Source organism: Schistocerca nitens, chromosome 9 (assembly GCF_023898315.1).
Source record: "Schistocerca nitens isolate TAMUIC-IGC-003100 chromosome 9, iqSchNite1.1, whole genome shotgun sequence".
In the NCBI taxonomy this organism is placed as follows: domain Eukaryota; kingdom Metazoa; phylum Arthropoda; class Insecta; order Orthoptera; family Acrididae; genus Schistocerca; species Schistocerca nitens.
This window is the reverse complement of record NC_064622.1, coordinates 165,576,309-165,648,397: the sequence shown is the minus strand read 5'-3', so window position 1 is coordinate 165,648,397 and position 72,089 is coordinate 165,576,309. Positions and strand designations below refer to the sequence as shown.

At 41.5% G+C, this 72,089-nt stretch overlaps 1 protein-coding gene across 1 annotated transcript; it reads left to right on the top strand.

The window, feature by feature from the left end:
* The first annotated feature begins 33,872 nt into the window (after positions 1 to 33,872).
* On the top strand, positions 33,873 to 53,850 carry LOC126204453 (39S ribosomal protein L30, mitochondrial). The gene is made up of 3 exons (XM_049938839.1): positions 33,873 to 34,027; positions 44,391 to 44,517; positions 53,485 to 53,850. The coding sequence occupies exons 1-3, from the start codon at positions 33,924 to 33,926 to the stop codon at positions 53,770 to 53,772; spliced, it is 519 nt and encodes a 172-aa protein (XP_049794796.1). The 5' UTR covers positions 33,873 to 33,923; the 3' UTR covers positions 53,773 to 53,850.
* Positions 53,851 to 72,089: the final 18,239 nt, after the last annotated feature.

The window sequence follows — 72,089 nt, the reverse complement described above, 5'->3', positions numbered from 1 at the left end:
TGACTTTTTGTTCGTAAAGTTTTCATTCAATTTGATGGTAATACTGTCTTCCTCTGCTCTTGGTTGACCTGTTTCTCTTTTAATAATATTCCAAATTGTTTTAATTTTATTATCAGAGTTGCTGATTTCAGACATGATACATATACTCCTGGATTTTTTAATAACTTTTCTTAATATAACACAGTAGTTTTTATAATTTTTGATAGTTTCTGGGTCACTACTCTTTCTTGCTGTCAGATACATTTCCCTTTTCCGGTTACAAGATATTTTTATACCCTTAGTAAGCCATGGTGTGTTACAAGGTTTCTTACGAGTATATTTAACTATTTTCTTGGGGAAGCAGTTTTCAAATGCATTTACAAAAATGTCATGAAATAAATTATATTTTAAATTGGCATCAGGTTCACGGTACACCTCATCCCAGTCTAACTGCTGTAGGCTTTCCCTGAAATTTGCAATTTGTTAAATCGTTGACTAAACGTACTACTTTGGAGGACTGTTTAGTATTGCTGAATGGAGCTATGTCATATATTGTAACTAGCTGTGCACCATGATCAGAAAGACCATTCTTAACAGGCTGAGCATTTATCTGGTTAAACTTATCTTGGTCTATAAAGAAGTTATCTATCAGTGAGCTGCTATCCTTTACCACCCGAGTAGGAAAATCAATAACGGGTGTCAAATTGAAAGAACCGAGTAATACTTCAAGGTCATTTTTCCTATTACCCTCTTTCAGAGAATCTACATTGAAGTCCCCACAAATAATAATTTGCTTCCCCCTGTCTGACAGATAGCACAACAAGGAGTCCAAATTTTTCAGAAATAGATGAAAATTTCCTGATGGGGACCTATATACAGTTACAATTATAAATGTGCCTTTATTTAATTTAAGCTCACAGGCACATGCTTCTATATGTTTCTCTACACAAAACTTTTTTGTTTCTATACTTTTTGCACAATGATAACTTTTGACATATATGGCAACTCCTCCTTTCTCCGTATTTTCTCTCATTACATGTGCAGAGAGCTTATATCCACTTACATTTACCTTATCCATATCAGTAACAATGTGATGCTCAGACAGGCATAGTATATCTATTTCATTCTCAGCTTCTAAATCTTCTAAACAAACCAGAAGCTCATCTACTTTATTCTTTAAACTCTCAATATTTTGATGAAATATACTTACATTATTTTTAATTATACTTTTATGAGAACCTTTCCTTATTCTAACATTTGCAGTACTCTCCTGTCTGAGTTTCTCATTGTCATTAGGTCTAGTTCTTATACCAGTGGTCACACGGTGTTCAGAGAGGCAGATTATGTCAACTGGGTTGGGTGACTTTAATTCATCAATGCAATTACCTAGGACTGAGATACAACTTGGTGGAGATAAAATTTCTGGTGAATGGTGAAAATTTATAATTGATAGCTGTGATTGGTGATCCAATGTGCTAGAATTGTGCTGTTTAATTTCTTTCCTAAACTGAAGATTTGTTTCAATCCTGACCTCTCGTAGAACTTGACATCTTTCTGTCTTACCTATCCTAAAAAAGGTGCTGCTCCAACACCTGTAACCACTGGTATTTTACCATTCATGGCAGTGCCTCCCCCCCTTAAATTTCCTGCTATTACCCCAGCCAGTTTCCCCTTCCCTTTCCTGTTGAGATGTAGGCCGTGCCTGGTATAGTCCCACCTACTGAGATAATCAACAGGAACCACACCAATATGAACCCCCGCACCCGACCCAAGCAACCGTTCCAACTCCAAATTAACTCTCCCAACAGAAGAGTTCAAATGAGGCCGGTCGTGGCGTCTCAGGACAGATACAAATTCAACATTGGTGTGTCTCAATGCCAACGCAATCTTTACCAGGTCACACTCTATACTGTACCCAGGATCTCTGTCGATGCTGTTCCCTGGCCCTCCCACAATAACCACGGTGTCTTCCCTGGTAAATCCTTTACAGAGTGAACCTAAATCCTCTGTCACCTGATCCTGACTAGCACTTGGTTTGAAAAAATTTGTGACCTGGTATTCTGGTCCTAATTCCTCCTGCAGAAGTTGGCCTACACCTCTGGCATGAGAACTGCATAACAACAAAACTTTCTTCCTTTTCGATGACTTTCCTGCATTCTTTTTCAATTTCCTATTGAAAGTTTGTTGTGTCCTGTCTACACCTACCTCTGCTTGAGGCTCATCAGTTTCTAACTGAAGCAACAGGTCAAACTTATTTTTGACATTCACCACAAAACTGTCAGATTTAGTTCTAGGCCTGTTCCTTCCGCTACCTGTTGCCACTTCCCACCTCTCTTTGCCCTTCTCCCTCTTTAACCTGTCCAGATCTTCCCTAGCCTGATCTAGCTCGGCCTGAAGGGCAGCAATTTTCCCCTCCTGTTCCACTATCTTCCTATCTCTGCTGCAAATCCTACATAACCACTGATGAGCCTGATCCACTTTCCCAACACCCATGCCACTGCAATCCCCCCAGTGAAAAAAACTACTACATCCATCACACCAAACCCCGGAACTAACAATTCTACAGCAAGTCAGGCACTTCTCACTCATGGCAAAAATAATACTTTAGCTAGAATAAATCAATTAAATTACCGAAAATCAAAAAAGACGTTACAAGAATTAAGCCTATTCACAAATGTATATAAGCAAGTTTCCGATTTAAAATTCCGCTGTTTTTCTGAGATCTGTATTAAAACAATGAAGGTATACGCTATTTATTATATATTTCACTCGATTGAATGAAAAAAAGGACAATTAAACGAGGTACTTTAACTCTGATTCTCCAAAAACGTTACGAGAATTAGGCCTATAAACAAATGTATATAGGTAAGTTTCTGATATAAAGTTACGCTGTTTTTCTGAAATCTGTATTAAAACAATGAAGTTACACGCTATTTACGGTAGTTTACTTATTTGTTACCGAGAAACTAGTTAAATTACCGTGAAACAATAAACAAACACGTTTACAAAATTTAAGCCTAAGCGCGACTTCGCGAAGTTACGATCTTTTCGTGTTTTCTGAAAAAATACGCAAAGAAAAGTCAAACCTTTAATGGCAAGACTAAACGATACACTAATGCACGTATTTAATTTGTTGTCGGCGTTAAACTAAATTATATTCCTGTCTAAATCACTTAACTTTCTGGAAATGGTTTCTGGCGTCACTTACTCGGTGGCCATCTTGGAAATGCCTGGATCGTTTGTTTCCTCGCTTGTCATGTGCTCGTAGTTGCACTGAAGAGATATTGCGTTGATTCTTGAAAGGTAGTCTGTGTGGTGTCACCGCCAGACACCACACTTGCTAGGTGGTAGCCTTTAAATCGGCCGCGGTCCATTAGTATACGTCGGACCCGCGTGTCACCACTGTCAGTGATTGCAGACCGAGCGCCACCACACGGCAGGTCTAGAGAGACGTCCTTGCACTCGCCCCAGTTGTACAGCGGACGTCGCTAGGAATGGTTCACTGACAAATTACGCTCTCATTTGCCAAGACGATAGTTAGCATAGCCTTCAGCTACGTCATTTGCTACGACCTAGCAAGGCGCCGTATTCAATTGATATTTATATTGAAGCATGTGCAGTCAAGAGCGATGTACTCCAAATATGGATTAAAGTTAAGTATTCCAAGAACTACGTTCTTTTCTTATTAGACTCAACTCCTTTAATTGTTCCAAACCTCACGCCAGTCTGCGTGTAATTAAACGCATGCATTTCGGCCTCCTCTAGCAACATGATGTTGGCTCTTCTGCCAACACTACATTGGCAACGAGGATTTAGCGTTCGTATTGCCCTAATTTACTTGTGTCATGCCTTCGCCACAATCTCCAGATGTACTGTCCGAATTTTATCGCTTGCAGAATCAGCAGACGCAGGCGTTATTGGATGCCCTTGGACAGTTCGTCCAGGGTCAACGTGCAATGCAAAACGATGCGGCCGCCGTCGCTCCACCGCTACCGCAGCCACAACATGCAGTTGCACCACCTTTTCGTCTTTTTGATGTGGCACTGGAAAGCTGGACGGAGTGGTCACGCCAATTTGGATTCCATCTCGCCGCCTACAGAATTCAAGCTAACGAGCGGCAGCCTTTTTTGTTAGCATCCATAGGGGTGCACACGTACCATGTGATAGTGAAATTGTTTCCCCGACGCGACGTAGCAACTCTATCCTACGACGAAATTTTGTCTGGATTAGATGCATATTTCAAAGAATCAGTCAATGTAGTTGCCAAACGGTATATGTTCTTTCGCACAAAACGTACGGCCGGTCAGACTAATCTGGAGTGGGTTGCAACTTTGCAAGGCCTTACTAGGGATTGTGCTTTTAAGTGTGAATGTGGACTGCCTTATTCAGATACTATGGTGCGTGATGCAATTGCACAGAACGTTTCTGATGTTCGTATAAGGAAACAGATTTTGAAACTAGTCAATCCCTCCCTTCAACAAGTGATGGACATATTGGATGGGTAAGACACACTTGACTTTGCTCAGGAATCATTTGAAACTTCGCTAGCTGTGTGTCACATTAACCGGCCTGCCGGGCGAGCTGCTCATCCGCACATCCGCACAGCGGCCGTCATGCTCTCCGCTACGTTTGCCTCACCAGCAAGCAAATGCAGTGCTAAAGTCATGCCCGCGGTGTGCTACTAGACATTCGCGTGAGAATTGCCCGTCACGCCAAGCTATTTGCTTTTTCTGTAATAAAAAAGGGCATGTTCAAAGTGTTTGCCAGAAAAAGCTTAGATCGGACACTAACAACCATTCCAGGCCCTTTGCTTCGCGCCGGAATCGAACCAAGAATACACGGGCTCGTGAACCTTCGCCCATGGACATTCATGTAGTTCATTCCACTCCGCCCAGTGCCACTCTCTCTAATGGTGACTGTGTTCGTCCCACAAAAAGTGTTCGTCGACATCGACGGAAATCGCGTCAAGTCGCAAGTGATTCTGTACCAGTGTCAGTTCAAGTTGCACGAGACAGACGCTCTTGTCGTCAGCAGGACAATAAACTTTTTGTAGACGTGGACATTCATGGCCACGTGATACCATTCCAGCTCGATACCAGAGCTGCAGTTTCATTGATCAATCACGACACGTACCAACAGCTGGGCAAACCTCCGTTGCGTGCAGCACGTGTTAAGTTACATAGTTATTCATGACAGAATATCCCTGTGTTAGGACAGTGCAGCCTTCTTGCAACATACAGGGGACAAACAAAACTTGTGTCATTTTACGTCCTTCGTTCTTCTTCTGCTGTGAACTTGTTTGGTTTAGATTTATTTCAGTTGTTTAACTTGTCTATAGTAAATCAGGTCCTATCAGTGAACCAGACTGTACCTTCAGACAGTGTTTCTCGTCTATGGGAAGAATTTGCAGACATTTTTGCACCGGGCCTTGGTTGTGCTAAGAACTATGAAGCACATTTGGAACTGAAAGTAAACGCGCAACCGAAATTTTTCAGAGCGCGCAATGTTCCCCATGCATTGCGTGACGAGGTCGCAAGCACATTAAACGATTTGGAATCACAAGGTGTAATTGAACGTGTGCAGGCTTCTCTCTGGGCCTCAGCCTTAGTAATTTTGCATAAACCTTCCGGAAAATTGAGACTTTGTGTGGACTTCAAGGCAACGGTGAATCCACAACTAGTGATTGCAACTTTTCCTTTACCCCGCCCGGAAGATCTTTTTGACAAACTGTGCCCGGGTACATATTTTTCGAAGTTGGACCTAGCAGATGCGTACTTGCAAATACCAGTGGACGACGAATCCCAGAGCGTCTTGGTGGTAAACACACATCTTGGTTTGTATCGATTCAAAAGATTGCCATTCGGGTGTGCATCCGCCCCTGCATTGTTCCAGCAATATCTGCAAACTGTTTGTGCGTCGGTCCCTACTGCAGCAAACTATCTGGACGATATTGTGATCTCCGGAAAGACAGAAGAAGAACACTTAGCCAATCTCAGAACATTATTTCAGGTCTTGCGACAAAATGGTCTTCACTTGCGGAAGGACAAATGTGTGTTTTTTGCTCGTGACTTACCCTATCTGGGACATGTAATCAATGCCCAGGGCATACATCCCAGTCACGAGCACCTCCGTGCCATACAAGACTTGCCATCGCCGCAGAATTTGAAGCAGCTACAGAGTGTGCTGGGAAAAATCAACTATTATCATAAATATGTTCCCCATGCCTCTTCCATTTCAGCTCCGCTTCATCACTTACGCCATAAAGGTGTTCCGTTTGTCTGGACGACGGAATGCGAACGCGCCTTACGCCAGTTGAAATCGGCGTTGCTTTCAAATACTTGCCTTACGCCATTCGATCCCCAGAAACCCCTTTTGTTGATGGTAGATGTATCGGATTTAGGGGTCGGTGCTGTGCTTGCGCACAAAGATGGATCACATGATCGCCCTATTGCCTTTGCGTCCAAATTGCTCTCGTCTGCGCAAAGAAATTATTCACAGATTGAGAAAGAAGCTTTGGCTCTCGTATTTGGTGTTACTAAGTTTCATGATTTCTTGTATGGTCGTCACTTTACCATCATCACAGACCACAAACCTTTGACATCGCTTTTTCATCTGAACAAGCCTGTACCTCCATGTACAGCGCAGAAATTCATTCGCTGGTCTATTTTCCTCTCGCAGTACCGCTACGATATCTTGTATCGGTCCACTGCTAAGCACGGAAACGCCGATGCGTTGTCCCGTTTGCCTGTTGCTGAGGATAGAGCATTCAATTCTTCCGAACTTGCTTGCATGTTCCTTGACTCGGAAACCGATGACGTGGTCGAATCGTTTCCGATTGATTTTCATCGTGTAGCTACAGCCACAGCTGCTGACCCTGTCCTTGCTACAGTTTTGCGTTTTGTTGCTACGCAATGGCCCTTGTCAAAGTCACGGATCGAGGATCCGTTGGTTCGCCGATTTTTTGCTCACAAGGAGAGACTTTTGTTCGACGTGGTGTTTTGATGCTGCGTTCTGATAATGATCATTCCAGGGTCGTGGTCCCATGTTCGTTACAGTCCTCTGTCTTACGGCTTCCCCACCAAGGACATTGGGGTATAGTGCGAACGAAACAACTTGCTCGTCAGCACTGTACTTGGTTCGGAATCGATGCTGCGATTGCGAATATGTGTTCTTCTTGCATGGCGTGTGCCGAACAACAATCCGCACCACCGCGGAAATTCTTTGCATGGTCAAATGCCACTTCCCCTTGGCAACGCTTACACATTGATTTTGCTGGTCCATTCTGGAATGCTAGATCGTTGGTTCTGGTCGATTCATTCAGTAATTTTCCTTTTGTTGTCAAGATGCCTTCCACGACGTCATCTGCCACCATCCAAGCGTTATCTGCTATCTTTTGTATTGAAGGTCTTCCACAGACTGTTGTTTCTGACAATGGCCCACAATTCATGTCCGCAGAATTTCAGTCATTCTGCAAGGCCAATGGTATTCAACATCTGACATCCGCGCCGTTTTCGCCTCAGTCAAACGGTGCCACTGAACGATTGGTCCGGACTTTCAAGTCACAGATGTTGAAGTTGAAAGAGTCTCATTCTCGGGAGGATGCGTTATTGCTCTTCTTGTCTTCGTATCGCTCTCAGCCCCGAGATGGTCGCTCGCCGGCTGAGTTGCTCCACGGTCATCCTCATCGAACCTTGATGTCTTTGCTGCATCCGCCGCATCAGGTTCCTGTGCCGCGGCAGCCATCTGCTTTTGCCCCAGGCGACGTTGTCTACTATCGCAACTATCGAGGTTCACGGCGTTGGCTCGCAGAGCGCATTCTTCGCTGCCTCGGCCGCGCTATGTATCTGGTTTTGGGTGCCTCTGGTGAGGTGCGTCGGCGTCTCAATCAGCTGCGCCTCTGTCGTCGCACGGGTTCTGCCGCTCCCCGTCTGCTTTCAGCGACGGTGCCGTACGGTCAGCGCCCTGGGGACCCATCTACTGGCTCGCCTCATCCCCAGGTGTTACCGACGCTGCCTTCCATTTTGCCCCATGGCGACGCGCCGCCGCCGCCGCCTGTTCTCCCACCGGCTACGCCCGCACTGGACGCGTCGCTGCAACCGCCGGGCGCCTCCCTGGGTCACGCGCCGCCGCTCGCTTCCCGGGACCAGCTGTCCTCCGACATGGAACTCTTGCCCGCTCCGGACCAGATGTCGTCTTCGCCCGTCGGGTGCGCCGCCCCGATGGAGGTCGACTCTTCGGCCCTTCCTATCTCTCTACGGGCGCATACACCGCATGTTGGCGTGCACCCTGGACTAGGTTTTCAGGCGTTTCCTAGCTCCCCTCGGACCGAATGGCCGGGTGCGGGTGGCACAGCCTCGCCTGTTGTTAGGCTCCCGACCTCGTCGCATACATCAACATGGGGTCCTCCCCACGGCGGGCGGAAGCCTTATAACACAACCGTACGCCGATTTGCGGGGGAGGAATGTGGTGTCACCGCCAGACACCACACTTGCTAGGTGGTAGCCTTTAAATCGGCCGCGGTCCATTAGTATACGTCGGACCCGCGTGTCGCCACTGTCAGTGATTGCAGACCGAGCGCCACCACACGGCAGGTCTAGAGAGACGTCCTAGCACTCGCCCCAGTTGTACAGCCGACGTCGCTAGGAATGGTTCACTGACAAATTACGCTCTCATTTGCCGAGACGATAGTTAGCATAGCCTTCAGCTACGTCATTTGCTACGACCTAGCAAGGCGCTGTATTCAATTGATATTTATATTGAAGCATGTACAGTCAAGAGCGATGTACTCCAAATATGGATTAAAGTTAAGTATTCCAAGAACTACGTTCTTTTCTTATTAGACTCAACTCCTTTAATTGTTCCAGACCTCACGCCAGTCTGCGTGTAATTAAACGCGTGCATTTCGGCCTCCTCTAGCAACATGGTGTTGGCTCTTCTGCCAACACTACAGTCTGCAATGATATTATCTACGCTGTAGATGTGACATATGTCGTTAGTGTACTGCACAATAAGCTCTATATCTCTGAATCAGTGCGAACTGGCGTCTTGAGATGGGTTTTTGATGGCATCTACCAGAAGTTTATGATCTGTTTACCTTGTCACCTGATGGCCTTCAACATTCTCGCAGAAGTGTTCAACTGCCACGTATACTGTGAGAAGTTCTCGATCAAAAGCTGAGCACTTAGATTGTGAAGAAGGTAGTTTCTTCAAGAAGAACGGATGCAGTTGGGGCATCCCATTTACCACCTGATGAAATACTGTCTCTGCCACAGTGTGGCACAGTTCAGTCGCGAGAATGTGTTGTGGTTCAGGATGAGGGTGCTTCAGAGTAGCAGCCTGTGCCAAACACTTTTTCGCCCGATGGAATGCTTTTGTCATATCCACAGTCCACTAGACTTTTTCCTGCATTTACCTTTGCCAGCCAAGGCGTCTGTGAGAGGAGACTGTAATGTGGCTGCAGGGGGAAGTGTCGCCAATAGAAGCTAAGTATTCCAAGCAATCGACGAAAGTAGTGAAAAATTCCTGGGAGTGGAAGGCTTTTTACCATGTCCATACATTCCATGGTTGGTTTGGTGTTGGACAAGTTGAGTGTATGGCCTGAGAACGTCACCTTCATTTGTTGGAGTTGTTACCTTGTTTTGATAATGAGAACACCACGTTGCCGCAGCACAGCTAGAACTTGTTATAGATGATGCGAATGTTCGTCATTGCTGCTGCACAAGACGAGTATGTCATTGTGATAGGTGCAGCAGTACTGAAATCTACGAAGTAGGCCGTCAGTAACACTTTGCCCATTCGTGTGACGTTCTTAAGGCCACATGGCATGAAGAGCTACCCGTTCAGCCCAAAAAAGGTACTGATCGTCGTTTTCGGGATTTCATCAATAGTATTTGTAAATACACTTGCTTACAATCAATAACACTGAATGTTATTGTTCCAACGAGCGCGTGCGTGAAGTCCTAAATGTTAGGTGTAAGGTAGCTGTCATGTACAGTTCTGCAGTTCAATACTCTATAGTCTCCATAAAGTCTGATTGACCCCTCTTTCTTAGGGACAAGGTTGATGCTGTCTGAGAGTTGAGTAATTGTCACCTGAAAAACTTTCTGCACCGCATTATTAGCGTCTGTAGGAAACAACCGCTGGGGTGTGTGGCAAACAGGAGACCTGTCAGTGGTCACAGTTCTGTGAAAAGCTCCATTTCGCATTGCACAGTTGTGGGCTTAGGTGCGGGTCTGTTTCACTGTTGAAAAACACTGCGTCACAAGGTGTACTGATTTTGTAGTTGTTGTTGTTGTTGGCTGCTGTTGGCATGCATATCATCCAGTTGACTGCTGCATGCTAAATGTGGCTGGGTAGGAGAAGTTGGTTGTAGGTGGTGCCTGTGAGCTTGTTGGGAGCATAGGGCACTCAATTGTTCATCTGCTGATGTGAGTGCTGCCACAGTCTCATTGATGCGACACTAGAGGTCTGAGTTCTCGATTAGTAGCACCTGTGCATGTGTCTTGCAGTTAACTTGTTGCTTATGCGTAGCAAGAATATCATCTAAAAAGTGAGCATGCTTGCGGAGTGCATGGGAAAAGGAGTCATTAGTGGGAAGGCGTTCAGGGGAAAAGGTCTAGTAGGCATGGTCAAAGCGAACGGCTCATCGATGTGATTCCCTGTAGTATGGTGGATCAGTTACTACATCAGGAAAGAGCTGGAAGAACTTTAGAAAGTCCATGTCGATGATCAGTTCACTGATGTCTGTAATATAGAAAGACCAGGTGCACTGCAGGTTCGTTGAACATTGATCAGTGCACATAGTAGTGTCACTGGCTGACATCTGTGAGTTGTTTGCTGAGTGAAGCACGAGTGACGAGGCTGATATGAAAGTTAATGTGCTTCTGTGTGGTAAGGTGCGGATGTCAGAGCCCATATCAATTAAAAATTAGTGTGTACACGATTTTCACAGTCATATTTGCACAGTAATGGCAGTACACATTATGCAGTGCTGTTAGCGCTGTAATCCAGATGTTGTGTGATGGGTAATATATTATGTAACGGCCACATTGCCATGACTTAATAAACTGGACTGGATTATCTGACATAGCGGATTTATTGAGTATTTCCCAATGACACAGCGCCACCAGTGTAAGAAGAGAGGACCTCAGTATGGTAGAAAAAAAAGCTGTTGATAAAATATCGACGTATCTGTACTTTAAAAAAGTATCGATTCATGTGGCTGATATCCCTTTCCTCAATATATCGATAATTCGATTCCAAAATAGCAATGTCAAGTACTGATATTTTTCTATATTTATTTATTTATTTATTTTTTTATTTATTTATTTATTGTTCCGTGGGACCAAATTAAGGAGAAATCTCCATGGTCATGGAACGAGTCAATACATGAAATTATAACACGATATTAGAAACAGATAAAATGAAATATAGAAAAGAAAAACATATTCAGGTGACAAGTCATAAGTTTAAATGAAGACAATCAACAATGTAACACTGGAATTTGCTTAATTTTTTAGCTCTTCCAGGAGCTCCTCGACAGAATAGAAGGAGTGAGCCATGAGGAAACTCTTCAGTTTAGACTTAAAAGAGTTTGGGCTACTGCTAAGATTTTTGAGTTCTTGTGGTAGCTTATTGAAAATGGATGCAGCAGAATACTGCACTCCTTTCTGCACAAGAGTCAAGGAAGTGGATTCCACATGCAGATTGGATTTCTGCCTAGTATTAACTGAGTGAAAGCTGCTAACGCTTGGGAATAGGCTAATATTGCTAACAACAAACGACATTAAAGAAAATATATACTGTGAGGGCAATGTCAGGATTCCCAGACTATTGAATAGGGGTCGACAAGAGGTTCTCGAACTTACACCACATATAGCTCGAACAGCCCGTTTTTGAGCCAAAAATACCCTTTTTGAATCAGAAGAATTACCCCAAAAAATAATACCATACGACATAAGCGTATGAAAATATGCGAAGTAGACTACTTTTCGTGTTGAAGTGTCACTTATTTCAGATACTGTTCTAATGGTAAATAAAGCAGCATTTAGTTTCTGAACAAGATCCTGAACATGGGCTTTCCACAACAGCTTACTATCTATCCGTACGCCTAGGAACTTGAACTGTTCCGTCTCGCTTATAACATGCCCATTCTGTCTGATTAAAATGTCAGTTCTTGTTGAATTGTGAGTTAGAAACTGTAAAAACTGAGTCTTACTGTGATTTAGCATCAAATTATTTTCCACAAGCCATGAACTTATTTCATGAACTAAATTATTTGTTACTGTTTCAATATTACACACAAGATCCTTCACTATCAAGCTGGTGTCATCAGCAAACAGAAATATTTTTGAATCACCTCTAATACTAGAAGGCATATCATTTATATAAATAAGAAACAGCAGTGGCCCCAGCACCGACCCTTGGGGAATGCCCCGCTTAACAGTGCCCCATTGGGACTGAACATCACTACCACTCTCAATATTGCGGAGAATTACCCTCTGCTTTCTGTTCTTAAAGTAAGAGGCGAACCAATTGTAAGCTACTCCCCTTACTCCATAATGGTCCAACTTCTGCAGTAATATTTTGTGGTCAACACAATCAAAAGCCTTCGTTAAATCAAAGAAAACACCTAGCGTTCGCAACCTTTTATTTAATCCGTCGAAAACCTCACAGAGAAAAGAGAATATAGCATTTTCAGTTGTTAAACCATTTCTAAAACCAAACTGAACATTTGACAGCAAATTATGTGAATTTAAATGCTCCAGTAACCTTGTATATACAACCTTCTCGATAACTTTAGCAAACACCGATGGCATAGAAATAGGTCTAAAATTGTCAACATTATCAATGTCTCCCTTTTTATAAAGTGGCTTCACTACCGAGTATTTTAATCGATCAGGAAACCGACCGCTCCTAAAGGAAAAGTTACAGATATGGCTAAGTACTGGGCTAACATACATAGAACAATACTTCAGTATTCTGCTAGATACCCCATCATATCCATGAGAGTTCTTGGTCTTTAGTGATTTAATTATTAACTCAATCTCCCTCTTGTCAGTATCATGGAGGAGCATTTCAGGTAACAGTCTCGGAACACTTTTTTCTAAGAGCGCTATATGATTCCCTGTTGGAATTAGGTTTCTATTTAGTTCACCTGCTATATTAAGAAAGTGATTATTAAATACTGTACATATATGCGACTTATCAGTAACACGGACATTCCCACTACGCACTGATTCTATATCCTCGACCTGTCTCTGCAGACCAGCAACTTCCTTTACGACTGACCATATGGTTTTAATTTTATCCTGAGACTTAGCTATTCTATCTGCATACCACATACTTTTTGCCTTCCTAATAACATTTTTAAGCACCTTACAATACTGTTTGTAATGGGCTGCTGCATTTAGATTTTGACTGTTTCTAACGTTTTGATATAATTGCCACTTTGTTCTACAAGATATTCTTATCCCTCTAGTCAGCCACCCAGGCTGCCTGTTTGTGCTAGTACCCTGTTTTGAACGTTCTAACGGAAAGCAACTTTCAAAGAGCATGAGAAAGGTCTTTAGAAAAGCATTATATTTATCGTTTACTGTCTCAGCGCTATAAACATCTTGCCACTCTTGTTCCTTTATAAGGTTTACAAAGGTCTCTACAGCAACCGGATCAGCTTTCCTGAACAGCTGATGACTATATTTAACACGAGTTGCAGCATAAAAATCTTTTAAAGTTAAAATTTGCGCATCATGATCTGAAAGGCCATTCCCCTTTTTTCTAACAGAATGCCCTTCTAGTAATGAGGAATGAACAAAAATGTTGTCTATGGTTGTTCTACTGTTCCCTTGCACTCTCGTTGGAAAGAATACGGTTTGCATAAGATTATATGAATTAAAGAGGTCTACCAGCATCCTCTTCCTTGCACAATCACTTATACAATTAATATTGAAGTCACCACATATAACTAACTTTTTGTATTTTCTATAAAGTGAACCAAGAACCTCCTCTAGCTTTAGCAAAAATGCTGTGAAATCGGAGTCTGGGGATCTATAAATAACAACAGTTACAAGTTTAACTCCGTTAAATTTAACCACACCTGCACAACATTCAAACACCTTTTCAGTGCAGTACTTTGAAACATCAATTGACTCAAATGCGATGCCGTTTTTCACATACATGGCTACTCCCCCACACCGCAAAGAGCTCCTCGAAAAGCAGCCAGCCAACCTGTATCCTGGTAAAGGAAGCCTCTGAATTATCTCCTTATTTAAGAAGTGTTCAGATATACCAATAATTTCAGAGTCAACATCTATAAGCAGTTCACTAACTTTATCCCTAATACCTTGTATATTTTGATGAAATATACTAATTCCCTCATTACTCGGATACCTAAGCTTTGTCAAAAGTGATTCCCTTGTTAGAGAGACTTCCCTTAAGCAGGAATACCTATCAGCTGACTTCAATCTAAAAAAGGTGCAGCTCTAACACACACTACTTCGTTGGGTTAATATTTGAATCTGTTCTTTTGAAATTGTAGTATAACGTAATTTTAGTTTCATTGTGTGAAGGAGTCTTACTTCCTTTTGAGCTTGCATCACGTCCAATCTTTCTCTTTGACTGTGTGAAACAAGTACAGGTGGCACAAAGAAGATGTCCGACGTCCCTGGGTGTGGGGGGGGGGGGGGGGGGGAGAGTAGGGTGGTGGGGTGGATGGAACAACAAGATTTCCAATGTGCAGATATAACACACTTGTTGCGTTAAAAAACAATTTTAATGCGACTAGTGTGCAATTTCTTCCCATCGGCATTCTTTAAAAACAGTTGCTGAAAATGATGAACGAAAATCTACATGACATGATTGGTCTTTGCGGTGGGTGGAGATGTGTGAAGGGAAATGCTGATGTACACAGCATTTGGCACTACAAACAGAAACTGAAATGTTGAACTTCACCACGCAATATTCAGACTACAACTACTAGGACGTTGGCATTTGGAGAGATGAAAAAACAAGGAAGTCGACATGAATTGTTCCAGACAAATTCGATATGTGACGAAAGCGAACGATGGACCATCAGAAAACTTTCATTGTGCCACTTACATGCAGTGACCATTATTAGCTACTGGTTACCGCCAAGTGTGAACGTGTATCGTTTTCCTTCAGTTCTTACTCTAAGGAGGATAGGCAAGCTGCTAACTTTTTTATGTACAGAATATCTAAAAAGAAATCAGTTCTTAAATACACAGGTCTAAAACCGGCAGCATGTTTACAAGGTGCAGCCGATATCATCTATCTTCAGTGCATACACATTTTTTCGTCGGTATGTCGATTCTTTTCCGATAGATCGACGAGCGGAAAGGTATTCCTTTAAATATCGATATATCGGATTACTGATAGTCTTAAAAGAATCAACGGTCCTACTAGAAACTCTTTCCGATCATAGATGACATGGATAGTGTAACATATACTTTATGCACAAAGGTCATTTTACATACACCTGCATCAAACGATAACTCAGAACACACTGCATCTCTTTTTTCACAGTTCGAAGATTATCCTCATCGCACTCACCCGAGACATTTGAGTCCCACTTAGATATGGATATTCCCTCAAACTGAACTGTTAAAACAAGGGTGGACGTGTTCCGGCGTAATGAAGGCGCCAGCATGAAGATGAAGAACACAAGAGCAGAGAAGGCTGTGAGACGATGTCAGCCAAAAGTTCGCTGACTAGGTCCACACCACGACAGGAGCGGCCTCTATATGAAGAGAATATAAACGCTGCTCCTGCCAGCCTCGGCCAGACGGTAGTAGATCGGCACTAGCAGACCCAGACAGCAGTAGATGGACACTAGCAGACCCGGACTAAGAGAGGCACTACAAGAACCATGGTCAGTGATCCATATGACCTTTTGCGATAACTAGCATCAACATTCTACTGTATAACGAAAGACATTGATCATTTGCATGTCGCCTATCATTTGAGACACCATTGTAAACCTAAGTTAAGTATTGTCAATCTACTTTATTGTAATAAAAACCATTAATGTGATTTGCTTGAATTGTTGAACAGCTACCCAAGAAAGCAGCATCCTTTAGGCACCCTGTAAGAGACGAGCGGGCAGGGTCCCACAGGATGAACCGAGGCGTTGTCAGAGTGTGTGTTATGTGCATAAAGGACAACAAAATTTAGTAATATAATTTGTCCTGTTAATATTTGAAAGTGAATTTTTTTTCATTTTTAAAGTGATGAACTTTGATATTCGTAAAGTAAATGAGACATAAGGCGCAATGATCAGTTTCACTAAGTAACGAAATGTGTTCCCGCTGTAAAGCTTTCATAGTTAAATCCGATAACCGCAAATTTAATAAATGAAATACAGGTAGGCTGGGGGTTTTACAATTGGCTTACCATGCTGGGACAACTGCTTTTTGATGAAGAATAGCGATTATAAACGCAATAAAGAGGAACAGGTACAGAGTGACGAGTTCATTTTCGGAAATTGTGAAAAGTGTGTCATTGCCAAGGAAATCGTGTATGGTATGGACATCTACTGCCTCTTGTTCAGCAACGAAAACACTGCACATCAGCTACCAGTCACAGAAATAACACAAGTGTCGCAAGAGTGGCAGCTCTGTGTAGTTTGAAATTGCTGCTGGAGGTGAAAATGTAACAGTTTTTCATATATATGTACCAGTGTGTTTTTTGTACTCCATAAAATGCAGATAGTTTCTCGAAGCACACAAATGGAATATACTTCAATCAAGATGTTTTAAATGATGCAGGTAAAAAGGAAGTCCCAGTTAAAATGGGTTTTATTTTGTTTTTTCAAGCCGCAAACAATGAAGATAGCAAAGCAGACAATCTGCAACAGATGAAAGTATTGCTATTTGTTGGTATTATAGAGAGGACGTGAGCTGTTGAGGAGAGTGACATGTATGAGCGAGTGAGAAAAACAAAGCAGCGCCAGTGAGGATTATTTTATTTATTTTTTAATCAGTGGCATAGCTGTAACTATTAAAAACAATAATTATGCTTTGATATGGTGATGTATTAATTTCTTATTTTTAAGAATGTTCTGTTCTTTCTTGGATGGAGAAATAAAATGTGCTGGCACCTGTTTGATTATAGACACGAAAAAGTCCCAAAATAATTATCCAAAAATGAATGTAATCCGAGCTTATCACGTATATCCTCATAAATGCTTTCAAAAATTTACCTTTGAGCTTTGTACTTGACCCACCAGTATAAAACATCACTCCTCTAGCTTTGCAACCAACAGCAGCCGGCAATTCTGCGCTTCTTACAAGCATGCGAAGTAAGCCCATTTCTTTCACGTGGCAGACTGGTGTTTCTAAAGCGTGGATACGGTCTTTAAAAGCTTAAGTTTGATTCGTTTCTCTTTCTCGGCGGTTGGTGGATACATGCCTAACTGGAAAAACAAGTCATTCAGCAGTTCCCTAACTGATAGCGCTACTTCACATCATCTAGCTTGCTAGCAGCAAGCCAGGTAGAATGAGAAATCATTAACTCGTAATTTAAATATTTACTTAAAACACAAAGAACAAGAAGTCATTCATAATTCATAGAAAATAAATGTGAATCATCATTGGATGTTGTTACAAGATGTTAGGAAATAGCGTATGTATTTTCATTGTTCCTCAGATTAAAATTTAGTAGCCTCTCTTATTTCAAACTTTGGTAGTTCCGTAGCGTGTCTGTAGGTTTTCATATAAACAACTTTAGGAGTCAGGTTGCCCTCCATGGGGTGGGTGCACGCAACGACTGTGGTTATATTGGGTTAGATAGAGCAGCAATCAGTCGTGGAATAATATGACATTTGACTATAAATGTCATATTAACGCAACTTAATTCCACGAGTGATTGCTGCTCTATCTAACCCTACACTAGAAGTGCTTACAGTGAAACCAGGAACATGAATTCTGAAGTTAAAATGTAGTAAGTTGTGGCAGTGACTAACTGATTTGTGATCTACGCTCCTGGAAATTGAAATAAGAACACCGTGAATTCATTGTCCCAGGAAGGGAAAACTTTATTGACACATTCCTGGGGTCAGATACATCACATGATCACACTGACAGAACCACAGGCACATAGACACAGGCAACAGAGCATGCACAATGTCGGCACTAGTACAGTGTATATCCACCTTTCGCAGCAATGCAGGCTGCTATTCTCCCATGGAGACGATCGTAGAGATGCTGGATGTAGTCCTGTGGAACGGCTTGCCATGCCATTTCCACCTGGTGCCTCAGTTGGACCAGCGTTCGTGCTGGACGTGCAGACCGCGTGAGACGACGCTTCATCCAGTCCCAAACATGCGCAATGGGGGACAGATCCGGAGATCTTGCTGGCCAGGGTAGTTGACTTACACCTTCTAGAGCACGTTGGGTGGCACGGGATACATGCGGACGTGCATTGTCCTGTTGGAACAGCAAGTTCCCTTGCCGGTCTAGGAATGGTAGAACGATGGGTTCGATGACGGTTTGGATGTACCGTGCACTATTCAGTGTCCCCTCGACGATCACCAGTGGTGTACGGCCAGTGTAGGAGATCGCTCCCCACACCATGATGCCGGGTGTTGGCCCTGTGTGCCTCGGTCGTATGCAGTCCTGATTGTGGCGCTCACCTGCACGGCGCCAAACACGCATACGACCATCATTGGCACCAAGGCAGAAGCGACTCTCATCGCTGAAGACGACACGTCTCCATTCGTCCCTCCATTCACGCCTGTCGCGACACCACTGGAGGCGGGCTGCACGATGTTCGGGCGTGAGCGGAAGACGGCCTAACGGTGTGCGGGACCGTAGCCCAGCTTCATGGAGACGGTTGCGAATGGTCCTTGCCGATACCCCAGGAGCAACAGTGTCCCTAATTTGCTGGGAAGTGGCGGTGCGGTCCCCTACGGCACTGCGTAGGATCCTACGGTCTTGGCGTGCATCCGTGCGTCGCTGTGGTCCGGTCCCAGGTCGACGGGCACGTGCACCTTCCGCCAACCACTGGCGACAACACCGATGTACTGTGGAGACCTCACGCCCCACGTGTTGAGCAATTCGGCGGTACGTCCACCCGGCCTCCCGCATGCCCACTATACGCCCTCGCTCAAAGTCCGTCAACTGCACATACGGTTCACGTCCACGCTGTCGCGGCATGCTACCAGTGTTAAAGACTGCGATGGAGCTCCGTATGCCACGGCAAACTGGCTGACACTGACGGCGGCGGTGCACAAATGCTGCGCAGCTAGCGCCATTCGACGGCCAACACCACGGTTCCTGGTGTGTCCGCTGTGCCGTGCGTGTGATCATTGCTTGTACAGCCCTCTCGCAGTGTCCAGAGCAAGTATGGTGGGTCTGACACACCGGTGTCAATGTGTTCTTTTTCCATTTCCAGGAGTGTATATTTTGGTGTGCCCTGACACATGTGAGGTGTCATCGTTAATTTGTCTTGTCATTGTGTTGTCGAGAGGAAAATTATAAAATGTCTAATATTGAAATCATTGTCTTGTAACACTTGCTATTGCTGACTACCTCAAACTGCCATGGACGTGTTTATTTCATCGCAAGATCCACTGAATTTTTTAATAGAAAACCTTGCATGCTTCTCTCGTCTTTCTTTGGAAGATAAACTCCTGGCGAAAGGACGAAAGTGGACGTCACGTCTGTCTATTAAATATCTTACCGAAAATTTGTAAGGCGCTTCCAAAGACAATGGTACAATTCAAAACTATTGTTACGTGGCAGCTTTCTAAGAAACAAACTTTGTTGTTCTTACTGTGTACTATTTGGAGTTTGTAATGACGGTTTTGAATGACGTAAGTGGCGTGTAGGCGAAGAGAGTCCTTAAAGGTAAAAAAGCCTGAATGTTCCATTCACATATCATAGCAGCTGTTAAATACAATCAGCTAGGTACAGTAAGAATTGATCATGCTCTTTCAGAAGGAACAAGTCTGGAGCCTTTGAGGCATAACGAGAAGGATGATGGAAACAGAAGTATTATGAAGAGACATATTTCGACTATCTGCTTTTTAGCACAGCTACAGTTAGCTCTTCCAGCTCTTGACGAATCTGAGGTGAAGTAAAAAAAGAAAATTATTTAGAGCTTTTGGATTTCGTGGCAGAATTGGAACAATGCATGAAAAGTTATTTTCTGACACACAGAATGAATTAATAGGTTTTATTACGGATGTTGTTGAAGAACAGATTTCAAGCGAACAGTGGATGTCTCAACTACAAATCAATTTTTCGTTCTGTAAGTAAAGAATCAGGAGAAATACAAGAGAGATGAATAGGGTCTTACGACCTATCCAAAAACCGGAGGGCATAAGACATAGCCAGTTTTGTTGCAAGCGTTAAGCAGTTGGAATATTGATAAAAACAAGTTAGCGTCGCAAACAAATGGCAGCTGCAGTGCAATGACAGGAAGAAATTTTGGTGCCCATTGTATTGTGTGTATTGTGAAACAAGCATATCTACATGCTCTCTTTATCCATTGATACGCACATCAGCTGAACATGGTCTACCTGTATGCTTGCAAAATGAATTATGCAAGTTGAGATGTTTGTGGCAAATCTATCTAGATTCCAAACATTTTTTAGACATTCCAGTAAAAGAAGTGAACTTCTGAGGGAAAAGGGATTTAAGCTACCAAGTTCTTGTGAAATAAGGAAGAATTTCCAATTATACACTGTACAAACCATTATTTTTAACTCTACAGACCTGAGAGAAGAATTTAATCATGTGATAAAGATGAAGAGTGGAATGATAATTCTTTCCACCAAGCAATTGGGGTAAATAGTATTCTGGATAATCAAACTTTTCTTTTTCTACTGCAGCTGTACAATTCGATTTTCCAGCATACAAGTATCTTGTTTGACATCTTGCAGAGTAAAACTGTGAACATAAGATTCTGTAGGCATAAACTTCATCAAGGCTGTTGAAAGACTAAGAGGTGAGGGAATTCTTCTGAAATGCATAGTGGAAACTAAGAGCCTTAAAAATTCAAGAGGAGTATCTGAAATTAATTTTAACGAAACAGAAGCAAGTATTCAGAAACTGAGAGGGCTAGCATTCGAAATAACTGACACAGTACATGGAAACTAGGTACCAGAACTGCTGTGAGACAGATTTTACAGAACTTAAATGAGATAAAGCTCTCAGGTTATAGTAGCCAAACAGTTTCCTACTTAAAGTGTATCCTTTAGTTTACAGCGAAAAACTGAAAAGAGAACTTACGTTTATTTACAGCAATGCAGTTAGACGTCAACAGTCTCAAGACTTCCTTAAATCAATTACAAACAATGGATTAAAAAACGTGTTTCCCGAATGTATGAAATTACTGTCGTTGGTTCTCGCAATTCCAGCAATCACCACATCTTGTGAAAGAAGCATGAGCACATTAAAAAGCGTTAAAGGATACCTTCACAACACAATGCCAAATGACAGAGTGTAAAGCATTGCGATTTTGGCTGTAGAGAAGGGAACTGTGAGATCTTCAACCAAACATCAGGGGATTCATATCTCGTGTTATCAATGTTTATGTCCAGAGAAAGGAGATATACTTAACGTCATATTCAGAAAGTAGTTACGACATGTATTCATCGAACAGGTAAACGGAAAAGCCATTGCGTAAGAGTAATCAAATTGTAGCACTTGGCGCAACATTTTTCCTATATGATTACTACAGCAAACGAGTGTACTAGCTGGATGATTTTTGATTAGACATTCACATTCTTTTGTATACAGGTGGCAACGCCAGTCTCCTGGCGGAAAAAGGCGGTAAGTGCAACGAAATTTTATCAAAGAATTTGGAAATGCCTATTTATCTGTTGTCTAGTGACATAGCCTATCACAATACAAAGCCACCACTGCAACTGAGAGAATGAAACATCAAACATATCCAGCGAAATCAAAGTCTTAACTTTCTCTGATATTACATTTCAGTAGCAAAGCCTCCTTATTTATTTTCGGTACAGGTCTTGGCTAAGTACGCAGATGTGGCATCTCTGGCGCAGAGTGCCTTATCTTTGTGACTTTTGCTTCATTTGACTGCTTTTTTCTAGTCTTCACTTTCGGCGCATAACTTGTTCTATTGCCATGTCTGTTATGAATCAGTGATTAATAAATGTATATTCGATACTTAGTGTGTGTTATCTCCAACTGATCTTACGTGATAACCACAGTGGTCACCCCAACACCGTCATCGTCTCATTGCGAGTTATTTTGTGCTTGTTTTCGTCATTTACGAACTTTGTGTGCCAGCCCACATTGTTTCGCCACAATGGATCTACTAGTGTCTTTCAGCGCGAGTGTAACGCGACCCTATTAACTATGCTGGTGACCACGAATGTCACATCGTCTGTGCTGGCTTCCATGACCGTTCTACTGTGGTTGCACCACGACCGCTCACTTTCTTAACAGTGCCGGCCGTTCCGCCTGCACCGGTTACTGGGTCAGCCCCCCTGTGGCTTCACCACGACTGCCACCTGCCTGCTGTTGCAACAGCACCAGCCATTACACCCGCACCACGTTTTTCGTTGGGCTTGCAGATTGGACACACCGTGCTGACTTATACGCCTGCTCCCTCCGCACCGTGTGCTGCATGAGGCCACCGCCCCATGCACCGTTCACCGCTACTGCACTTCCGGTGTCATAGGTGTCCTGCTCTGCTCTTTCCGATCTCTGTCTGCTGGTGCTGCCACAACATGTGTTACCCAGCAGCTTTCTCAAGTTACCTGCTTTGAAAAAAGATAAACTAAAGACTTGGTTCACCTTGGTGGATCACCTACTGGACATCCACGGCATTTCGGGCTATGACGCCCGTTTTGTATGCCTGGTGAGCCACCTCCACTCTCAAACGGACCTCATCAACGACTTGCTTCTCTCACTGCCTGCGTCACACAAATATTGGATGGCGAAAGCACTGCTTATGGAGTTCCTTTCTTGCCCTCCAGTGGAGGCTATCCACCACATTATTCACGACGAGTGCCTCGACGACCCCTTCACAGCTTTGGTGGCGCCTTAATCGACGATCAAGCATTACCTGACACAGTGCTTTGGATGTTGTGGATAGTCGATGTGCCTTCAGATCCGCAGCTTCATCTACCGCATGTTGCCGACCCTCTAGAGGTTCGTTTGCGCATGGCGGATCAGGCTTATGCTATCATTCGTCACCGTCACCGCCTGTCACAAATGACATCTCCATCACCCTCAGTTGGCAAGCCTGCACCTCCGATTCTGCAGAGACCAGTGTGCTTGGCTCAGTACCTCAACTGCCAGTCAGGAGCTGCCACCTAGTGACCTGCAGGAGTTACTGCCAGCAGGCTCCTGACAGCCGCGGACCTTGCCCAAACAGCAACCCAATCGGCTACCAGACCCGACGCAGTCAGCTGCAACCTCCTCCCACACAACACCACCTCGCCAACTGTCTAACCGCTTACAGGGACGCCACTCGCAGCTGCCATGCGCCTTGTGCCCACCCAAACGGGAACGGCGAGCATGTTTAGGTGGCATGCACCCACCACGTTCCTTCACGGCGCGCCTATCGTCAAACGCTACACCACTCGCTCTCTGCCACAGACATGTCAACAGGCATCCACTTTCTCATCAACACTGGCACCGACGTTAGCGTGATTCTGGCCAAACACGCTGCCAACACCCTATCAGCTTCTATCCTTGCCTTGATCGCCGCCAATCATTCTCCTATTGCAGTCCATGGCTCCATCAGATATTGCTGCACCTATCACTGGTTCAGACCTACCCTTGGACCTTCCACGTTGCTGACATGGATGAACCTGTGATTGGGTTGGATTTTCTACACCATTACGAGCTTTCACCAGACCTGCAGGCTGCTATGCTCCACCACACATCTGGTTTTACAGTTCCATGCTCACACAAGTTCAGCATGACTTCGCTCTCACTTTCCACATGTGTGTCCCTGGTCGAGCGCATTACTACAGGGCAAATGTGCATTCACAAATCGACGAACTTTGCACCCAAAATGATGCCTTAGGCACCCGCATCACCTCTGCCTCCACTGAATTGTCACATGCATGGCGTACCATACATCACCTATCTGCAGATCGGCAACGAAGCAGTCCATCAAACACCTCTACACTGTCTTCTCCCCAGTCTGCCCCTGTGACAAACATTCCACCGTCTGCTGTTGTTTTCTCACCACTGCAGACGAATCTACAAGATGCATCTTCATGCTACAGTCCTGTACTGCGTCTTCCATCGCTGACTTCAGCCGACGCCCCGCCTACTCCATCCTGGTTCACCAAGCTCAGTGAACCAACGTTGCCTGCGGATAGCTTCGTGACCCCTTTTGCTGACCCTCCTATGCGAGTATCAGTCATCAGTAATGGCACTTGTCATAGTATTTGCACCACCAAAGGACCATTTGTTTGTTATAAGGCCAGGTGCATTAACGCTTCCAAACTTCTGCATGCAAAGGAAATCGTTCAAGATCTGTTGGCTTTGGACAGTCTCTGCCCCTCTGATAGCAACTGATCTTCACCTGTTCTCCTTGGTCCGAAAAAGGATGGCACCTTACACCTGTGCGGGGGCTACAGGTCCGTTAATTCTGGCACCATCGGTAACTACCCCATTCCACATATCCAGGATTTCACGCAATTACTCCCAGGTTCTAACTTTTTCTCTGTTTTAGATTGTTCCAAAGCGTATTATCAGATCCCTATGCATCTACTGGATATTACAAAGACTGCCATAATCACACCCTTTGGGCTATTTGAATAATGTTACATGCCTTATGGACCGAAAAATGCTGCGCAGATGTGTCTGCAGTTCATTGATTCCATTTTGCTCCCTCTGCCATTCGCTTATGCTTACTTAGATGATATACTGATCTTTTCCTCCTCCGCTGAGGAGCATCAAGTTCACCTTGATGCAGTCTGTTCGGCCCTCACTGCCAACGGCGTGGTGATCAACCATCACAAATCTCAACTGTGTTCCACATCAGTTACCTTCCTAGACCACACTGTCTCTGCCAACGGCCTCCAACCAACGAGTTCTCATGTCGAAACCATACTTGATCTTCCTCTCCCTGAGGATTATGCTTACCTCCATCGTTTTCTGGGTGTGGCAAACTTTTACTGCCGCCAAAGTCCTCAAGCTATCTCCATCCAAAATACCCTCACCGACACTCTATCTGGCAAAAACACCACTGGGAAACGCAAGTTGGAGTGGACAAATCCATGCTTGTCACCTTTGGTAACCTTAAAACTGCCCTTGGAAAAGCCGTCATACTCACTCACCCAGACCCTGAGGCCTGTGTCTCGATCACGACTGATGCCAGTGACTCAACTGTGGGCGTTGTTTTACAACAGCACACCACCGAATCCACCCAACCCCTCTACTTCTTTTCCAAGAAACTGACTAAGAGCCAGTGCAAGTGTTCAGCTTTCAACTGTGAGCTAAACGCTGTGTACGAGGCGATTAAAATTTTCCGTAGTGAACTCGAGGGGCGACCGTTTATGATCTATAATGATCAGAAGGCACTCATGGACGCTATTCATAATCTGGTTAAGGACCATCCACCGAGGTGTTTCCGCCATATGGTCTACATCAGCCAGCACTCTTCCGACATGTGCCATATCCACGGCATCGAAAATGTTGTGGCTGACTACCTTTCCCACATCTGCATGCTAATTGCACTGCTGAATCTGGAGGAGCTCGCCCAACTATAAGCCGACGACGATGATATACAGCAAATAATATCAGACAATGAATCATCGCTCTTTGTCCAGCCCTATATACTACATGGGTCAATGATTCCTGTCCTTTGTGACACCTCTACGGGCACACTCTGCCTGCTGGTCCCTAGTACCATTCGTCATATGGTCTTTACCACCTTGCATGGCCTCACCCACCCTGGGACGCGAGCCACAATGCACCTGGTTATGGAGTGCTTCGTCTGGCCTGAATGCTTTGTTGGCGGAGGTCTTATAAAGAAAACCCCTCCTCCTGCCAGCTTAATTCATCGAGGATGCACCCTTGACTAACGCAATCGACCTTCCAGCCCGTGTAGAACGAGTGCGTGCACACATGGCCTGCCTTCGACCACCCCTGCCTTGCGCTCATTCCTCGCCGTCGATGTTTGTACACAAAGACATGGCATCGTGCAAATTTGTAGTGCTGCACGACGACTCCGTATGTGCGGCCTTGGAACCACCTTATTCAGGTCCACACCGCGTCTTATGCAGTGGACAATCAATATCGTTTCATTTAAGCGATGAAAAGCGACGTGGTCCCTCGGTGATCCGCATTCTGACGCCTCTGGTCTGCCTGTCATCACCGCCGCCTCGCCCACTGACGCTGCCGATGTGACCTCCAGTGACGCTCCACTGCCTATGCAGTGGTCCGACACATGTGACCCTGTTGGCGGGGCTTCCGAGGTACCCACTGATCGCGCTGGACGCCACCTTCAACCGCCAGGCTGGTACGAAGATTTTGTGTTCAAGTGAGAAAGTTTCCCTCTGCTGTGCTCCGCACTGCTGGAACCGAGGGGGGGGGGGGGGGGAGGGAGCTCTGTGTGGCGCCTCTGGCGTGAAACGCCTTATCTTTGGACGCAAGGCTCTTTGACTTACTTTGTCTATTTTTTCTCAGCGCGCTACGTTTGTACAGCCATGTTGTATTCGCCTTGTTCTGTGCTTCAATAAATGTTTATTCGACAGCTAAAGTATGTTATTACTGATCTACGACATGTAATATCCACAAACTTACTTGCTCAGAGTCTCAACACTGATACTCTCTGGCGCAATAGGCACTCAACTATCGATAGTACCTACTGCGACCTGCGTGAGGCAAAGATATATGTTCTCAATACATAAGGAGCGGTTGACCCCTTACACATTCTTGGATGTTTTAGCGGTGCAGAAGGCAGGAGGCTAGCTTGTTCATTCAGTGTACAGGAAACTAATGCACACTAGTCGATAATTCAAAGCTGATAGTTTTCACCATCCCGTACACAAGAAACCAGTCCAGAACACGTTAGCAGGCAGAGCAAATATTGTTTCTGACTTGAGACACATGTGCAGAGAGAATGGTTATAGCAAGGGAAATATTGCAAACGCGTTCAGATGCCACCAACGAAAGACGTACTGTGAATCAGGATGTATTGTAGGCCAATGGAGCAGCAAGTTAGGATGTGTGCTGCAAAGACGTGGACTGAGACCACTGTTCTGGCCCACTCCCAGCACTCTGTTGAAGATGGTATAACTTTTCATGTATCGAACTTGTATGGTGTTCCTTGCAAATGTGGCATCATCTATATAGGGTGAAGAGATATGCTGCACTTGTGATTGGTCATCTAGGCTGAAGACAAAAGTTTATCTATCAAAATCATGTAGGGTGCATTTTGAAAACACATGCGTGAAAATAAGAAGCTGCCAACGCTGTCACAATGTGTAGGACAGCAAACTGTACAGAGGAACGTGTATCACCTCACACAACCATATCAGCATCATAGTTCATCGAGTAGACTGCTGGGACATCAAACCCTCTTCCACCATGGAGCTATGTTTCGAATCCCTGTCAGATACCTTTTTTATTTCCTTTTTTATTTTTTAGCATCTGTTCCCTAGCTCTTGTTGTCTGTAAGTAGTATATCATTTTCTCACACAACCATTGTTTATCATATGACAGTTGGATCCATTGAACTGCATGCATGTGTCTACTAACCGCAATCATAACTGGTACTGTCAAGTGTATGTAAGGTGGCTTCCCAATGGAGTACACAAACAATGAACATTTTGGCCCTGTGAGCACCCATTAATCAAGCAGATACTGCTGCTCATACTTATGCTGCACCATACCCTGAAAGGTGTCATCCCAATAAGAATGTTTTTCGTCGCCTGGAGCAATGGGTTTGAGAAGCTGATAATGGACAGAGGTTGTCCAAAGACTAGACATACTTCACAAACAGAGGACACGGCTTGTTGAAGTGTGCATGATGAGGAACTGCATTCATGTCATTACACGTTAACTCAAAACTAGTGGCCAGATGACCACATTCGATGAGTACAGTTCTGCGAATTGTTTTTACACCAAATGTAAGTTAAAGCACATTTTATAAATAATGTAACATGGACTGACGAATCTAGCTTCACTTATGACGGTATTGTCAACCTCTTCAGCAGCCTTTATTGGTTGGGACACAACACAGATTTCACATGTGGAATTGGCTTTCAGGCACACTTTGGCACAAACCTGGGGGTGGAATCATGGGAGAAGTGCTTTTGGGCCGTTACCTATTGCTGGACAAGTTGAATGTGCCCTATATCGCACGTTTCTTTGCATATTTCCATGATGCATTAGAAAGTTTTCACTTGGCATTCAGCAATGGCTATGGTTTCAGCATGACAGTCCACCTCCAAACTTTGGAATGAGTGTGCGTAACTATTTAAATGAAGCATTCCCAGGGAAGTGGATTGCTCGTGGAAGTACAGTGTTTTGGCCTCTAAGTTTCTCGGACCTTAATTCACTTCATTTTTATTTGGGAGGTCACTTAGAGGAACAAGTTTATAGTACTCCACCTGTGGATGTACACTATCTAATAGTATTCTTGCATGCCACTTCAGCAGTCCTTGATGCAGGGGTCTAGCAAAGGATGAGCCAGTGAGTGGTGAAGTGTTTGCAAATGCAAAGTGGTCACCTTGAACATCTTCTCTAAAGTGAACATTGCTCGTGTGTGTGTGTATCCATAGGTTTGTTGAAGATAAACTTAGATGTCAAATGTACTGAACAGAATTATTGTGTTTAGCATAGCATACAATCTAATGTAGCCTACCCATTGTATTTTTTGTAGCTCATTGAATATAGACAATGTTACTGTGTCCACTATTATTTTTATTGGCTTTATTTGTGTCATGGACAAAACAAAGTAGTCGTTCATGTCTGAGAGATGTTCATGTTATCTCTTAATGTTTAAGTAAAGGCAACAATTACAGGGGGACATACACAAGATACTGCACTGTGGAGGTGTAAATTGGATACAGTTTGATACTTTAACTGAAAAAAAGTTTAACGCAAACACGAGTTGCAAATCGGCGATTCTGCATATCCACTGAGCAAATGGGACAGCTCCTGCAAAGCCCAGAGTTCTTGTTACGTGTTCTTGGCCACAATGCATGCAGTTACATCGTCGCCAGAGCGTCGGTTCTTGAGTAGAATTTCTATTAAGCCTGTTGGTAGGAGTAGGTTTTGCTACAAACACTTTTGCCTTGAAAATGGATGAGTAATCGTATGCTGACTGCCAATCATTTCTTCTTCAACCTATGTAGGTCAAATAATTCAAACAGTTGCGAAGCGTTGCACTGAATGCAAGTGACATATTAAACAAAGGGACGTTTAAAACTCAGCCATAGCTGAGCATTTCCTGGAAAATGGACACAAAATACAGTTTGATAGGATGAGAGTCTTGGCTCATGCATCAACATATTGGGATTCCGCTATAAAGGAGACAGTTGAGATTGTAATAAAAATCTATAATTTTAACAGAGACCAGGGGTACACATTTAGGAGGGTGGAGAGAGCGACGTTTGGACATTGAAAGCATGCAGAGAGACATGGCTGACACTTATAGAAAGGTGGGAGTGGCAGTTGCAAATGTGGAGCCCCACCCTCATGCCACTTGACATCACTCAGTCTTGCAGCAGGCCAGAGCAGCTATCAGCTGCCCAACTCACCTTCCACGTACACATCATTTTGGCCCTCTCTGATTGATGACACATGCTGCAGTTGTGTTTACATAAGCAGTATACTGTCCCAGCCCCAGCAGTCAGTGGTCTTTACTCCTGTTGATGATGGCAGAGATAGGAATCGAAAGATTGAGTGTTTTATTCGAAATGCTACAGCTTGAAAACTGGGAAGATTTTATTTAAGAACAGGAAAGTAAAAATTAAGCAATATGATATAAAAATTTGATAGACTTGAGGGTATGTACTGTCATACTGATGGAGATAATTAGAGAAAAGTATGGATGATTCCTACAAAACTGGGATAGGTGCCAACCCTAATTCAATGTTTTGTTAAATTTAATTAATTTTCTTTATGTGTGTAGCATGCTTTTTTTAGAATATCTGAGTCCATTTTCTGCTATTTCCTGTTACTGTCACTTTTGTCTATATCAAATGAGGTACAAAAAGTACAATGGGTAGGCTACATTAGATTGTATGTTATGCTAAACACAATAATTCCATTCAGTACATTTGACGTCTAAGTTTATCTTCAAAGAACCTATGCTACTATTCAATTCATTTTGCAGTTATTATGTTACATTTTAGTTTGCCCATGTCACAAAAACCTCCACATTATCGCAGTAATATTTATTATTAAGTACTACTGTGATACTAAGGTGCCATGAGTTTGTAGTGGACATAAAGGTTGTCTGTGGATTTTTAGATAGTCATATAAACTATGATTCTAATTTATTTTATGTACCTATATTTCTTTTTCTTTCTGTGGTAATTTTTATTTATCTGTTGTAGTTTGTTTGCCACATAATTTGTTGTTAAACATTACTCATATGTTCTATGATTGTAATTATTTATGTTTGTATGTATATTATCTTTTGTTTCTGTGATATATATTCGTATATTCGTTTGTTTATCACTAATCGTCATTATTTCCAAATCTTGTGTGTGTGTGTGTGTGTGTGTGTGTGTGTGTGTGTGTGTGTGTGTGTGTGTGTCTGTGCGATCTCTGGATCTAGTGTGATGTCGCTGGTCAAAGCTGATAGGTGGAATCATATGCTAGAATTTATCTGTAAAGGACATATTCATATCAATAAAGTTATTTGTTAAGAGTGGTCGGAGGTATTCCATGCCAGAATCTACTGGACATGAAACCCCATGTTTTCAATAACAGTTAAAAGTATTCAAAATACTGCAAACAGCGGTTACCAATGTGTTATTTACTATTGATCCTGTATGTTCCTCTTCAAGTCTGGTTCTACCAGTCTCTGCCTTTACTATATCCAACATCATCTTTATTTTGTTATCTGTTGTGATTGTCTTTTTCTCTTAATGTGTTTGCTTTGATGTCCATATTACTAACTTTAATATTTGCAATATGTAATGTAATGTGCTATAGCATCAACATCAGAACTATTTCTGACTGACAGAAACAGTTACCTTTTCATTTTGCATGATACTTTATTCCTTCAGTAATTCAAGACTTCTTTGTAGCTTAGGTCTATTCAGGGTTAGTTTTTTTTGGGAAAACAATATTCAAATACAGTAAGGACATTATTAATAAAAGTGTTGTATTTTTCACTGATGCCACGAGCACTGTACGTATCACTCAAGTGTCGTATTTTTCACTGATGTGATGATTACTGCATACATCAGATCATGTCTTTAAGAAGTATCCTAAAATACTCTATTTTTCGCTTACTGAATACCCTCCTGAATTCAGATTTAGTAGCTTTATATCCTGGTCCGTAGTAACATGTTACAAAAGGAACTGCATGTATTGGTCTGAGAGGCTATTGACCATTACTTTTGCAATATAAATTTTATTTCATTAGACCTTTCTATATAGATATTATCCATAGCTGTTTGTTAGCAATTAGCTACCCTAGTTAAAAAGTTTTTGGTAGGAATTATGTTGAGTGATAGTATTTCTGACTAATAAATCATTTCTGGAAGAGATATTTAAGAAATTTTACATTAAAATCACCAGTAACAACTATTTCTTTTTCTGTGTTTAAGTAGTCAGTAGACCTTCAAGATAATTTAAGAACAGATTAAAGTAGCCTGCAGGTGTGTCATATACATTTACTATTATGAAGGATTTATTATGAAATTCTACTTCTGTTGGTTTCATGCGCTGTTCTGCGAGAAATTTATGATAATTTCTAAGTTCTCTCATTTATGTCAATTCCTGATGACTGTGACAACTCCTCCTTTCTCCATTTCTGCTCTACAAAATGCTAACTTAAATCTTGTAAAACTCAAAGCTAAAAATATTTCATATTGGAAAAATGTTTCTTTCTTCTCCTCATATACTAGTGTCAGTTAATCATGCAGTTCATTGAACACTAGTTATTATTCAGTCACACTTGAAGTCTGTCTATTGTGGCTATCATAGAACTCTCTGATTGTAGATTAATTGAATAAGATTGGAAAGATGTTTCTTTCTATTGTTTATAGTTCAAACATCAGTTAGTCCCGTGTGAATACTAGTTATTATTCAGTTCACGTATTAAGTTTATCCATTATGGGTACCATAGAACAACTTGACTATGTATTAGTTGAGTAAGATTGGGAAGACGTTTCCTTCTAGTGCTCAAAGGTTAGTCACAAAGTTCCATGTCAACAATAGTAACTATTCCAGTCATATTTTAAGTTTAACCATTATTTACTTTGATTCATTATTATATTTATTATATTATGTCATTATTTATATATTATTTATTATTACGTATCTGTGAATTTATATAAATTGAATATAAATGCAGATCATCTGTACTCAGTTTTTATTCAATATAAACACTTTTAAAAAAGCAGAGAAGCATTGGAAGATCAAAAAGAGGGTATATAAATAAATAGTTTATCCAGTAACGATCACATGTCATGCAATGGTACTGTTCTAGTCAAACTGACATACATATTTGTAAAATTTTGTAAATATTAGGAATCTGTTAAAAAAAGTTTAACACAAAAGTGATTGTGCATACCAATAAGCATAACAGTTTGTATATGTGTGGATGGATATGTGTGTGTGTGCGAGTGTATACCCGTCCTTTTTTCCCCCTAAGGTAAGTCTTTCCGCTCCCGGGATTGGAATGACTCCTTACCCTCTCCCTTAAAACCCACATCCTTTCGTCTTTCCATCTCCTTCCCTCTTTCCTGATGAGGCAACAGTTTGTTGCGAAAGCTTGAATTTTGTGTGTATGTTTGTGTTTGTCTGTGTGTCTGTCGACCTGCCAGCACTTTCATTTGGTAAGTCACATCATCCAAGATATATATTAATTACTTCTGGATGAAAGAGGTTAACAAGTGCATTTGTGAAGTTTATCTGATGCTTAAACATTTGCAAGTAACCCGCACTCTGTGAATGTAAATCTGCATAATGTTATTATTTGTTACATGGTGCCTGATTTATAATACTGCAGCTACTATGAGCGACAGAAAGAGTGTCTAATCATGCAGATCGTTGAATACCACATTAAAGTCTGCAACGAAAGATAAAAGGAACGAGGAAATCATACTTACATCTTTGCATGAACACATCGCCATTGTCTCAATTTTGAGGAATTGGTTTCGGTGAATACTGGGCTGTGGTGGGAACCTCAACGTCCATTAAAAGTGCAGCAAAAGGAAATGAAGAAAGTCAGCCTTGGGTATATACACGGCACTGGCAGAAAGTAACAACACCAAGTTTCACCAGACTTGCAGTGATTATTTCACAACTATGCTAAACCGCCCGGCGTATAGTCTTTCTTAGGATCGTCTACTCTACATTATTTAAGTCCCATGCAAATGACCTTACTATAAATTTTGAAGAAACATGAAATGGTGCATTTAGCTACTGTAATAATTAATTACACTACACGTCGTCAGTTACTGATACTGTCCGTTCAACAGATAATGCGGTATTTGTTATCATCTTAACCAATGTCAACGATAAAACTCAAAGTTGTCTGTTACTGTAACGTAGATAGGTATTATCACTGTTGTGAAGTAGGGTATGCTTTTCCGGTGGCCCGGTAGAAAATAAAATTATATAATATCTTATCCCTGAATATAATTCCATTCATTGTTAAGAAATGCGTCCATTATGGAGCAGAAGTGAACTTCGCGTGATACCCGTGTTGTTGGAAAGTCTATGGTGCTTAGTATATACGTCCTTGGTATTTCCGAAATACAAAGATAATCTGTGAGTTGTTTATGTTTTGATCTTCGAAGAATGTTCGGAAGGTTTGTCAGTAGGTTGTGGAGCTATGGACGTTTGAGGAATTATTCAACGGATGGTGGTGGCATTAAGTACCATGGATTCACGTATTACCCAAGGTATGATTTTTAATTTTCTGATACAGTTGTGTTATTTTCGTAATAAAGGATCGCCTAGCAAGTTACAGTATTAGATCGCTATTAGTAATGATTTTGCATACTTGTGTCTTAGCACCCATTTAAGCTCTATTGTATTCATTCAAGAGTTATTACATTTCATACGAAATCGTAATTGCTCGGTCAGAGAAATTAGCATTTTAATATATATGTTTGTATGTTAACTATTCTGAGCCACTTTTTTGTAATTACATCGTATTCCATTTGCGTAATTGGATACATCGCACAATTTCATGTGGTATTACATAATCGTTTCGCACAAAATTGGTTTCTCGAGTCGACGGGGATGTGTAAACAAGTAACCTACGTCAACATCCACATCTTGCAAAGGACTGGGAAATATATTAGTATAATTCCCGTTGTACCATGTAACAGTATTTCATCCCGCTCCATTCGCGTATGAGGCATGGTAATAAGGACTGGTCATTCGCGAAAGGTTCAGTACAGTTCAGTACTGTATCTTGATATCCAAATTCCTCAGTTAATCCTTATTCTTGAAACAGATCTAGTGAAAAACACGAGCTATCGATATAGTCTTTGAGGTGTGCTGTCAGTGTGAACCAAGCCTACGGATACGAGATGTCAGCTTCGTCTCGTAACATAATCATCATGTTGGGTATGATGCAGTACACATGCAGACAGAAAGACAACAGAACCATGACATTATTTCTTTTGCGTCTGTGTTACTTTTGGACTTAGGTTGACAGACCGATCAGTAGCATAGCCTGAGAACTTGGTTAGGTTGGAAGCTGGCAGTTTGCATGGGAGTTCGTGAATTCAACGAATGCAGATTCGAAAACTTACATGTGGTAACAAATCGATCCATAGCTTATTGCAACGTATAGGTTAAGATTAATGACAGTTTGGTTTGAATTGGCAAAACAATATTGAACGTTTCAGTTATTTGTTTGCAGTAAGTAATTCAATTCTTGTTGGTGGTGGCATAGACAGCGTTGTTTGCTAGAACTATCGGTAATGGAGATGGCTGTGCATGCAAATGTATAATGATTTAGGTACTGTTTATACTAGATCTATATAGGTCTAGGGGAGATGGCAAATGTGTAGAAGACTGCAATAATGCCGTTTTGCTTTGACCAGTACCAACTGAAAGATAGACTGTAGCTTAGCTGTAGACGTAGTTCGAGATCTGCTGTAAAGATAGTTTGAGATCTAAGTTAGGTTGGAAGGTGATAACGCAGTTGAGAGCTGATGAGTGACAAAGTCACTAATATTAGTACAAAGCGCCCTCTATCATGTTCTGTGCAGTGGCTTGCAGAATATGTAAGTAGATGTAAAACATGTTATGTGCCCACTGTGTTTCTGTTTGGCTTTCCTTCATCGTTCCTAAAGTTATGTAGTAGAGTCTTCTAATTAAACAATGGAAAATCCAGGATGGAATGTAACAGTGAGATGATTCTAGATACTTGTGTTATAGGTCTTCATATAAATTTGTAAACTTTCCATCTTTTTAAATTTGTATTGCATTCCTGTTACCTGCTATGTAACCTACATATAATTATTCATCTGCACTATTCTAGGTTGCTTACGACCACATGATCCGGAGAAGGGGAATACTGCTCTTGTACTTTGGTCCCTATTTGATCAATGGAAGTCGGCTATCTTCATGCCAATTCTAAATGTGTATGCTTATTACCGACCTGAGCTTTGTAACAGTTTTGTGAACCATACTCATAAGTAGCCAGTGTAAATAGAGTGTTGATCCATGTGCAGTGTTGTGTGTAGTGACTGTGGATATTTTATTTACAAAAATGAGTGAAGAGGCTGTACGTGAGCCTTCTATTGAATCATTATCATCTTTCACATCACTTCTGCTACAGATTAAACCATTACACGTTTTTTTTAAAAGCTATAAGCTGGCTGTTCTGGGAGGAAGCTTGGCCACTTACAGCAGTTGATGTGCTATGAGCTGATCACAAGCTTTCCCTTCTGACATCCTTTGCTTGTGGCAAGTAAAAGTATGCAATTGGTACTTAATTTTTAGTCACATTTTGGTTTATTGTATTGATTCCAAAGTCTTATTTCACTGTAATAAAAGTTTTTATATTAGTTAAATAGTGTGCAAAAATTAATCATCAATATACACTGATGATTGGTTGGTTTAGAAACATACCTAATTATGAAACTTCCTGGCAGATTAAAACTGTGTGCCCGACCGAGACTCGAACTCGGGACCTTTGCCTTTCTGTGAGTGCCGGCCGTGAGTCGTGCTTCGGTAGCTCAGTTTGTAGAGCACTTGCCCGCGAAAGGCAAAGGTCCCGAGTTCGAGTCTCGGTCGGGCACACAGTTTTAATCTGCCAGGAAGTTTCATATCAGCGCACACTCCGCTGCAGAGTGAAAATCTCATTGTGGATACCTAATTATGTCTGTCAGACTCTGCCTTGATGACAGTGGGTATTAGACACTGCTAATGTTGTCCTGATTCATGACAGCTCATCAGCCACTAACAACTCTCAGAGATAAATCATAACTTGGTTTATGGCATCCATATCTAATGCGAGTGTCCCTTAGATAATAGTTAATAGCAATGAAGTTAACTGTCTGGGAAGTATCAGATGTGCACACTCTCATGCCCACCATGTGTTTCTCAAACCATTCTAATATGATGTTGGAGGGACAGGATGGTGCATATCTTACTGAGATTGCAGATCTTGTGGGATACTGTGAATAAACAAATAGATGCACATTTTTAGGGCAGTAGGTTCCTGTTTGCATAAATCATGCGTGTGCTTTCACACGGCAAAACTTATATCATATTTTGGGGTGCAACCAGTGCAGGCTGACAACAGCAGCTTTTCATATTATAAAGAAATATACAATTATCCTTAATCCCCCTCCCCAGGGGGCTCATCACTCTTTGGCAGTTTCATACTTGGTTACCACGGGGCCCCAGCCTTTTGCAACATCTTTTCCCTTCCAAGCTGCATATCTATCCTCTTGCTGTCCTTTTTTCTCTCCCTTGGGGAACATGTCTGGGCTGTTTCTGGAAATGTATTCTGCATTTTTGGTAGTCAGTATCAGAATACTCTCCACTGTTTTTTGATTCCTTTTTTCTTTTTTTGTTCACCTTCTCCTGTCGTTCCTCCACTTGAGGTTCCTCTTTTTATTCTTCCTCCCTGTGCGCTCCTGAAGGCCATCACACACATCTGACACATAACAGGTGACTGGGTAACATGTAATTCCCAGCCACGTGTCGACAGGTAGGGTTCGAATATACCTGCTGGTACAAGCCAGGCCCAGGGAGGGGTGATTGCCTGAGCTGCTACTTTCCCAAATTGCCGATTGGTCCCTCTGTCAGGTGTTCAAGAGGTGTGAACAATAACCTAAGGCGGGTGTGCCCCCTTCTGAAGCCCCCCCCCCCCCCCAGTTGTGGAAGGAGCACGCCATTGGGGATGATGGCAATTGTGGGGGGTTTTCTTGCAATGAGCCAATCATCCTCAAAGTCAATGGCTACAAAATGTAAATGGAATGAGGCTAATGATTCAAAGAGCCTCCCAGCTGCACCACAGTTCCTCATGGTTTCATGTACTGAAGACGGTCAGTTCTTCGCCATGGTAAATCTGTTAATTATTCAGAAAGGTGTTGATTCATTTGCTAGTCCTGTGAAATCCTTCTCTCATTTGCGCAATGGCACTTTGCTTTTGGAGACTACTTTTGATTCTCGAGCACAACAACTGCTTGCAGCTTCGCTCCTCCATGGCTATCCTGTTTGTGTCGAGGTCCATCAAATGCTGAATTCTTCCCATGGTGTTATTTACACTTCAGCTGTTCGATGGTCTGACATGCAGAAATCCAAACGTATGTCTCTGGTCAGGGTGTCATAGCAGTCCATCGGGTAATGAAAAAAGTAGGTGCTTCCTTAGTGCCCTCAAAAACTCTCTTTCTCACTTTTGAATAAAGTGGTTCTTCCATCAAAGATCAAAGCAGGTTATGAAGTTATCACAGTCAGGCCGTATATTCCATACCCAATGTTCTGCTAGCAATCACACTCGAGAGTCCTGTCAATTCCAAACCAAATGTGTAACATGTGGTAGGGATACTCACAAGGCCGCCTCCTCCCAACTGCAATGGTGACTATGCCACTTCCTCCTGCGACTGTCCCATGTATCTTGATTAGCAGGCTGTCCAGGAGACTACTTTCGATTCTCAAGTACAACAACTGCTTGCAGCTTCACTCCTCCATGGCTATCCTGTTCGTGCCTTAGCTGGTCGCTCACAAGCTGTTTGCTAGTCAAAAACCCTGCGTTCTACCATCTGACACCAACAGTACTGTTCTTGCTACATCTCCCTCCACGAAGAACATGGCCATGCAGACATTTGACCTGAAATTTAGCACCAAGATTGTGCAATCACCATCCAGTGTTGTAGTGTCCCTGTTTCCTCCTCCAACTGTGCAACAAAATACCAGACTTTCGCCTCACAGGGTGAAGTCACCAGCTACACTACTGGCAGGCCAGAAAGTACAGAAGGAATACTCCCGTGAAGGCTTCCTCCGTCCCTCCAGCCAACCAACCATTCTTCCTCTGCCAACCGGAACGGCTCTAAGAAGTCAAACAAAGGCAAACAGTCCTCTCCTTCGCCGACTCGGATATCCTCTTTGATGGTGTCACCATGTGATAGCCTCGCCCGGGCGACCTCCATGCCTCTGGTATGCACTGCCAACCATTTTTCTGCCCTGGACTCTGCAGGCTTGCTGAAGGAAAATGCCGACATCTCTGTAGACCTCATGGAGCAAGATCCTCCTGTCTCTGTGCCCTATAGCAGCCAGTCTTGGAAAGCTGGCACTTGGCAGCCACTGAGGTAACACCCCTTCATTTTTTGCTCATTGTGTCTCTCTTCCAGTGGAATGTTTGCAGTCATCGATCCAACAAAGAGGAATTATGGCTGCTCCTAGAATTGCAGCATCCACTTGTTGTCTGCCTTCAGGAAACAAAATTGTGTCCTCATGACCACTTTGAGCTCTTGCATTTCTTCCCTGTCCATTTTGAACTTCTTCCCTTGAGGAAAGCATTCCATCTCATGGGGGAGTCATGTTGCTCATACAGGGTGACCTTCATAGTCACCCCATCTCCCTGACTATCCACCTTCAAGCTGTTGCAGTTTGCCTTTTCCTTCCTCTCTTGACATTCTACCTTTGTACCATTTACATCCCCCTGCCGTACGATGTCACCAGGGCAAACTTCCTCCAGCTTATTGGACAGCTGCCCCACCCCATTCTGCTGCTCGGTGACTTTAATGCACGCTGTCCCCTCTGGGGCTCTCCCAGAACCTGTCCGGGAGGTGCCTATTGGACTGACCGTCTCAATCAACTTAACCTCTTCTGCTTTAACACAGGGTCACCCACATTCCTTTCAGACTCTACGCACACCTATTCCTATTTGGACCTGTACTTCCGCACTGCCCAGCATGCCCATCGTCTCGGGTGGTCCATTCTCTCTGACACATACTCGAATGACCATCTCCCATGTGCTGTCCATTTTTTGCCTCCTACCCCACCTACGTGCACACCCAAATGGCAGCTTACTAAGGCCAACTGGAGGCTTTACTCCTCCTTGGCAACCTTCGACAAACAACAGTTCCACAGTTGCGATGACCAGGTAGAATATCTTACAAATGTTACCCTTACCGCTGCAGAATGTTCCATTCCTCACACTTCCTCTTTACCGTACTGTGTATTGTTGGTCCCTTTGTGTTCTGAGGTGTGCCACGATGCAGTTCGTGCTTGGAGATGTGCTCTCCACATTTTTAACCATCCTCCTATGATGGCAAACTGCATTCGATATAAACAGTTGCGTGCATGGTGTCATCGTGTTCTTCGGGATAGCAAAAAAGCTACCTGAATTTCATTCACTAGTTCTTTAAACAGTTCCACTCACTCTTCCATCATGTGATCCAACCTCCGGCGGCTCCCTGGGACCAAGATCCATTCCCCGATTTCCACCCTGACAGTAGCAGACAATGTCATTGTGGACCCTGTTGGTATCTCCGACACTTTGGGCCGCCATTTTGCGGAGACTTCGAGCTCCTCTCACTATCACCCTGCCTTCCTCCATCGGAAATGAGCAGAGGAGGCTCAGGCGATACCATTTTCTTCTCAGAATCGTGAGTGCTACAATGCCGCCTTTACTATGAGGGAGCTATATCATGCTCTCACTCCGTACTGACCTTCTGTACCAGGGCCGGATGATGTTCATATTTGGATGTTGCAGCACCTTTCTGTTGCAGGCAAGCAGTTTCTGCTTCAAACGTACTGCAGCATCTGGGCAGAGGGCACATTTCCCAGGTGCTGGCGCGAAGCCACTGTCGTACCCTTGCCTAAGCCTGGTAAGGACAAACACCGTCCTTCTAGCTACCGCCCCATTGTTCTCGCCAGCTGTGTTTGCAAGGTGATGGAACATATGATTCATGCCCAGCTGCTATGGTGGCTTGAGTCTCACAATTTACTAACCACTGCACACTGTGGGTTTCGAGTGCACCGTTGTGCAGTTGACCATCTCATCACTTTCTCCACCCATGTTGTGGTTGTTTTTTTGTGGAAATCCCAGACTGACAATGTTTTTTCAATTTGGAGAAAGCCTATGACACCTGCTGGAGGACTGGTATCCTCCATACTCTCTAAATGTAGGGCTTCCATCACAGCCTCCCTCGTTTCCTTCAGGAATTTTTAAAAGACCAAGTTTTCAAGATACATATGGGTTTTGCTTTGTCGGACACGTTCATTCAGGAAAATGCTGTGCCTCAGGGTTCCATCCTTAGTGTCGTCCTCTTTGCTATTGCCATTAACCCTATAATGACCTGTCTCCTGCCGGGCATATGTCTCCCTTTTTGTTGATGATTTTGCCACAGACCTGTCTCATTGAGCGGCATTTCAATCGTCTTTGCTCATGGAGCATTGACAGTGCCTTTTGTTTCTCTGCTGACGTAACCATTTGTTTGAATTTCTGGCGGCGCAGTTGGTTTCTTCCACCGTATTTACATCTTGGACCTGTTGCTCTTCCATTCATTGAAACCACGAAATTCCTGGGGCTTATGCTCGATAGGAAACTTTTTTGGTCTTCCCACTTGACTTACCTGGCAGTCTGCTGTACATGGTCCCTCAGTGTCCTTTATGTCCTCAGTACTTCCTGGGGAGCAGATCGAACAACCCACCTCCATTTGTACCGGTCACTTGTCCATCCGAAACTAGACTATGGGTGTTTCCTTTATGCATCTGCATATTCGTCCCTCTTACACCGTCTCAATACTACCCGCCATTGTGGCTTCCATTTGGCCACTGGCACCTTTTACACTAGCCTCGTTGAGAGTCTGTATGCAGAAACTGCTGAACTACCTTTGTCCTACCATTATGACTTTCTTCTCAGCAGATATGCATGCCGTTTGTCTGCCATGCATGGCCACCTGTCCTATGCCTCCTTCAATACTTCCTTTGATCACCAGTATGGGGCGCGTCCCTCCTCTCTGTTACCTCCTGGAGTTCGCTTTCGGCTCTTGCTCCGGCTGCTTAACTTCATGCTATCTGCAACCTTCCCGATGGGTGTAAAACCTTCACCACCTTGACTTCGTGCGGCAGCCCATGTTCACCTTGGCCTTCTTTCACTTCTTAGGGACACTATTCCAGCCTTGCTCTATCGCCTTCAGTTTCACGACCTTCGCGTGGAACTTCACAATAGTACCTTTGTATGGACCGATGGCTCTCAGACTGAGTGTCGTGTCAAGTGTGCCTTTGTCATTGGCACTGGCAGTTTTCGGTATCGGCTTATGGAACAGCAGAGCTCTTCGCCCTGTATCAGGCCATGTACTACATCTGGTGACACAGGGTTGTCAATTGTGTCATCTCCTCAGACTATCTGTGTGTCCTTCAAGGCATCTGTGTGCTGTACACTGTCCATCCCTTACTGCTACAGGTCCAGGAAAGCTATCACTTGCTCACTCTTGATGGAGCCACTGTGATGTTTATGTGGGTTCCTGGTCATGTAGGCTTGACAGGAAACGAGGCTGCTGATGCTGGCTTCCCAGGCTGCAGTTCTCATACCTCAGCCCACTAGTCCATCCAGCTAGTCCATCCAGCGATCTCTGTGTTGCCATCTGTAAGCAGGTAGCGTCGCATAGGCATCACCACTGGTCCTCCCTTCATGGGAACAAGCTCCAGGTTATTAAACCTCTCCCGGCAGCTGGGATGACCTCCTCTCGGCTCTCTCCCCGTGAGATCATTTTAACTAGGTTGCGTATTGGGCAATGTCTTTTTAGCCATTGCCATTTGTTAAGTGATGCCCCCCCCCCCCCCACCTCTTTGTGCGTATTGCACTTAACTTTTAATGGTCTGCCATTTCCTAACAGAATCCCCTTTTTTTAACTGCTTATGTTCTCGTTTGTGTTTGCCGTCTGAGTTTCGGCCGTTTTAGTGAACAACGTGGTTGATGTCGACAGTGTTTTACTTTTTATCCGTTTTAGCAATATGGTGAAGGCCATTTAATTTTTAGTTCTGGATGTCTGTTTCTCTATGGCATATTTTATAGACCTTTCTTCTCGTCCCTCTTTTTAGCTGTCTTCTCTTCTGTCGATTGGAATTGACGTGTAGTTATTTTTAACTCCTCTTTGTCTTTGTGTTCTATAGTTTTGACATGGACACGTATGACACTAGTTGTTTTTGCACCCTAAAACAAAACAAAAAAAAAAACTCAATAATAATGAAAACACTGTTAGTGTAGAAAAAACTTTCATGCCTGCCAGTGTTGTATATTGTGATGGATGGGTTTGTTTTTTTAAAGGAACTATGATATAAGAAGTGACATCTGTGAACCATTTTGCTACATGCAGCTAGTAATACTCTGGGGGGAAGTAAATTTTATGGAATGTTTATGACAAGTTTTAGATGCATATGGGTGTAAAATTCCCATTTATGAATCAAAAGGTGTTGAAGTTTCTGATTTCATTTGCAAAAACTTACTTTTGCAGGACTGACTATTCTGCATTAGCTAAATAAAATCAGAACATCACTCAAGGTTAAACATTGTAATCAAGCAAGAGTAGTCATTTTGAGCTTCACACCACTATTTTACTAAACTGTAATCTGAAAAACTGGCATCCATCTCATTGAAGTTTATGGTTTCTCATTGAAACATGGAAATTTTAAATCACTCAGTATCAGTTTGTTCTGGCATATGTTATGGTTAACTCCAGGAATTAAGTCTTTCACACAGTTCTTGTAACATTATATTTATTTGTTGTCTATAGTGTAAACTATTAATACACAATTCCATTTAAAACTAATAAAGAGTACCACATCACACCAAACTAAAAGATTAATATTTTAGATGATTTTTCATCTCTTTAACTGTGAAAACACGCAGAAATTGATTTTAGTGAATATAACCTGAAATATTTCAGTTTGCCTACTGTTTTGTAATCATTGTCATACATTTATGATTTTTGGAAGTATCAGGTTTTTGAGTATTTTCCATGGAACAGATCAGTGCAATACAATGGTTGTCATTTTCAGCAGTGTCAACAAATCCTTGTGCAACTAACCAGATTTAGGTTTTCCATGGTTTCCTAAATCAGTGACGGCAAATATCTTGGTGGTCCCTTTGAGAAGTATCTGTAGATTTCATTCCTCATTCTTTCCAGTCCAAGCTAGTGCTCAGTCTATGATTACTTGACCATTGACAGGATGTTAATCATCATCATCATCATCATGGAGACAAGACAATACACTCCACATGCACTAGTCACAGTAACCTACATGACACAGTTAGTTTAAACATCTGGACATGTAAGCCTCCTTAATGATGTCAAATAGAGACAGGGACTTAAATAAGTCAGAGGTGCTTTCTATTGGGATGACAAGAATCATTGTGTAAAGTGTTCAGAAGATTTTTGTCAAAGTCTGTTAGCATTTTTGAGTATGGTGAATTGCTCTCATTAAAATTCTTTGATATGACAGAACTGTGGCATTATCACCGTACACAAGTTTTTGAATGAAATCATCAGCCTGTGATCCTCTGTCAGACTAAAATATAAAGAAAGTGTTAGAAGTACCAGCTTTTTCGGATTTATGAGATTTTTCTTTAGCTCACAGAGTGGAAAACTTTCTTTAAATCTACAAAATTCTACACACATTTACAGGAACAATGCCACAAACAATTAATGACAGATGCCAATGATAAGCATTGTCTATGCAATAGTATAAGGCCAAAAATACTGTAAAAAGTGCTTTGGTTTTTTCACCTAATAATTACTGTTATAATAGGTTGTAATGAATTACTTAAAATATGCAACTGCATTACAGGTTTCCAGACTTCAAGGACCCACCTTATGAACCATCAAAACTTTTTATGGTGCAACGTGTGAAAGCTCTCAAAGGCCGCCCTTACTGGGAGAAAAATATGATGAAGGAAATTGGTCTGGCTGGAAAGGTTTGTATAAACATGCTGTTTGTATGTAGTGACTATAAGAGCAGCGGCCTTTAATTTTATTTTTACAATTTTTCATTAAAATGCATTTGAATGAAACTAACTAAAGCTGTCTTCAGACCAAATGTAGGTATGAACACCTCAGTGCTTTACTGTGCATGGCCCTATTTGAAGTGGTATGCCCTTCCCATTCACACTGACTTCACCAGTCAGCTAAAGGATGATGTATAGTTCAAGATAGAATTTAATGCACAGTGCAATAGCACGTTCTTCAAATGTATAAATTGTTGTTGGGGCTGAAAGAAATGATAAATAGTAGAAAAGAATTTTAAAACCCACTGAGGATTGATTGAACTCCCAACCACCGACATTATGAATACATTTATGAAAGGTTGCAGATGTTTTGGTTTAATTGAATTCTATCTTCTAATGTGTTATTTTCATTATACCACATGCTGTGATAAAAGACAAGTAATTTACATTAGCTGGAAGAATGAGAGGAAACAATAAAAATGGAAGACAGAGGAAGGCATGCTTTGATTAACAGTGATGTAAGGAAACAATGCCTATGACACAAACAGAAGATGATGATAGAGAGAAATATATGAAGACTTTGATCAGTCATGCAGTGTGTAAAATGATGTGAAAATCTAACAGTCATGTGGTTCGAAGGAATTGGTATTAGCAGCAACAAGTGCTTTTGAAGTGGCTGGAAGTTGTGGAGGGTAATGGCAACTTAACAGTGATACAATTAATTAACAATGCTGCTACTGAACACAATAAACTGTTATTCTCCTAAAATATCACCATCATCAGGACTTACTTCGAGCGAACCGGATAGGAACTTTGTGAACGATATGCCTCATTTGGTTTCTGTCCTGGTATAGCTTTTCCCTCTCCACCAAATCTCATGTTACTCCTCTCCTCTTGAGATCTTCCTTAACCTGCCCTGTCCATCTCTTTCTAGGCCACCCAATTGGTCTTCTTCCTGGTACCTTCAGCTCCAAATACTGGCGTGGAGTTAGAGTTGGGTGCATTCGCTTCACATGACCGAACCACTTCAGTCTCAAAGCACTCATTCTCTCCTCTGTAGTCAGTGTCACCTGCAGGTATCTCCTTACATAATCATTCCCGACTCTGTCTCTTCTAGTTTTTTGTAGAGCTCTGACCTAAGGAACTTCATTTCACATGCTTGTATTTGACTCTCTTCTCTCTTATGACACAGGCCTCTAGACTATACATCATGATTGGCAGGAGATAAGTTTTATGCATGGTCTGTTTGGCTGTTTGAGGGACTTCCTTGTCCCAGATTAGATTTCGTACGTGGTGGAAAAAGCTAGATCCTTTTGTTATTCTGTTTATGACTTTTAGTTTGGAACTTCCATCGCGTGATATGATGCTACTCAGATAATTGAAGCTTTTCACACATTCAACCTTCTCCCCCTCCAGTATGATGTAACAATGTGTGGGTGTCCTGCTTATCTTCATTGCCACTGCCTTGTTCCTACTCACAGTTAACTTGAAATTTTTAAATTTTGTGTTCCAGTAATTTAGTCTCCTCTGAACCTCCATTTCTGTCTCTCCCCAAATGGCAATGTCATCAGCAAAAACAAAAGCATTGAGATCTTCATTTTCTTCTTCCTTGATTTCTTTAATTATTGTGTCCATAAGTCTAATGAAGATTAAAGGGGAGAGCGAACTGCCTTGCTGAACACGTCTCGTTATCTTAAACAATTTTGATCTTTCATCTCCTACTTGTACACTGCTCTCACAACCATCGTACAGCATCTGGACTTTTTTAATTAATCAGGGTGTATACAACCCGGGACAACCAGGAGATCTGGGAAAAGCCTGGGAATTTTTTCATCCGGGAGGAACCTGGGAAATTTTTCGAATCCCGGGAGTTTTTCATTGTTTTAGTTTTCTGTTAAATTTTTTAATTTTGACTGGTAAGAACCAATACTCTAACAAAGGATATTACTGTATCCCACTACAGCAGAATAATACTTCAACAGTAAAACATAAACGAGAGAAAAAATGGAAATAACTGAAATTGAAAATATATACAGCAACGACACACAGTGATCATGCAAGCGTCTCCCAACTGCAAAATGTGTCAAAGGTTTTAGGAAGACTATGCAATGCTTCCTAACAACAAACTACCTCCGATGAGCGTGAAGCCACGACTGTTTACATTAGATTTGTTTCAGCAGTTACAAATGGGCTCATGCACATGCACAGCTGAGTCGCATTTAAGTAGTAGATTCTCCCATTTCTGGTTACAGGAATGTGGCTGTTGCTGGGTGATTCAACCTATTGTGCTGCCATTCATGAATAGCATTTCAATGGTGTTTTTCAACAGGAGAATGCTCATCCACATACTGCAGTTGTAACCCAACATACTGTGGAGATTGTCAGTATATTGCTTAGCGTGCTCGATCACTCGATCTGTTTCCATTTGAGCACATATGGGACATTATTGGATGACAACTCCAGCATCACCCACAACCAACATTAACTGTCCAATGTATGGACCAACCAAGTGCAACAGGCATGGAACTCAATCCCACAAACTGACATCCAGTACCTGTACAACATGGTGCATACACCTTTGTGTGCTTGCTTTCGGCATTCTAACAGTTACACAGGTTGCTAAAGTACCAACATTTCACATTTGCAATGGTGTATCTCACACTTATATTAACCTGTGATCTTGCAATGAGAAACACTTAACGTACGTTAACCTAGATTCCTGAAATTTCAGTGCTATACATTAATTAATCTTTGGTGTTGCAATTTGTTTTCCATCAGTGTATGTAATAACTCCTCCTTTTCTGATATTGGTTCTGCATGAGTAAACTACTAGAGTGTAATCTTTTGTATGTGCCGTATCTAACTCTGTGGGTATGGAGCTGAGAAAGACACAGGACTGGCTTCACTATACTTTTCAGTGCTTTCAAAATTTTCTGAATTGGTAAGAAGCTCTTCTACCTTATTGATGAAATAAACTAACCTTAATTTTCTGTGCATTCTTAAGCATTTTGTGGGGCTCTTCTGTTATTTTCACTTCTTTCAAAACAAGATGCGTGAATCCTGACTCTAATCAGAAAAAGGTACTTCTCTGATGCAACACCAGGAACCACAGGGATCTTGCTTTGTGTGTGGTGGCCCCCTGTACATTTTCTGCAAAAAGCTCAGTTGTAGGCCATGGCAAGTATAACCACCTCCCAAGTGTAGTGACAGACACTGTGCTCATATGAGATGTCATTTTGGTCAGTAGCAGCCTGCTCAACTCAATATTTACAGGGCTCACAGCAGTGTTAACCCAGGGCTGGTCACTGCACTGTAGGACCTTCACAAAACTCACATGTGTGTGTGTATTTGCTACTCCTATTTCATCCAGGTCACTTCAAATGCTGTAATTTCTTAGCCACACTGTTTCCTACTCCACCTACTGCAATAACCTTCCAAAATCGTTTGCACCATTTCCCTATGTCCTCTGTCAATAGCCGAGCACTTGGCTTAACAATAGTTGTGACCTGGTACCATCTGGCCTACACACCTCCCATGATTACTATCTAATGGCAAGACTCTTTTCTTCCTATTCTCTTTAGGTACTGATGTACTCTTAATTTGTTCACTAGAAGTCTGGTGCATCCCAGTGTTACCTACAGCTGGATGAGGCTCTTCCCCTCCTACTTCAGGAAAAAGTCAAATTAATTCAGTAGCTGAAATGCAGATGAAGAAATTTAAGACCTGTCTCCTTTTACCTATTGCTTGTTATTGTTACCCATTTCCCATTATATTCAACCCCCCCCCCCCCCCCACAACTCCCACCCCATCAATCTGTGTTGTTGCTGTGGCCTTCACTCCAAAGACTGGTTTGGTACAGCTCTCCATGGTACTCTATCCAGTACAGGCCTCTTCATCTCTAAGTAACTACTGCAACCTACATCCTTTTGAATCTGCTTACTGTATTCATATCTTTGTCTCTCTCTACAATTTTTGCCCCCCCCCCCCCCCCTTCCCTCCTGTACTAAGTTGGTGATCCCTTGATGCTTCAGAATGTGTCCTACCAACCAGTCCCTTCTTCTAGTTAAGTTATACCACAAATTTCTCTTCTCGCCAATTCTAGTGAGTAACTCTTCATTAGTTACGTGACCTACCCATCTAATCCTCAGCATTCTTCTGTAGCACTACATTTCAGATACTTCTACTCTCTTCTTGTCTAAACTGTTTACTGTCCATGTTTCAGTTCCATACATGGCTATACTTCATACAAATACTTCCAGAAACAACTTCCTGACACTTAAATCTATACTCTCTGTTAACAAATTTCTCTTCTTCAGAAATGTTTTTCTTGCCATTGCCTGTCTCCATTTTATATCCTCCTAAAATTACCATCATCACTTATTTTGCTTCCCAGATAGCAAAATTCATCTTCTACTTTAAGTGTCTCATTTCTTAATCTGATTCCCTCAGCATCACCTGATTTGACTACATTCCATTATCCTCATTTTATATCTTCCTTTCAAGATACTGTCCTTTCTGTTAGACTGCCCCTCCAAGTCCTTTGCTATCTCTGTCAGAATTACAATGTCATCGGCAACCCTCAAAGTTTTTATTTCTTCTGCCTGGACTTTATTCCTACTCCAAATTTTTCTTTTGTTTCCTTTAACGTTTGCTCTATCAACAGATTGAATAACACCAGGGATAGGCTACAATCCTGTCTCCCTCCCTTCTCAACCTCTGCTTTCCGTTCGTGCCCCTTGACACTTATAACTGCCATCTGGTTTCTGTACGATGTAAATAGCCTTCTGCTAGCTGTATTTTACCCCTGCCACCTTTAGAATTTTAAAGAGAGAATTCCAGTCAACAAAAGCTTTCTCTAAGTTTACAGATGATATAAGTGCAGGTTTGTCTTTCCTTAACCTATCTTCTATGAGAAGTCATGGGGTTAGTATTGCCTCGTGTGTTCCTACATTTCTCCAGAATCCAAACTGATCTTCTCTGAGGTCAGCTTATACCAGTTTTTCCATTCTTATGTAAAGGATTCATGTTAGTATTTTGCTGCTGTAACTTATTAAACTGATAGTTTGGTAATTTTCACATGTGTCAGCACGTGGTTTCTTTGGAATTGGAATTATTATATTCTTCTTGAAGTCTGAAAGTATTTCGCCTGTTTCATATATCTTGCTCACCAGATGGAAGGGTTTTGTCATGGCTACCTCTCCCAAGGCTATCAGTAGCACTAATGGAATGTTGTCTATTCCTGGGGCCTAGCTTCAATTTTTCAAAAATACCTTTGTCAAATTCTTCACGCAGTATCATATCTCCCATTTCATCTTCATCTACATCCTCTTCCATTTCCATAATATTGTCCTCAAGTACACCGCCCTTGTATAGACCCTCTATATACTCCTTCCACCTTTCTGCTCTCCCTTCTTTGCTTAGGATTGGTTTTCCATCTGAGCTCTTGATATTCATAAAACTGCTTCTCTTTTCTCCAAAGGTCTCTTTAATTTTTCTGTAGGCAGCATCTGTCTTACCCCTAGTGATATATGCTTCTACATCCTTACATTTGTCCTCTAACCATTCCTGCTTAGCCATTTTGCACTTCCTGTCGATTTCATTTTTTAGACGTTCGTATTCCCTTTCACCTGATTCATTAATTGCATTTTTATCCACTACTGGCCATTAAAATTGCTACACCAAGAAGAAATGCAGATGATAAACAGGTATTCATTGGACAAATATATTATACTAGAACTGACATGTGATTACATTTTCACACAATTTGGGTGCATAGATCCTGAGAAATCAGTACCCAGAACAACCACCTCTGGCCATAATAATGGCCTTGATGTGCCTGGGCATTGAGTCAAACAGAGCTTGGATGGTGTGTACTGGTACAGCTGTCCATGCAGCTTCAACATGATACCACAGTTCATCAAGAGTAGTGAATGATGTATTGTGACGAGCCAGTTGCTCGGCCACCATTGACCAGACGTTTTCAGGTGGTGAGAGGTCTGGAGAATGTGCTGGCAAGGGCAGCAGTCAAACATTTTCTGTATCCAGAAAGGCCCGTACAGGACCTGCAACATGCGGTCTTGCGTTATCCTGCTGAAAGGTAGGGTTTCGCAGGGATCGAATGAAGATTAGAGCCACGGGTCGTAACACATCTGAAATGTAACGTCCACTGTTCAAAGTGCCGTCAGTGCGAACAACAGGTGACCGAGACGTGTAACCAATGGCACCCCATACCATCACGCCGGGTAATACGCCAGTATGGCGATGACGAATACACGCTTCCAATGTGAGTTCACCACGATGTCGCCAAACACGGATGCGACCATCATGACGATGTAAACAGAACCTGGATTCATCCGAAAAAATGACGTTTTGCCATTCGTACACCCAGGTTCCTCGTTGAGTAGACAATAGCAGGTGCTATGTCTGTGATGCAGCGTCAAGGGTAACCACAGCCATGGTCTATGAGCTGATAGTCCATGCTGCTGCAAATGTCATCAAACTGTTTCTGCAGATGGTTGTTGTCTTGCAAATGTCCCCATCCGTTGACTGAGGGATCGAGACGTGGCTGCACGATCCATTACAGCCATGCGGATAAGATGCCTGTCGTCTTGACTGCTAGTGATACGTGGCCGTTGGGATCCAGCACGGCGTTCCATATTACCCTCCTGAACCCACCGATTCCATATTCTGCTAACAGTCATTGGATCTCGACCAACATGAGCAGCCATCTCGTGATACGATAAACTGCAATCGCGATAGGCTACAATCCAACCTTTATCAAAGTCGGAAACATGTTTGTATGCATTTCTCCTCTTTACACGAGGCATCACAACAACGTTTCACCAGGCAACGCCGGTCAACTGTTGTTTGTGTATAAGAAATCGGTTGGAAACTTTCCTCATGTCAGCACGTTGTAGGTGTCGCCACTGGTGCCAACCTTGTGTGAATGCTCTGAAAAGCTAATCATTTGCATATCACAGCATCTTCTTCCCGTCGGTTAAATTTCACGTCTGTAGCACGTGATCTTCGTGGTGTTGCAATTTTAATGTCCACTAGTGTATTTTTTTCCTTTCATCGATTAAATTTAATATCTATTGTGTTACCCAAGGACTTCTACTAGCTCTCGTCTTTATACCTACTTGAACATCTGTTGCCTTCACTATTTCATCTCTCAAAGCTACCCACTCTTCTTCTACTGTATTCCGTTCCCCTGTTCTTGTCAGTCGTTCCCTAATGCTCCCTCTCAAACTCTGTGGAACCTCTGGTTCTTTCAATTTATCCAAGTCCCATCTCCTTAAATTCCTGCCTCTTTGCAGTTTCTTCAGTTTTAATCTGCTGTTCATAAGCAATAAATTGTGGTCAGAGTCCACATTTGCCCCTGCAAATGTCGTACAATTTAAAACATGGTTCCGAAATCTGTCTTACCATAACGTAATCAATCTGAAACCTTCCGATGTCTCCAAGTCTCTTCCACGTATACAACCTTCTTTCATGATTCTTAAACAAAGTGTTAGCTATGATTAAATTATGCTCTGCGCAAAATTCTACCAGGCGGCTTCCTCCTTCGTTCTTTTCCCCCAGTCCATATTCCCCTACTATTTTTCCTTCTCTTCCTTGTGCTACTTTCGATTGCCAGCACCCCACGACTATTACATTTTCGTTTCACTTAACTATCTGCACAATTTCTTTTATCTGATCATACATTTCTTCAATATCTTCATCATCTGCAGAGCTAGTTGTACTGCTGTGGTGGAAGTGGGCTTTGTGACTAACTTGGCTACAATAATGCATTCGCTATGCTGTTCATAGTAGCTTACTCGTATTCCTATTTTGTTATTAATTATTAAACCTACTCCTGCATTGCCACTGTTTGATTTTGTACCCTTCAATCTATGTAGTTGAACAGGAAGCAAAGATTTGTGTCCTTCAGGTTGAATTAGAACTCGCGAAATTTGAACTAGATAGCCCATCAATCTATGTAGTTCAACTTTCATGTGTTGTAATTCAACCTGTAGGACACAAATCTTTGCCTCCTGTTCAGCGCTTCTCTTGTCTTTTTTTTTGCATAGCCTGTGGTTCAAGGGAAGAGCCTCACTGAGTTTCTCATTCAGTTCCCCACTAGAGTCTCCCAAGTTATGTTCCGATCCACAGTCTACACATACCACTCCCTCTTTGACTATTCTACGACAACACCCACACTTATCATGCATTGTAGGGCAGATTACACATTTGAAATTAAATCTCTTTATTATTATTTGCTTTTACGGCCTTGTTGCACCACCACACACTAAAAGACTCATTTTTTTTATTGGGTGAGAGAGAATGACGTGACAGTAGAGTAAATGAAGAAAAAAACAATAAAACGACATGGAAATCACAGAAAGTTGGGAAAAAATTATGCAGATCAGGATTGAAGAAATACTTAAACTAATGATATATTGGGACGTAATCAATAAAACTGTTAAAAAGAAGATTGGGTGGGAAGTACAACAAATGGGAAACATAAGCTCTATACATATTTGAGATTTTTTGACAGACATTTAGCTCACTGTATGAAATGTATCATTTAAGCTTTTAATATGAATAATGTAAATAGCAAGATAGTAATTGTGATATTGTATTTACAACAAATTCCATTCCACTTGTATATTTATGATTCATTGGACTTCTTGCTATGAGTAAGTACTTTATAATTTCTAAATTGACAGAATGTGCAGGTACTGTATAACCTATAATTTTGTAGTCATATATTCATTGCATTCAATGTTATCTTCAGGCATACATCCCATAGATATTTTGGGTAATTTGTGTTGGTCATTTCTTTATTCCTAAATTAATTTTCATGCAGTTCTGTTGTGAAAAGGAAAGTATGTGTCTTTAAGTTTCCTGTGTCATAATTCTTGTAGTAATTTTTCCTTCTTTGTGCTTCCTGTATAGAGGAGCGATATTGTTATCATGAAGAATATACCGGAGAACAACGCTCGCCTTTGGCAAGTTAAACATCTAGTTAAGATAACACCCATTACATGCCCAAATGGTCTTCCATCTGATGGTGACTACAGTGGTACATACCTTAAGGAAAATGGTGAATTCATAGTTACACCGAAGCTGAAAGTGCCACAAGAACAGGAAACAGCACTTGAGGTTTTTCAGAGTAAGAAGGACAGACTTGATGGAGAAACCTTGCGGAAGCACTTACGGCTTAAATGGCTGAATGCTTGGTGACCTGTGATTGTTTATTGTTGTATTATACTTTTAAGTAATTATTAATTGTAATAAACAGCTTATGTCAACTTTGGCAGACATTGTGGTTTATTCTTTCCTGATTTCTGAAGTCTATGATATGTCAAGATTTTATATACAATATGCCAACTAAATTACAGTTTTGGTCTAAGGAATTACATTTTTGCACTTCCCTGGTTTTCACTGTGATTGTCAACCCAATGAATCCAAAGAATTGGTATTCTAGCATCTTTGATTTAAAGGGTGGTGTCCTTGAGCTTTCTTTGTTTTGCATTGACACAATTATCAGGTGTAGAACTGAAATGAGAGAACACTCAAAAAGGGTGAACCTAAACTCAACCAACAAAATTTTGAAGGTTGTTGTATGGGATATTTTCTGAGTATTTTGGCATAAGGGACTCTTGCTCTCCTGTGCCTCGTTTAGTAATTGCATTTGATGTGATTTCTTACCCCCATTTATACTATTGTATCCCAATAGTCCTGTCTTTGATTTATTTTTCTGACAGTGTTTGTTGTGTGTTAACAGTGATATGCGGCAGTATGGATAGATTTACCAGTAAAGAGTTGGCCGATACACACATTGTGTGTGGGTTCACTGAATGCATGGAGTAAAAGCACAATGACTTTATAATGAGCTGCTCCCATAGTGATTGCAACAGCATCACAGTCATTTTTGCGCACTTCTGTGAGGAATGTTTCATTACCGTTTGGTGTACATTTTAATAATTGCACATTACAGACTTTCACTGTTGTGAAGATGTTTTGACAGAAACAAAGGTAATTGACCAATAATCAGTAGAAATCATAATTACAGTATTTGTATGTAATGAGTCACTGGAAACCACCGGACACATAATTCAAAACAATCAGAATATATCCCTGTGCAACCTACAAAAATGGTTTGGAGTTTGGGTCATTCCATGTCAAGTCACCCAGGCCTTGACACCAACCATGTCAGATTTTGATGAAACTTGGTACAATTACTTCTTTTATCATCCTGGAAGCACTTGCAAAATTTTTTTGCTCTATCTCTTATAGTTTTTTTTTATAAATTTTTAAGGTTTAGATTTGGCGTTGTTTCAGCAGTCGGAAATCATAACTTAAACGTGTCCTCACAACTAAAAAAATTTGTATGTTAAAGAATACTCAAGATATCAGTACGGAATTTTGGAATAAGTTTGTGTATTATATCTAAATGTTAAAAAAATTACCATATAGATATATTAAAATCTTCCAAATGAAAAAAAATTACAAGTAGTTGTGTTTTTTTTATTTTTTTATTTTTTTTTACAAAAACTGCAATATCTAGAGTCTCAGACCTGATAGAAAGCTCAAATTTGTTTTAAAATACTCTTAATTGTATAGGCTATTAGATAAAAGAAAAATTATGTTGGCTTTTTAACCTGTTCAATAGTTATCTAATTTTTTAAATAATATTAATTATATTTTAAAAATAAAAAGTACCAAGTGACTTAGACACCAAAAATAAGTTTTTGTCTTCTTGGAGTAACAATGTATGCTTGGATTTTGTTTTGTTATTCCTGTGTTTTGAAGTAAAAAAATATTACAGTGTTAAATAATGCTTGGATAGTATTTTATTAAGTTTATTCGAACTTTCAGTAAGTACTGTTACTTAGTTTACAGAGATTCTTTTCCAGTATCCTATAAAAGTAACCAGAACAGTAATCAGACCAAAAGTGAAATCAGTATGTCAGATATTCAAACCTGTAGCGTAGGGTTATTTAAAAAATCTGACTGTTTCCAAACAACCTACACACCTTCAAAAAAGTTACAACCGGTACCTGAATTGAGTGAGGAAGAAAAAAATTTGATCCACTTACGATCTGGAATTAATCTGTGTGAATTTAGGAATATATGTTCACACCACATCTACTACTTTTTAAATGTTTTTGAAAAGTATCAAACAACATGTGTAGACCCACTAAAAAAAACCACAAAAAGTCCATCAAAAGTCGTTGAGAAGTGTAGGCTTGGATCTTTCTATATAATTACTGACAAAAAATAGTAGCATAAAACCTGGACAAAAGCTTTGCTCAACATGCCGTAACTTTTGTGAGGAAAAATTAAGAGTTGAAGTCAATGAAAGTGAAACAGATGATGAAGTCATGGTTGAATTAGAATCTTGGAATCCAGAAATGAATCCCTTGTACAAACAAACATTGCTCTTGATAATTTAGGTTTAACACTGATAAAGCTTCATGGCTTGTCAGAACAAAGTAAAGGGTCTTATTTTAAAAGGAAGGTTAGTAGTATTGAAAAGACTGCAAAAAAGGCGGTTTCAAAAGCATTAAAATATGATGCACCAAGTTCTGATCATGACGAAGAAGATACAAGTGTGGTTGAGAAAGCAAAGGATTTTGATGTAATGATTTCTCTTATGAAAGAGAAGATTTCATCTGTTGGAGGTCTAGAAAAATCCAGATTCTGACCTTGGCTCCAGATTCTTGGAGTCGAAATAAAGTGATGAAAGAATTTAATGTAAGTGAGTACATGGTGCGACAAGCTAGAAAGCTAAAATCTGAAAAGGGTATTTTGGAAACTCCTGGTCCAAAAAAAGGTAACTCTTTCTGAAAATACAGTAAGACTTGTAACAGATTTTTATGAAAAGGATGAAAGTTCCAGAGTGCTACCTGGAACAAAAGACAGTAAGTGTTCAAAAAAATGTGTACATGCAAAACAGACTCATTCTGTGTAACTTGAGAGAACTCTATTATTCTTTCAAATGGGATAATCCCGAGGTAGAAGTAGGATTTTCAAAATTTTGTTTCTTGAGACCTAAATGGTGTATCCTTGCTGGTGCTGCAGGCACACACACTGTATGTGTATGCAGTATCCACCAGAATGTTAAACTATTATTGGATGCTGTGAAAATTGAAGAATCTTATAAAGACCTAATTAAGATGCTCGTGTGCAACACGGAAAACCAAAACTGCATGCTACATCATTGCGACAGCTGTCCTGCAAATGCTGCTCTGAGTACTTAACTGAAAAACTAAGTGAAGATTATGATTTAGAAGAAGAAATTGTATTCAGTTAGTGGGTTAACACAGACAGGGCAGAAATGATCAAACAGCCTATCAGTGTTGAAGACTACATTTCTTTATTGGTTAGGTCATTGGAAAAGCTCACCCCGCACTCGTTTATAGCAAAATCCCAATCAGCAGCCTTTAAAAGATTGAAAGAAGACCCACCACCCAAAACAGCAATTATTGTGATGGATTTCAGTGAAAATTATTCCTTTGTTATACAAAATGAGATCCAAAGTTACCACTGGAATAGAGGTGGTTGTACTCTACACCCAGTTGGAGTTTTCCTAGGAAATGAGGAAAACAATGTTTTTGTTTCCAACCACTGTTTTATTAGTGATGACCAAGAACATGACACTGGTTTTGTTAACTTTGTACAAAAAGAAATTACAAAGTGGCTGTCATTACATCATACTGACATTGACTCAGTTCACTACTTTACAGATGGTTGTGCTGGGCAGTACAAAAATAGAAACAGTTTTAAAAATTTGACTGAACACTTGAGAGACTTTAATTTGAAGGCCCAACACACTTTTTTTGCAACAAGTCATGGGAAGTCAATTTGTGATGGCCTAGGAGGAACTGTTAAAAGAATTTTAAGGAAAGCCAGTCTAGAGCTTTCAGATGAAGAATAAATAATGACAGCAATCAATGTGTAAAAGTTTTGTGAAAAAAGTATTGAAAACATTCATTTTCACTTTATTGACAAAAAAGAAGCTGATTTGCTACGGTTAAAACTAGAAAAACGTTTTTCAGCAACCCGAACCATTCCTGGAACAAGAAGTTTTCATAACTTCAAACCACTTCCAACAAACAACCTTGAAATTAGAAGGACTACAGATAGTGTTAAACCCTCCTTAGTCTTTTCTTTCCATTCTTCTTCTGATTGGGTTCGTGTTGAACCATGCAAATCATGATGGTAACTGGTACTTTGGACAGGTAAAAACAATATTCAATGATGAAGAAGATGCAGAAATTCTATTTCTACATCCTTCAGGACCAGCTGCATCATTTTATTGGCCTGAAAGAGAAGATTCTTGCATAGTGCCTTTGGAGCACATAGTCTGTGTAGTAGACGCACCTCAATCAAGCGGCACTGGAAGAATGTATTACTTCAAAAAAGACTGTATCAAAAGAACTGAAAGCTCTTGGATGAAGTGGAAAAACAGTTTGAATCAGCATTAATGTTTATTAAAAAGACAAAATTACTCAAAAAAATTCAATGTTTCAAGCAATCAATTGGGTTATACATAAGTGTTGTAAGAACACTATCTTTGTACATAATTCTATTGTAATCTACTACAATTAATAAACATGTTAAAAAGCCATCATTATTTTTGTTTTATCAAGTAGCCTATATGTTTAAGAGTAAATTAAAACAAATTTGAGCATTCTATCAGGTCTGAGACTCTAGATATTGCAATTCGTATAAAACAAAACATCCGTTAAAAAAAAGAAAAAAAAATACATATATATATTTTTTTTCATAGAAAATATTAATATATTTTAATAGTATCATTTATACCTTCAAATATTTATAATAAAGAAACTTGCTGCAAAAATTCATGATGTTATCTAAAAGAGTTTTTAAGATAAGCAATTTTAAAGTTTTGAATACAAATTAAATTTACCATTTCCAAAGGTTCGGAAAACGCAAAACATAAAAACTTTAAAAATTTATAAAAAAAACTATAAGAGATACAACAAAAAAAATTGCAGGTGTTGTCAGGATGGTATTAGAACCATTTGAGCTAAATTTCATGAAAATCTAAGGAGGTGGTTGTAAAATTTATTTTCTATTGGGTGATTTGATATGGAATGACCCGTTTGCATTCACTCTATGTAACTTTGAAAGTGAAGAAAACTTGCTAGCTTTCAGACTAAATGCTGCGGGCACACGTGATCGTGCGAGCGCGCACACACGCGCTCTCTCTCTCTCTCACACACACACACACACACACACACACACACACACACTCACACTCACACACTCTCTCTCTCTCTCTCTCTCTCTCTCTCTCTCTCTCTCTCTCTCTAAAGCCACAACCTTTGGACGCAAAAATGAAAAATATAAATCTAGTCCTCACACCTCAATACAAGCCCAAAGCCCAAGATCCAAATTTCATAGAAAGAAAAACAAAGTCCCTCTGTACTAATATTGCATGACTAGTAGCAAGTAGACTAAAAAGAAAGTAATATAAAAAGAAATAGAAAGGAATCTTGGTAGCAAAGTAACTTAATGTTTTGAAAAAGAATAAAGAAATAGAATCCATTAGTTCCAAGATGAAATAATAGTAGATCACAAAGTAGTAGACTTTGTGTATGGAAAGCCAATAATCATGTTTTGTGACCACCAAGCTGTGACGTTTTTGATCACATGTAGATTGTTACATGCATGGCTAACCAGATGGGCATTACCCTTGCAGGAATATTCGTTGGAAATACGACATATTCGTGACAAGGATAATGTTATTGCTGATAAACTTTCTAGGTTACCGCACGGTATCGCTGGAACAAATGCTGTAGTAAACAAAAGTGACAACTTTCTGTAATGTTGAGTCAGAACTCTCCAGTCTAGAAAAACATTGAATTCATGTGCAAGATCATTATTAAGCTTCAGGAACAAGATTCTAAATGGAAAATTATTAAACAATACCTCTCTGAAAGTAACAGTAGCCATCAAAACACGAAATATTGGCTTCGCAACAATATTCTGTTCTACAAAAATAGTGATTTTTCTGACAGTGGAAATTTTCCATCCCCTTAGATTATATACAAAACTTCCTCTAGCATACACATATATTGTGGGGATATGCAATTGATTATAAGTGTTCTTAATTAATAACGGTATATGCGCATTACCCAAATTGAAAGGGTATTGCACAGAAAATCTTGAAAACTTGTGTAAGATGCAAAAAAGTTAAGCCAATTAATTATTCGAAAACAGAGTTGTGATCTATAGTAGTCAACAATATTCATGATTTAGTGTGATAGAATTTTACAATCTGTTTAGCAAATATGTAAAAGTGTATCCATTAAAATCTGTAAAGGTAAAGCCGATGTTAAAGATATTAACAGAAAAATACATAGTTAAAGTGCGAAAACCGAAAGCCTTGTTGACGGACAATGCTTAGTATTTTTCGTGTAGATCCTGGAAAGGGTGTCTGTGTGGAGAAAGCATTGGCCACATTCAGGTTTCTTGTTTCAACCCGAAAAGTAGTCCCATTAACGTGTATTCAGAGAACTAAATCGATTCATGAGGACGTACATCTGAAGCCAACACTACCGCTGCATAGAGTATTTGCAGAAATTCAAGGGAGTGTATAATCAGTTACCCCATTAATCTACTGGTTTTACTCGTTACAATATCTTATTTGGTAATTGTCAAACGAACAAATTGAATGAAAACTTACCAAAATTCAATAATCCATTACCTATAGACAAATCTGCCTTATTTAACCAAGTGTGTGCTGCACTTCAGCATCACGCAAAATTAAGGAAAACTTACTATGATAAACATCTGAGGAGAATTACCGGGTAGGTTGCACCAATAATCACACCCATTTAGCAATAGCTCATTTATTAACCTTAACACTTAAAAGGATCACAAAGAATTGAACTGAACATGGCGGAACAGCCAAAGATAAGCTTAGAATCCAAAGATGAATGCATATCGATGTTGGTGGCGATTTCATCGGCACCACATAGCCCCCCCTCTACGGTATGGAGTACTCTTGAGAGGCCGGGGGGGAGGGGGGGGGGTTGACTATAGCATCGGCAGGGGTGGTCCGCGGGAACCGGACCATGGTCAGCTCGACAGCATCATCGGGGAGCTGTGTGGGTAGATGTCATGAAGGAAGGTTCAGCTACCGAACCTGGAAGTCATACTGGGCGTGCTGGTTGTGCGGGCAACAGGTAGGCCGGCGGTTTGCGGGTGGAATGGAGCGACGACGTCTCTGGTGGGCGTGGCGAACACACGAAGCATGTCCAGGTCGACATCGGGAGGGAGGGCAACACATTTCACCAGGTGGCAGAGAATGGTGGAGATTGTGTCATGAGCACTGGATGAGGAGAAACACATGACGACCAGTGTATAATCACACAGTAGTATTGAGATGTCGGGATTATGTCTGGGGGAACAGGCACAAACACCTCGAGCAAGGACACGTTCAATACAGGGGTGGGTGCGTGAGAAACCTCGACAGGATGAGGCAGGCGACAGTGGAGAGGTCGAAGGGACTGGCGAAGGGCCCGGCGGCGAGGGTGTGGTTATGGGTAAGCTCGACGTGGGGAGCATGTGGTCACTCGACGGAGTGAGATCGGAGTAAAGGGCGAGGTCTGAGGAGAGCTCGACGATTGGAGCTGGAAGTCACTCAACGGAGTGTGTAAGTCCAATGTGGAGGGAGTGGTTGGAGCGTTGTGAGCCATGACAGTGAGTGAGTGGCGTGGTCGTGGCCTGAAGGGGGGGTAGAAGGAGGCTTGACATGAGCAGGCTTAAGTCTGTTGAGAGAGACTGTAACAGCTGAATCTTTCATCTGGATGACATAGGTGTTGGCTGAGCGCCGGAGAACTTGGTACGGGCCGGTACATGGAGGTTGGAGGGGAGTATGGACAGTGTCATCTCAGAGCATGACATACTCGCAATTGTCCAGAGATTTTGGGACGTGAACCTTAAGGCGGGAATGGCTGCCAGGCGGAGGGATGTGGAGGTTGATGAATCTGCGTCTGACGCGGTTCATGAAGGAAGGTAAATCAGACTGAGGAAGAGAAGCGGAAGGGCTCACAAGTTCGCCAGGGAGAACAATGTTCTGGCCTTATCCGAACTCGGCTATTGTGCCTTTGAGGTCTTCCTTATAAATCACATGAATGCCGAGTAGCACAAGGGGAAGGGCCTCCATCCATAGAGAGTCGTGGCATCGAAGTGCCGCCTTGAAAGTGCAGTGCCAGTGCTCAACTAGCCCGTTACTTTGCGGGGTCACCAGTGAGGAGGATTACTGGGTTGGTTGCACCAATAATCACACTTATTTAGCAATAGTTCATTTAATAACCTTAACATATACAAGGATCACAGAGAACTGAACTGAACATGGCGGAACAGCCAAAGATAAGCTTAGAGTCCAAAGATGAATGCATATCCATGTTGGTGTCGATTTCATCAGCGCCACACATCTGACTAAACCTGTTACTTATTGAGTTGGAGAAAGTAGCATGTTAAGATCTGCCATAAAGAAGTTAAACAAGAAGTGGCAATTAAGATATGAAGGTCCTTTCAAAATAGAATACCTCATCCTGTTGACCTTCTGCTGTCATCACGTCTCGCCACCCACCAAGATAAGAATAAGGCAAAAATGATGGAGGGCACACACGTCTGTAGCCGTCCATAGAAGAAGAATCAGAGCCGCAGTCAATAACAATGCTCGATACTTCTACATCTGGCCGGCAACTATTCAAGATGGGCAAGTTAGAGACTTACCTATTTATTTATTTATATAATAGAGGGGAAACTCCACGTGGGAAAAATATATCTAAAAACACAGATGATGTGACTTACCGAATGAAAGTGCTGGCAGGTCGATAGACACACAAACATACACACGAAATTCAAGCTTTCGCAACAAACTGTTGCCTCATCAGGAAAGAGGGAAGGAGAGGGAAAGACGAAAGGATGTGGGTTTTAAGGGAGAGGGTAAGGAGTCATTCCAATTCCGGGAGTGGAAAGACTTACCTTAGGGGGAAAAAAGGACAGGTATACACTCTCTCTCTCTCTCTCTCTCTCTCTCTCTCTCTCTCTCTCTCTCACACACACACACACACACACACACACACACACACACACAATCAGACATTTGTAAAGGCAAAGAGTTTGGGCCAAACTCTTTGCCATTACAAATGTCTGCTAGTGTCTGTGTGTGTGTGTGTGTGTGTGTGTGTGTGTGTGTGTGTGTGTGTGTACCTGTCCTTTTTTCCTTTCGTCTTTCCCTCTCCTTCCCTCTTTCCTGATGAGGCAACAGTTTGTTGCGAAAGCTTGAATTTCGTGTGTATGTTTGTGTTTGTTTGTGTGTCTATCGACCTGCCAGCACTTTCGTTCGGTAAGTCACATCATCTGTGTTTTTAGATTTATTTATTTATTCCATGTGATCTGATGGTACACAGTGTGTTGCAGATGTCGGAAAATATCATTTAACATTGTTAACATATATTAACATAAGCCTGTACTATCCTAATGTATTATATTGCTCAATGTTTTCAATTTAACACAAACAGCAAGATTACTGTGCTAAGTATTCATTTACAGAGTAAAAACAGCGACACAACAAATATGACTTCACGGCTTTGCTAAATTTTATGTTGTCTTCGATGGACTTAATACTAGTGGGAAGATTGTTGAACAGTTGGAGGCCCATGTGGAAAACTCCCTTTTTACACAGTTGAGTGTTTGTACGTATAACATATCAATGTCGGCTGCATTACCAGCTAGCTAGCAGCAGCAAACAAGATACTTCAACTTCTGCCACTCGCCAACAAAGAGGCAGTAGACTGATCAAGAACACCCCAATCCTGCTACTAGCCTATTCAGGAGGTAGCAGATGAGAAGATTGTATGACGCCTGGGTTCCTGTTGCCTAAACATTCAAGAGGCAGCAGAGGTAGCGGATGATCAGACTGTGATCGCTGCCTGCACAGTCTGATCCACCTCTCATGCGAGCAAAATAACCCGATGGGGACCTGATCGCTGACTGCAGACAGTAATCCAGAATATACTGTCTGCCTACTCCTCGAGCATCGTGCAAGAAAGAAAACAACACAATTGATTATTTTACATACTTCGTATTGTCATCATTATTTATAGTCTAATTTAATAATGAAATTGAATATAATAGAAAGAAACATTCCACATGGGAAAAATATATTAAAAAAATGCTGTGAGTTACCAAATGGGAAAATGCTGGTAGATAGACACAATAAAAAACACACACACAAATATCAAGCTTTTGCAACCCACGGTTGCTTCATCAGGAAAGAGGGAAGGAGAGGGAAAGACGAAAGGATGTGGGTTTTACGGGAGAGGGTAAGGAGTCATTCCAATCCCGGGAGCGAAAAGACTTACCTTAGGGGGAAAAAAGGACAGGTATACACTAGCTCGCGCGCGCACACGCACACACACACGCACACACACACATCCATCCGCACATATACAGACACAAGCAGACATATGTAAAGGCAAAGAGTTTGGGCAGAGATGTCAGTCGAGGCGGAAGTACAGAGGCAAAGATGTTGTTGAGTGACAAGTGATGTACGAAGGGCGGCAACTTGAAATTAGCGGAGGTTGAGGCCAGGTGGGGCGGTTACGAGGGTAGGACCCAGAGGGTAGGGAAGGTGGTTTGGGGATTTCATAGGGATGAACCAAGAGGTTACGAAGGTTAGGTGGATGGCGGAAAGAAACTCTTGGAGGAGTGGGGAGGATTTCATGAAGGATGGATCTCATTTCAGGGCAGGATTTGAGGAAGTCGTATCCCTGCTGGAGAGCCACATTCAGAGTCTGATCCAGTCCCGGAAATATGTAGACATGGCAAACACCACAGGCTATTACTAAATTACTTAGTCATGTTGTTGTTGTTGTGGTCTTCAGTCCTGAGACTGGTTTGATGCAGCTCTCCATGCTACTCTATCCTGTGCAAGCTTCTTCATTTCCCAGTACCTACTGCAACCTACATCCTTCTGAATCTGCTTAGTGTATTCATCCCTTGGTCTCCCTTTATGATTTTTACCCTCCATGCTGCCCTCCAATACTAAACTGGTGATCTCTTGATGCCTCAGAACATGTCCTACCACCCGATCCCTTCTTCTAGTCAAGTTGTGCCACAAACTTCTCTTCTCCCCAATCCTATTCAATACTTCCTCATTAGTTATGTGATCTACCCATCTAATGTTCAGCATTCTTCTGTAGCACCACATTTTGAAAGCTTCTATTCTCTTCTTGTCTAAACTATTTATCGTCCATGTTTCACTTCCATACATGGCTACACTCCATACCAATACTTTCAGAAACGACTTCCTGACACTTAAATCAATACTCCCTGTTAACAAATTCCTCTTCTTCAGAAATGCTTTCCTTGCCATTGCCAGTCTACCTTTTATATCCTCTCTACTTTGACCATAATCAGTTATTTTGCTCCCCAAATAGCAGAACTCCTTTACTACTTTAAGTGTCTCATTTCCTAATCTAATTCCCTCAACATCACCCGACTTTATTCAACTACATTCCATTATCCTTGTTTTGCTTTTGTTGATGTTCATCTTATATCCTCCTTTCAAGATACTATCCATTCTGTTCAACTGATCTTTCAAGTCCTTTGCTGTCTCTGACAGAATTACAATGTCATCGGCGAACCTTAAAGTTTTTATTTCTTCTCCATGCATTTTAATACCTACTCCGAATTTTTCTTTCGTTTCCTTTACTGTTTGCTCAATATACAGATGGAACAACATCGGGGAGAGACTACAACCCTGTCTCACTCCCTTCCCAACCACTGCTTCCCTTTCATGCCCCTCGACTCTTATAACTGCCATCTGGTTTCTGTACAAATTGTAAATAGCTTTTCACTCCCTGTATTTTACCCCTGCCACCTTTAGAATTTTAAAGAGAGATTTACAGTCAACAAAAGCCTTCTCTAAGTTTACAGATGATATAAATGTATGTTTGTCTTTCCTTAACCTATCTTCTATGAGAAGTCATGGGGTTAGTATTGCCTCGTGTGTTCCTACATTTCTCCAGAATCCAACCTGATCTTCCCCGAGGTCGGCTTCTACTAGTTTTTCCATTCGTCTGTAAAGAATTCATGTTAGTATTTTGCAGCTGTGACTTATTAAACAGATAGTTCGGTAATTTTCACATCTGTCAACACCTGCTTTCTTTGGGATTGGAATTATTATATTCTTCTTGAAGTCTGAGGGTACTTCGCCTGTCTCATACATCTTGCTCACCAGATGGTAGAGTTTTGTCAGGACTGTCTCCCCCAAGGCTGTCAGTAGTTCTAATGGAATGTGGCCTACTCCCGGAGCTTTGTTGCGACTCAGGTCTTTCAGTGCTCTGTCAAACTCTTCACGCAGTATCATATCTCCCATTTCATCTTCATCTACATCCTCCTCCATTTCCATAATATTGTCCTCAAGAACATCGCCCTTGTATAGACCCTCTATATACTCCTTCCACCTTTCTGCTTTCCCCTTCTTTGCTTAGAACTGGGTTTCCATCTGAGCTCTTGATATTCATACAAGTGGCTCTCTTTTCTCCAAAGGTCTCTTTAATTTTCCTGTAGGCAGTATCTATTTACCCCTAGTGAGATAAGCCTCTACATCCTTACATTTGTCCTCTAGCCATCCCTGCTTAGCCATTTTGCACTTCCTGTCGATCTCATTTTTGAGACGTTTGTATTCCTTTTTGCCTGCTTCATTTACTGCATTTTGATATTTTCTCCTTTCATCAATTACATTCAATATTTCTTCTGTTACCCAAGGGTTTCTACTAGCCCTTGTCTTTTTACCTACTTGATCGTCTGCTGCCTTCACCACTTCATCCCTCAAAGCTACCCATTCTTCTTCTACTGTATTTCTTTCCCCCATTCCTGTCAATTGTTCCCTTATGCTCTCCCTGAAACTCTGTACAACCTCTGGTTCTTTCAGTTTATCCAGGTCCCATCTCCTTAAATTCCCACCTTTTTGCAGTTTCTTCAGTTTTAATCTACAGTTCATAACCAATAGATTGTGGTCAGAGTCCACATCTGCCCCTGGAAATGTCTTACAATTTAAAACCTGGTTCCTAAATCTCTGTCTTACCATTATATAATCTATCTGAAACCTGTCAGTATCTCCAGGCTTGTTCCATGTATACAGTCTTCTTTTATGATTCTTGAACCAAGTGTTAGCTATGATTAGGTTGTGCTCTGTGCAAAATTCTACCAGGCGGCTTCCTCTTTCGTTTCTTACCCTTAGTCATAATTGGAATTATTTAAGACCTGAAATAACTAGGAGGCACTTTCCTTAGGCATGACATACTTTAGAAATGAGATATTTAAGGAAGAGATATTTAAGGAATGAAATAAGTGTCAAAATTATTAGACCTTTATAGCATTAAGTGTGAAATATTTAAGTTACTAAATATAGAAAATCTGAAATTTGTGAATCGTCAACCCTTTTAGGCCCGTAGACTAAATCCTTGATAAATACGAAAGTATTTTTTGGCGATGTATTTATATTATAATAAGGAAGTAATCAACGCACCCCTCAGTAAAAAGGTGGGGGGGGGGAGGGGGCAGATGTAACACTGCTACCCTTTGGACGCAAAAATGAAAAGTATAAATCTTATCCAAATTTCATAGAAAGAAAAACAGTCCCCCTGTACTAACATTGCATGACTAGTTGCAAGTAGGCTGAAAAGAAAGTAATATAAAAAGAAATAGAAAGGACTCGTGGTAGCAAATTAGCTTAATGTTTTAAAAAAGAGATAGAATCCATTAGCTCCAAGATGAAATGATAGTAGATCACAAAGTAGTAGACATGACGATCATGGAGTAGAACAAGTGACCTCATAGAATATTCCTTTTGAGTACTCTTTGAGGACACTGCGAAATACAGAAGCTTAAGTTGTTCATTGTTAATGTGCTGCTAGCCCTTGCCTTGTCGTGTCTTAACTGAACTTGTGCACTTGTACGTAATATTGGTAGGCGACGTGAGATTGTTACATTTTGAAGATTTGCAATCTGCTAGAAATTATTAAAAACTGAAACAGGTAAGTCAGCAACTTTGAAAATATCTTTGAAGTAATTCAGGCTAGGAAAATAATCGGGTGTATTGTCTTAATTTGATTATTATCAACGAGAGACTGAACTTAGACCCATTGTGATAGACAATTAATAGTTCAACTGATAGGAAGTGATGAATAGTGTAAACTGTGAGGAATACACCTAAACTGCGTTAAAGTAAATAGTGTAATCTGGATCTTGCTGTAAAATCTTTGGCTGAATGTACGTAACTAATTCCACCCACCTGAAAGAAAGGTGTTTGACATTAATTTCAACCTATTTAATATTACATGCTCATGAAACATTTATCTGTGCGACAACACAGATTATCAATAGAGCGTAGCATTCATAGATATTCTTTGGCGCTCTAGAGAGTTATCGTACTGATTTAGATTTTTTAGCTCATGTGAATTGTAAACTTTCATAGATAAACTCAGGATGTATATAGACTGTAATCATGATTAGAGCAATAATATCAGTGTGTATGCATTTACGTGTAGTTAGGCTCGTACACGTCGGGGAGCAGATATTCATCTGAGTGAGCTGGTACAACTAACACACTCGGCGTAAATACAGTACAGCAAGACAATTTCTTTTCTGTGACTTTCCACGAGCTATCTGTAGCGTGAGCTACACACACACACACACACACACACACACACACACACACACACACACACACACACAAACGTAGTCCACCTGATGAATTGCAAACTTGGCATTGCCTACATTGTGTTGGCTGGATGCACAGTCCCAGGATTGCAGTTCATCAGGTGGTCTAGGTTGTGGTGGGAAGTGGGGAAGAGAGGCAGTAGGCTGGAATAGAGGTGGTCAGTGGGTAGCGACTAGCAGGTGGGAGAGAAGAAGGTGTTTTATTGGTTAGGGATGCGTGAGGGACGAGCATGTGGGCACAGGTGTTGGAGCCTGTGAAGAGCAGCACACAATGAAGTTGACAGGAAACTTGGAAGGGGGCAGGGGAACGGGAAACTTCCTACTCTAGTGTTGTAACAAGCTTACCCTACCCCATCAGAGAAAAGGCCATTTGTGAAAGCAGCCATGTCATATACCAATCCTACTGCAATCACTGCACAGTCTTTTATGTCAGTATGACAGCCAGCCAGCTATCTATCCACCCACCAGAATGATCATTGCCAAACTGTGGCCAAAGAACTTTCATCCACACCAACTTTTCTGAACTATGAGCGTTATCTTAGCAACTCATGTAACCCTCCTGGCATCAGTCTCCTTTAACCCACTGATCCCATATTATCCACTCAACAGTTTCACCTTCCTCTGTCTTGTTACCCCCTCCCAATTCTCATCACCACATCACTTTCATTGTGTGCCACTCCCCACCTGCTTGGTCATCACTATCCACAGGCCTGGCCTGTGAATGTTCCAACCTAATGCTATATTTCACATGTTTTATCAGTGCAGCTCACTATCTTTTGAAACTGCATGAAAGATGATGAATGAAATAAATGTCATGTTAGGTTTTGTCTTTCAGTAATGCCAGTTCTCTGAGATGTTGAGACAAGCAACAGGCTGTGGAATCTTCAGCATACTAATTTGGTTAAAACTTGGTCATATGAACTCCCCAAGGACATAGAAGATATATCTTAAAATGAAGGTTGACTGATTAGAAAACACAACAGATGGAGCCCAAAAATGTGTTTGGAGATCGAGAAACACACTGTAATGACTTGCATTATATTGAGCTCCATGCTGGGCACCAAAAATGTGTTGAACGTGAAAAGGATGTGCAAATGGTCTCCTGTTGGGTGCAAAAATATGTGGTAAATTAAGTAATATTGAGCCCAAGACAGAAAATGTGACAAATGGGAGTTTTTAGCATTGATATAGGGAAAAGTTTATTGATTTTCTTATTCTCTGGGCACCAGATTTGATTATAATTAATCAAACCAGATGCCACTTCTTCACTGGATGTATGCAAAACACCAGAATGACTGAGAGCTGGACACAGATACTAATATCAAAACACCTTATTGAAACAGCAACAAAAAAAAAACAGTAAACATTAAGTACAGGGTCTCAGAGTCCTTGAACGGGTGTTTTGAGAAGTTGGCTTGTCAGTTAAATTTTGCAAAATTCAATTGATCAACATCAGTGCAGAATTGGCTCTCAGCAAGTGTCAATCTTTGGTTTTATGCATCTTGCGCTCTTATCTTCTCCTTCATCTCTGCAATTGGGCGGTACCTGCTGGGTTATTGGCAGTAATTGGTGTTGTATGGCCTATTCCCTTTGTACATGCTGAGAGAATTGGTGCTGTGGTTCACTGGTGGTTGCTAAACAACCACACATCTATCATTCAGGTAGTAGCAATGGTCAGTTCTCTGAAGTTTTGTGTGCCTCTGGGTTACAGAGAAGCCACCCAGGAAATTAGATTTTAATCAGATGGCAGTGGCCATGAGAGTTACTCGTTGGCAGCAGAGTCAAAACTTGGATCAATATTGGACTCGAAAATGCTCTTAGCAACATCACATGGGAGACAGAAGGCTAGCTTCATAAGAGGAAACAAAGTTGAACACTCATGAAATTAAGCATTGAACTGGAATGAAATTCAACATAGACTGAAATGGAAATCAGAACAACAAGGAGTAGACTTAAGTCATTGCGTGATCAGATCAATGTCAAGGGTGAGTGCAGACCAGGTCCTGACTACCATGTCTTGAGACCTAAGTGCCAACATAAAGTCTCGCGAAAGAATGCTACAAAGTCTCACTCTCATAAAAAAAAAGAGACTGCTGAACATTGTCTTTCTGCCAACAGCGGCCCTATCTGCTCTGTAACTACCCAGTTTTTGTGCATGTATTCTCTTTTGTGCACTTCCAGCACACTGAAATTTGTTGTCACACCTTATCACTGGCTAATGATGTGTTGGTGCCAGCCCATTGATGATTGATTCCTCTTAAGCTGTTCTCCTCATTCCAATGGGGCAACCTTCTATTATTATGGACCTTTTGTGTACACATATCCAGCAAGTTTTCTCATGGTTTTGCCCTGCAGGATGACAGCTTACGATGTGTTGCAGATTAGCTTATCTGCTCGAGAAGCCTTCAGTTGGCTTCAGTGTGGATGGTTACCTGTAGGACAGTTAGTTTCCCCATTATGTTTCTCATTGAGGCACTGGTTTAGAGGAAGAATGTGTTTTCCTAACACAGAGAGTCAACTGGCGACAAATACCTCGTCAGTCATGAGCCTTTCAGAGTAACGTCTCACTAGTAGGAAACCATGCTCTACTCTGGGTGTCCACTTTGTCACTCACATTTTGAGGAAGGGTTTCTACGTACCACCAACAAGCAGTTAAACTATCGTTTTTGTGTGTAAAGCTGGTGCTTTCTAGTACTCGTAACATACTGCCTGTTTTACTTTAGCTTTCAGTACAGCGTATTGTCTGGTGTTGATGTTTTCCTTTTTTTAAACAGCGACTTCCTTTTGCATAAAAAGAGCTGTTTTGGACCCTCAGCTTACAATTCCAATGCCTGCAATTTCAGCCTCTCAAGAACTTAGAAGTTTCAATACTTAAATGTGTTAGAAATGATGTGAAAAGTCTTTTTTCTTATGCTGTAAAGATGTGTGATGGTCCCTGGATGTTAAGTTTTGATTGTATAGGATAAGATGGGATTGGGGATGGCCGTGGGCTTGTGTATCGAAATTTTGATACTATTTATTTTAAAAAGGAATACACCTGGCTACAGAAATAACTCATCAAAAGTAACCGATTGCGTGTATTCGTGTTTTATTTTTTGTGGTGAAATTCTGAAAGCTGTTATGAGTGACTAGCCAACACGTTAGCATTGTGATCACTTACTGGAGTCATGTATTGTTTGCTTGTATGATGGTGACACCTCCTGAAGGAAAAGAAACTGGCCGGCCGAAGTGGCCGTGCGGTTAAAGGCGCTGCAGTCTGGAACCGCAAGACCGCTACGGTCGCAGGTTCGAATCCTGCCTCGGGCATGGATGTTTGTGATGTCCTTAGGTTAGTTAGGTTTAACTAGTTCTAAGTTCTAGGGGACTAATAACCTCAGCAGTTGAGTCCCATAGTGCTCAGAGCCATTGGAACCATTGGAAAAGAAACCTTGTGTTATGTAAATGAAGTAAGATCTATGTTTAAGCTTATTGTTTAACCATATGCGGCCATTCAAAAATCTCCCAAACAAGGTTAAGAATCAGGTAGATAGTCCAGGTACCAGCTGGTGAGCATGCGGTGTCATTAGTAGGCTAATTCCAGATCACAGCATTATTTGACTCTACATCTCAAATGTTATTTATTTTTGACCATAAAATGTGCCAAAAACATACATTATTGTTCTGAAAACTTAGTTCCCATGATGTCAAATGCATTTTTATTGTGCTTTGAACTTTTTGGGCTTGCTGATTAAACTGTTACTACTGTAAGGATTGCTGTTTAGACTCCACACTGGTGTGAG

What these genes read in the sequence shown, in the direction of transcription:
- LOC126204453 (XM_049938839.1), top strand. Translation starts at nt 33,924, where the DNA reads ATGTTCGGAAGGTTTGTCAGTAGGTTGTGGAGCTATGGACGTTTGAGG. An exon ending in GGATTCACGTATTACCCAAG is followed by an intron (nt 34,028 to 44,390) that starts GTATGATTTTTA and finishes ACTGCATTACAG; the next exon opens with GTTTCCAGACTTCAAGGACC. An exon ending in AAATTGGTCTGGCTGGAAAG is followed by an intron (nt 44,518 to 53,484) that starts GTTTGTATAAAC and finishes CTTCCTGTATAG; the next exon opens with AGGAGCGATATTGTTATCAT.